Here is a 72,089-nt window from a genome sequence, read left to right as displayed (position 1 = left end):
GAGCTCACCGATTCAGAAGACAAACTGGTCAGTAAGCCCCAGGGAGCCTCAGACCTCTGACTTCCCAGTGCTGAGATGTGGACAATGGAGGATCCAAACTCAGATCCCCTTGCTTGTGTGACAAGTACTTATGACTGAACCATCTCCAAAGACACCTCTTTTTTCTTCTTTTGTTGTCTCTTTTTCATCCTCCTCTTTTCCTGTTTCCCATGAGATGAGCTGTCTTGTTCTACTGATGCTGTCTGCCATAATATTCTTCTTCACCAGGGCCCATGGCAAGGAAGCCGGCTGTCCATAAACTGAAACCATGAGCTTAAATAAATCACCTCTTTCCAAAAATAGTTTCTTTCAGGTAGGTGTCACAGAGAAGAAATATCTAATGTAAATCAGACCATGAGAGGAAGAATTGGGTGCTGTTTCTCAAGAGCTGTCAGTCCTTCATCTTTCTGTATGTATGTATATTGCAGACACAGGGAGGTGCGCATGTGCATAACAAGTTGTCCACACAACAGCTGAATGCAAAGTTGTTTGAATACTATTCCTGTCTCCTCCTGCCTTGGTCATTTAATGTCAGGCAAAGGGAGGGAAGAGTGGACTCCCTTTGGCTGGGAGCACCTAGTGTTCTCCCCTGCATCACAAGACTCTCCAAGTCCTCTAGTCATGAACATTTCTTCTTCCAGAAGCCTAGTGTACTTTTATCATACATCTCAGCATCAGATCATACCCTTGTGACATCTGCTGGATTTCTGGGCGAAGCCACATGGCTATTCACCTCAGTTAGACTCAACAGGGCATTAAAAAGAGATGATGGCCAGATGGGCTGGATACTTTTATCATCACTGTGACAAAGCACCTGACAGAAATAACTTAAAGGAAGAAAAGTTTACTTGGGCTTGCTCTTTCTGAGGACTCAGTTTACTTCTGGCTACTCCTAGGGACACAGATAGAGCTTGGTGGCAGGGCTGTGTAGTGGGATAGCTGGTGCAGAAAGAAGTGGGTGTAGAGAACATGAACACAAAGTAGGGATATGCAACCCTCAAGGCACCAGCTTATTATCTTCTTCCTCCAACTGGACTCTACCTTCTAAAGTCCCCAGAACCCCGACAAATAGCTTTGTCAACTGGGGACCAAGCATTTAACACAAGATCCTGGACAGGACATTTATTACTGAAAGCAAATCACTAAATACCCTGATGACTGGTAAAAACAAACAAAACAAAAAGCCCACCACCACCACCACCACCAACAACAACAACAACAAACCCAACAAAAACTCCTGTGTTCTCCATGCTGCCTGCCACCCTCTGCCAAGTAGGGCAATGTGACATTCTGCTAAGTCCAACACATGTATGTCTGTTCCATGTGCATTCCTGTGTGCTTTCAGTTTGCAGATTACTTGAAAGCTTTCCCTGGTGGCAATCTGTCACCTTAGTAATAAGAACCTGCAATGTGTCATGGAACTGAGGCGGATGCCCTCTGTGCAGGGGTAAGAGAAGCAGACCTCTCAAAGATCTGTGAGTTCTGAGACAGGCACAGAGTGTGAATGCATAGCTATTTCTAGAATAAATACATCCCAGGGCCTCCAGAGTGCACAGAGGGTCGAAGACCTTATTTTATTGGAATGTCAATCTATTTCATTTTTTATCACACTTGGCGTTTCTCTGAGCTAATTTCCTCCATGAAGTGTGGAGCTGCTGTGATTTGTGTGGACAGAGGGCCCCTAAACTTCAGGGTGCATAGTCTGCAGAGCCATTTTTGGAGGCGGCCTGGCCTGCCAGGGCTTAGCATGTTAGGTTTGGCATGGAAGCTGCAAACATTCATATGACGTGGAAAGCAAATGTTTTCACTCTTCCATGAGAGGCATAAATCCTCAGTGTGACCTGGTTTCGCTGGGAAATGTCTTTTTGGCTCAGTTTTCTGGTCCTGTCTCTCCATATCTGAGCCAGTTAGTTTCATGGCAGCAGCTGCAGGCAGACACTGTGCTTTAAAGGGCACTTTCTAAGTAAATCAATGAGCTTCAAGGCACTTGTGTGGACCCACAGGAAGACGGGCATTCACTTCCCTACCATGCTTCGGGTAAAGGGAAAGAGAACCTCTCCTATGTCCAAGTGACCCATCCAGGACCTGTAGACTACCTTTTAATCCTTTGAATTATCGTGCTTTTAAATTTTTGGAGCAGAGCACTGTCATTGGATAAGTGTACGGCAAAAATACAATACCAAATCAAGGCAGGGCTCATTTCTATATGAGCACATATCTTTTGCAAGTGTTGTGAATTCTCCCTTTCCCCTTTAATGATTTTAAAATGTATAATCTATTTCCATATACCATGGCTGCCCTACTGTGTTACAGAATGCCAGACTATTTTTTCTTCTAGCTAGGTTTTGGAGACCGGCCTCTGGTCTCTCACCCTCTCCACTGTCTCTTCCTCCTGGTCCTCAGAGTCTTCTAGTTTATTCTCTGCATCCAGATGACCAGCTTTGACACCTTCCTTGCAGCCATTACAGATGTGTGTGGCCAGCCCTCCTTCTTTTGAGCTGTAGATCTGAGATGCAGAGTCTACCTAGGAGCAAACGGAAGGGTGGAGCAATGGAAGAAGTGTACACAACGGATTGTTATCCAGCCACGGAGAAGAATAGAATCCTGTTACTGACAGCAAAAGCAATGGAACTTGAGGATATAATATTGTGGCAATTTGTATGAAAATGGTCTCCATAGACTCACAGGGAGTGGCATTATTGGAGGTGTGGCCTTGTTTGAGGAAGTGTGTCCACAGTCTCTTCCTGCTGCCTGCCAATCTAGATGTAAAACTCTCAACTACCACCTTTGGCACCATGTTTGCCTGCATGCTACCATGCTTCCCACCATGATGGTAGTGGACTAATGCTCTGAACTGTAAGCCAGCCCCAATGACATGTTTTCTTTTGTAAGAGTTGCCTTGGTCATGGTGTCTCTTCATAGCAATAAACCCAAACTAACACATAAGTTGAGTGAAGGATCCAGGGCACAGAAAGGCAGTGCTCTCTCACTGGGCTTGGGTGGCTAGGGACAGCGCGGGGTAAGTAAAGATTGGCTAGGTTTGGTCAGTGTGCACTGTGCATATATAATAACACCACACTGAAACCCATTAGTACATGCAATCAATATGTATTAATAGTTTTTTTAAATGAGCACCGTGTCCTCTAGGTATGTTTCACAGTGTTCTGAGTATAAATGTGCAAATGTTTACATAAGAAATACATGGAAGACTGGAGAGAAGGTGAAGCAGCCACTACACTGGTTTCTCTTCTAGAGGACCAGGGTTCAGTTCCTAACACCCATATGGTAGCTCACCACCATCTGTAACTTCAGTTCCAAGGGATCTGACACAATCCTCTGGCATTGGTGGAGACTAGGCACACAAGTGATACACATACATATATATGTAACCAAAACATGTAAATTAAAAATACATGTAAAATAAAAATAAATCATAAAAAAAGTACTGTCTTATACAGGATGATGCATTAAGATACAAGAGATACACATCTCTAGGCATCCGAGACTAATGCAGTGAGCGGCTCCCTCTGACCCCCCACTCTCTGTGTGCTCTTGCTGCAGGCATGGAGATGGTGAAAGTGCACTGGATCACCAAGTTGCCTCATAGAAGACAGTTGTCTTGCCAAGTGGCTGGCACATGCACCGTGTTTTGTGTAGAAGAGATTGGTTCTAGGTATACACCAAGCTCCTTAGACCTAGGAAGTAATTGTTACAGCAGCAGAGTCTATAAGCAGAGGGGCGTGTTGTTGAATAGTGTTAGTGATTGAGAGTCTCCCTGGAAAAAGCAGGTCAAGGTGAATGAACCATGAGCACAAAGGAAGCAAAACCCACACTCTGACTGCAGAGAGCAGAATTCGGCCATCTTCCCTGGACACTTTCTGAGACAGTCCCGCACAGACCTGGCTACTCTGTCTCCTCACTCTCTTTTCTTGGCATGGTGCCTCGGCCATTTTATGGTTTATTTTACTGGCATTACATATTTAAGTGTCCTGATTTCTCATAGGTTTGTGATTTCCTGGAAGATATAAATTAAGTTTTGCTATTTAGGTTGCACCCTCCACATTTGGCAAGGAGCCTGGCTCAGTGTAAACTAAAAGAAATAGCTTTCTTTCTCAATAGTGGAGAACTCAAGCCTTCCTCTGCTCTTGCTTTCTTTGGTCCCTAGCCTCCCAACAGGGAGGAGCTTGTCATTCTTTCCTTTTCTCTGTGCTGCTTCTGATGCTATACACACACACACACACACACACACACACACACACACGCACACACATATATACACAATTCTATTGTGTGACAGGGACCTGGTCAGTATCAGATACCACATTTACCCTTCAGAATCTCAAAGTCTGGTAGGGAAGACAGACAAAACAACAACAACAACAACAACAACAACAACAACAACAACAACAACAACGTATGGCATGGTCTGCCTGAGCACCGTACTGCATGCCTGCACTCCCAGCACTCACAAGATAGCCAGAAACACACACACACACACACACAATTTTTTAAAAGTTATTTTATGTGTATGGGTGATTTGCCTTCAAGTATGTTTGTGCATCATGTTTGTCCCTGGTGTCTAATGATGCTAGGAATGGGTGTTAAGCCCCACGACACTGGAGTTACAGACAGTCATAGGCTGCCATGTGCATCCTCCAGAAGAGTAGTCAGTGCTCCTGACCACTGAGTCATCTCTCCAACCCACAAAAATTATAAGAAGTCCAGAGGACTGGGCCCTTGTATAACAAGGGAGCTGGATTCTTGAAAACCCCTGGTAACCAACAGAAGCCCAGAGGATTTTTTTTTCACTTGTGTTTCTATGCTGGGGAGGGAACCCCAAGGCTCTGGACAAGCCAGGGATACACACAGGCACTACCCTGCATCCTCAGTGTCTTCATCTTGCTTCATCAGTGTTTTCATCTTGCTGTATAGCCCAGGCTGGCCTGCAACTTAAGACCGCCCTGTCTCAGCAATCTGAGGGTTGAGGCTACAGGTATTCACTACATTACACGGTTCAGTGACCCAGTGTGGCCCAGAGTCAGCTCTGTCCCCACGGGTGCTACTGGATGGACAGTTCTCATGGTTATTTTTCAAACAAGGGTTTTCCTAAGAACCATGTTCCTGCAGCTCCTTATAGAAATCTCCTATGACTAATGAATCATTAAGGAAATTATCATTTTTTAAAAATTCGTAAGTAGGAGAAAAGAAAGCAAAGCTGGGGTTGCTGCATTTTTTTTTTTTTAAACAGTTGATGGTTTCCAATATTCATGCAAAACCCAACTATTGTGGAAAAATCTTTTCTCTTCCAGACAGGGAGAATTAAAAGCCTTAGTCCAGGCTCCAACTACGCTCACCAATCCAACCCTACTGTAGTTCTCAAGAAAAAAAGATTGTAAGTGTTAGCGTTAATACTAAGCTTCTATAGTAGAAAAATTCCTAGTATTTTTTTTTTTATGTGAGCAATTAACCACTTACTGGTTTCTAGGACTCCATTTTAGCATGGGGCTGGGGCTTGAGAATCTTTTCCTGTTTTGTATAAAAAGGAATATGACAGATTCAGCAGCCAGGAGAAACCTGAAGTTTTGTGTTTGTAAGGGACTCTCTGACTGTGTATACCCTGTCCCCTGAGCAGCAGAAAGCCCTGGTAACTTGTTGTCATCCTCCAGTGGTCTTAGGACAGATCCTGAGCCTCCCTGGAACCTCAAGGTAAGTGTTCAGCTCCCTCCCTCCCTCCCCAACTGTGTGTGTATGTGTAGATCAGGGGACAACCATTTTCACCTTTGACCTTGTCTTGTCATGGTCTTTCTTGCTGTTTCTGCCCATGTGTGATATAGCCAGGCCAGTTGCCCCACGAGTTTCCAGCCAAACTCTTTGTGTTGCTGTCTCACCTGTCAGTGTGCTAGGATTACAGGTGTGCACCATTGTATCTGGTCTTTTTATGAGTTCTGGGAGCCTGACCTGTTAGGCTTGGGTGGCCAGCACCTTTACCGCCAGCATCTCCCAGCCGTTAACTCACCCTCTGTAAAATGTCTCTTTCCTTCAGTCCTCTTCCCATCCACGCACTACTCAGTCTCATTTCTTAAAGTTGGAGCCTCAAAAGAGGGGATCTTGGAGGAGAGGGAGGAGGTAAGGTGAGGGGAAGGACTGGGAGGAGAGGAAGGAGGGGAAGCTGTGCTTGGGATATAAAGCAAATTAATTAGTTAATTTTTTAAAAGTCAGAGCATCCAAACTTGGTGTTCCATACCCCCTAGAGTCTCAAGTTGACATCTAAAATTTACCATTATAAAACAAAATAGTCACAAAGTATCAGCCTCTACCTTACTATAAATATTATCATTGACAAATAAAGCTTCCTTGGTTCTCTTTACATTCAGATTCTAAAATATAACCCCATAGCTTTATGCTGCCTAGAATTACTCACTAAACATAAACATTCCTTAAAAAAATAAAACTTTTATTTTGAATAACTTCATTGTTTTCTAACCTAAATGTCATCCTAGTGTATTTTTTTCTAGAAAGTTTTACAATTGGTAACCCACTCAATCTTGTTTCTCTATAACACATATAGACATAAAATAAATAAACTTTTGTGTGTGTGTGGTGAGATGTCTTGAGAAGACGTGATGCAGTGCCTCTGCTTATTAGGGTGTCCTCCACCTGATATCTTAAATATTCTGATGCTCACTTTTGAGACTAGGCCAATGTGTATGCACGTAGTTTGAAACAGGGGGTGCAGGGTCTGCTCTGGTACACCTGGAGCACAGTGACTCTGAAGGGAGCAGCGAAGGGAACAGTCACTCAGGAGGTCTTAGAGTCACAGAGAGACTGAGAATATACCATAGATTTTTTTAATAATTGATTTTTATTTTATGTGCATTGGTGTTTTACCTGTATGTGCATCTGTATAAAGTGTCTTATCTGCATGTATGTCTGTGTGAGGGTGTTGAGTCCCCTGGAAATGGAGTTACAGATGGTTGTGAGCTGCCATGTGTTGTGGTGCACCACACATGTGAAAAGGTCAGAGGACAACTTGTGGGAGTTGGATTTCTCCTTCTACTATGTAGATTCCAGTAATAGAACTCGGGTCATCAAGCTTTTCTTTCCCCTCTCTCCCCACTTCCCCTCTCCCCTCTTCCCCTTCCCCTTTCCCCCTCCCCTCTCCCCTCTCTCCCTCTCCTGTCTTCGTTCTTCTAGGGGACAGCTATTTGAAAGCTGTAATTTCAAATAATTTGTCAGAAGCAACATTGAGGCTTGTGGGCAGCAGGAAGCTGTCTTACCCAAGACTGATTTGATGGTGGTGGTGTGCATAATGGCTCTTGATGGCCACCAGTGGAACCAGTACATATTTCACACCTAGAACCTCAGCTGTGTTTTAACTCAGTCTTAGGACAGATATAGGTTTAGTCTGTGACTATGAAAGGATTCTGTCTGTCTGTCAGTCCCAACTCAGTGAAGACAATTATCAAATGGTCTAGCTGATGCAGACATTTGTGTGAATGTGGTCTCATTTGTTTCATGTAAATATGAGATAATTTATGGCAATATGCCATCTTTTCATCTCAAAGGACTAAAGGCAAAATAGTATATGGGAAGTTATTAGTTATCAATAAGATAGTGGCCTAGGCTGTTGTTCCAAAGCTACTTGAGCATACCTTGAGTACACAATGAGTTTGAATAGTTTATTCTGAATCACAGAAACTATTAGGTAAATATTATTTTGTAAATGCTGTGTAGGATTCAGCTAAGTAACAGCTTTAAGAATCTAAATCTAAGCTGACAAGATGGTTTTGCAGGGTGAAGGTAGTTGCAGTCAAGTCTAGTGACCTAAGTTCAAACCCTAGACCTACAAAGTAGAATACAGCATCAATTCTTGTAATTCTGCCTCTGACCTCTACCTGTGCACCATGGTACATGCACTGTACCTCAAACACACACACACACACACACACACACACACACACACACACACACACACCAAAAAATAAAAACACAATTAAATATTTTGTACATTTATTTATTTGTTTGTTTGCTTGCTTGTTTTGACACAGAGTTTCATTCTGTGTCCCTGGCTGGCCTGGAATTCTCTATGTGGATCAAGCTGGCCTTGAACTCTAAAATTGCTCATGCTTGTCTCCCAAGTTCTGGTGTTAAAGGCTTGTGTCACCACACCCTACAGAAATGTAATTACAAAGTTTAAAAAAAAAAAACCAAGTGGTGATGGCACACACCTTAAATCCCAACACTTGGGAGGCAGAGGTCGGTAGATGTCTGTGAGTTCAAAGCCAGTTCAGTTTACAGAGGGAGTTCCAGGACAGCCAGAGCTACATAAAGAAACTTTGTAATTTAAAATAATGAAGAGAATTACTACCACACTATTTCTTTCCAACATGTTATATTTCTGAAACAGGCCTTTCTTCATTTTGTTTAGGGGGACACTTATTGATCATCTCACTGCCTTCTAAATGATTAACATCGACTGTATTAACTGTCAAATAACAATGAGTCTTGTACACTGGCTACCAGGTTGCTAAAAGGCCAATATGTATTATCCAAAATATGCCTTTCTAAACAAAGTGTCATATGTAAAGATGATAGGGAAGGTGTCTTAGTCCATTTAGGTTGCAAGGACAAAATGCTTTAAACTAGATTTTATAAATGAGATACTTTATTGCCACAGTTTGGATGCTGGGAAGCCCAGGGTCATGAGGCTGGCGGATTCAGTCCAGTGAGCCCTCCCTCCTCCTGGACCTGCACCTGTGTGTCCTTGTGTGAAAAAAAAAAATGTCCAGGGGCTAATGAGCTCCTCCATCACTTTGTAGGAGTAGGAATCTCACTCAGAAGGGAGGATCCGAGGCTTTATTCCCCACCCCACCCCATCCTCTCCTCTTGAAAGTACTTTGGAAAATTATGTTTCAAAATATCAAATTTCGGAGGCCATCTTCCGACCATAACTCATTGAAAAGGCAAATTTTACTCTCATCCTTGCCTTCCCCTTCTGTTTGAAGAGCATCTCCTTCCTCCACTCTCCGGCAACAGCTATCTCTAGTCACCACTACTCCCTTCAAGCTGTGACTTAGCTGAGCTGAGCTTCAAGGTCCACCAATTCGTCATTGAAGTCACAGCTTCAGTGCCTCTCCTTTTTCTTTTCCTCCAAAGACTAAGGAACCCAGAGGGCTTCAGTAGAGACAGCATTTATGGCGATGTGTAAGACCATGGCTGGGATGTATATGCTCGCTGTTGACACACACATGCTGTCCGCTGTGGAATTAACAGTGTTTCCACTAGGGACATTATGTTAAGGCAGAGCAGTGCTGTTTAACATAGCTGACATGTTAAGTGTACCTGGTGTATTTACTATCACATTAGAATCTCAAGAAACATTAAAATGGGAGTGCCAGGCAACCACATATCAAGAAAAACACACATTGATTTTGTGTGTCCATATAAACTTGCACAGGATGGAGTGCGGTGCTGTGGAAAATCTCGACTTAGGATATGAAAGCCCCAGCTTTGAGCTCTGTCTCCCACAGGCTAGCTAACCTTGGGCAAGTCACTTTGTATCTCTGATTCTTTGTCTTTAATATGATAGTAGAGGGTCCCTAAGGTCACACTAACTTGAATGACTTTTGGGAAAAAGAACTGATAAAATACTGCTTGTGAGGCTGGCAAGGTAACCCAGCACCGAAGACCTGTGTTTGATTCCTAGAACCTACATGGTGGAAGGAGAGACTGGCTCCAGCACGTTTTCCTCTGACCTTCATATGTACACTACGGCATGTATACATGCATATACAAAGCATGTGCACACAAACACATGACCTATGCACATACAAAATTGGCCAATAAAAGGTAATAATAAAAATTTAAATAAAGGTGTTTGTTTTAAAAGGTACAATAAAACTTTCTAGAATTTCAGCTTTCTAAGATTTTAACCTGTTGGCTTTTAGTCTGAGATTCTTAATAAGTAATTGACACTTGGCATTTGTTCACCAAGACTGCATAGTAAAGTTCTACCAGCTAAGAAGACTGAGCAGCAGAAATGTGTCAGAATTCTGAAACTAGCTGCCTGAGATCAGAATGGGATGTGGTTACTGCCTATCTACTGCTGTCTTCTGGTATTTCCTGCAGTCTACTGGCTGATACTTCCTGGCTCACAGAAGCATCACCCAGGTGGTACTTATTCTTATCATATGTGCCTTATCGTTTCCCACTTGATTTTTTTTTTAATTTAAGTATGTGTCTCTGTGTGTCTGTCTGTGTAAGGGTGACAGAAGCAGGGATAACAGGGGCAGGGGTGACAAGACAGGGCAGCAGCCATAACGTAAGTATATTAACCAGCAAGAGGTGGGCAAAAAAACAAAAACAAAACAAAGAAAAAGAGAAAAACCCCCCATAACATTTCCTTTGGACTTCTCTATATTTGGTCTGTGCAGGACGGTACCACCTACTCTGGGTTGGGAAGGGGCTCTCCTCTTTAGTTAATTGTTCGAGGAAGTATCCTTATGGATCCACCAATTGGCAAGCATCCTAGTTGATTCTTGATACAATTATGTTGACAACCAAAATTGACCATCATACCACCACCCAGTCACTGGGCCCTGTCTTAGTTTCCAGTTTTAAAACTGAAGATGTCTCAGTATAGATGCTCAGCTGTCAGAAACAGAATTTGTATCCTAAGTGGCTGAGGTGCAGAAAATGAGCAGGTCTTTGTAGTTACACTTCCAGTCCACTGGGGAGAAGGAACTATAGCCTCCCACAGACCTTCAAAACATTAGTAATGTCACACACTATCCAGCTGGTCACAACCTGTAGGTCACAACCTCACTGGGGTCGCATGCCAGATATCCTGAATATCAGATATTTATATTACGATTCATAATAACAACAAAATTACAGTTATGAAGTAACAATAAAAATAGTTTTATGGTTGAGGGTCAGCACATGAGAAAATGTATTAAAGGGTCCTCCATTAGGAAAGTTGAGAAGCACTGCTGCAGACCCTGTTCCATCCCAATGTGATCTGTCTCCAGCAAGATGTACATTGCGCTTGGATTCTCCAGGGCAGCAGTGTTTGCAGATAGCCCAGGCATTTGGGACATGGGGTTAGAGTATTCACACACAGATTAATGCCCCCTCGTGAAGGTGAGTTGCTAATCACTGTTGTGGGGCTGGACTGGTTCCCACAGACTGGATTATTAGAATGTTTCCCCTCTTTTCCTTCTGCTTTCTGTGATAAATTAAACCTGCATGAAGCCCGCATGCATCAGAACTGGGCAGATGACATCACCATGCTCCCGGCTTTTCAATCTGCAGGACCAGGAGTTAAATGAACCTCTTAAAGAAAATCCTTGAGTTTCAGGCATGTTGTCATAGTAACAGAAAGCAAACAGATCTGAAACTAAAAAACCTACCAGACTCCCTAACTCAGGAACAATATTTCAGTGGGAGCCCTGTGCCATGAACTTCCTGTTTGGAGGCTGTGTTCCTTAATTCCATGTTCCATGGCAGCAGTTGCTGCTGGTTTTCTTTGGGGTACCACCTCCCTGTTTCATGTGATTGGTGTGTCTGTAGTGAGGACACACACATCTCTCCTATGTCAGTACATGGACCCAGTACTGAGAGCTGTCTCTTGATTCACATATGGCAGAACACCAGCTGGCACCACGGCTGCACAGAACCTCATCTTAAAGCAGAATGAAGCACCAGTTCCCAAGAACTTCCATTACTTCCTGTAAAGTTTTCAGCCTTTGCTTTGTTTTGTGGAAATAGATTTCTCAAACGTAAATAATTTCTCCCTGAAAAGAAGGCACAGTGAGTCTTGAGCAGAGCAGGAAGACCTATCATCCCAGAGCTGCTGTGCAGAGCAGGGGTGTCCCATTGATCAGAACATCTTGTACTCCTCCTCACTACAGAGGGACTCATATAACCGACATTATCTAATGGACAAGGATATAGATTTTTGTCTTAATCTTGTATCACATTGCTGATGGTACATACTTCCTCCTGCCCCACCTCAGTCACTTAAATTACCTTCTCTTCACATGGCAGAAAATACCTGATAAATAAGTTTGAATTTCTTGCTGGCTTACCAGTTTCATGAGAGTGGAGAGTACATCTGCCATAGTAGCCCAGTGTGCTACAAACCTCTGCTCTTCCAACAGGGAAATGACAACAGACCAAAGTAACAATTCTACCAAAGCCTAACTCAACATATCAGAGTTTACTGGGGTTACTCACAGGAGTATGGTGAGGAGTTACTTACAGGAACAGGAAGGACTCAAAGGGGTCTGTGCCACTGAAATACCTATTCCAACCTGGGTGACAGCTCATGAAAGTTTCTGTACAACTTGAAGGCAGCTCAACAGGTGGGAGAATCCTCCAGACAGTACTTCTGGTAAGAGTCTCCTCCCCTACCCCTGCAGTTAATTACTAGTTCATAACTTTGGTGAGGGGTCTGTGCATCCTGCTAGTTTCAGGAACTTCCTGAGACTTATGAAATTTACCATTCCTTTCTGGGAAGAATGTTTTAACAAAACTTTTTGAGCATTAAAGAGTCTTCCAGAGGGTAGAATGATGAAATTGTTACCTGATTTAAATAGATAGGAAGGAAATGTTGTTATGAGGAAGACCCACATACCAACAACAACAAAAAGAGTAGAAGATAGTATTGAAGCTATTATTGAAAACATTGTGTAACCAGAGAAACCAAAGAAGGGGTTCATCTGGAAAAGCCCACAGTAAAAGAAGAAATAGCCATGCAACTCCTTATGCTGTCACAGCAGCTCATACCCTGGTGGGGTTTTGATAGCAGGACAGTTAGGGCAGTTTGAGAAGCAGAGAGTATCTTTTTCCTTGGGGCTTAACTATCTACAATGTTGCTTACTGACTGTCTCAAAAAGCCTCCCTGAAACTCCTATATCACTGCATTTCTGATAGAAAATGGGAAAGACATTAGTCTCTGATAAAAACTAATGAGGAACCAAACCTGACATCAATAAAATTGCTAGACTTCAAGAAAAGCTCACAATTTGAACTATTCTTCCAAAAGTTTAAAAAAAAAATACTCCTTAACAAAAGTTAATTAAAGGAAAGTGTATCTTTTACATACTATCTAACTTCGTGTTTTAGAAGCAAAACACCTATAGAGTTACAGTTTGGTTTTCTGGGGTTTTTAAAAAAATTCTTTAACTATTTTTTAAGCCAAAAGTTTTTCAAAGACCTAATCTTCAAGGTAGTGATATTCACATGTAACCAACTATACACCTAGTATTACATATAACACATGATATGTAAGCTTGCTGTGGTTTGGGTCTGAAGTGACCCTCACAAGGCTCACCTACTACAGCTTAGCTCCCAGCTGGTAGGGGTCAATCACTAAGAGGGACTGACCCATTGGGTCAGTTTGCTGATGGAGCATTATTGGAAGGCAGCAGAGAATAAGAAGGAAGAAAGTCACTGTAAGCCCTGGAAGCAGGTCCTGAAAAGATATCCATTGTTCCAGCTCTTGCTTTCCCTCTTTGTATCTTTTTGCTTCTGGTCAGCACAGGATGAAGAGCTTTCTCGCACCATAATGTTCTGTCTCATTACAGACTCAGAAACACAGAACCTAGTTGAAACCTTTGAAACAGTGAACTGAAATAAATTTTTCATTCTTTTTTGTCTTTTTGGGCAATTTGTCACAGCAGTGGAAAAATAGTTAACATAACCTTGCACAACTACATTGTATATATAATAACATATATAAACACATACACAGAGAGACTTATATATAGTCAGCCCTTAGGTCTGAAGTGAATTGGTTCCAGGACTCCTACAGAATCTCAGGATACCAAAATCCATCCACGCTAAATACCCCTGATATAAAACGGTAGGACTTTCATTTAGTTTATGCAAAACCTCCTAACAACACTAAGTGTTGTCTGCTTTAGGGAACCATTTGCTGTTAGTTTTCTTGTAGTTCTTTATGCATGCTGGGCAAGCACTAGACTATGATGTTACTACTGCAGCCTTGGTTTACAAACAATGGACAGAGAAAAGCACATGTTCACTGATAATAAAGTTTGGGTTTTGGTATTTTCATTCTGATGCTGTTTGAGTCTATGGTAGTGGAACTGCATGTGTTTGGGAAATTTGTCCTGCTCATCCACAGTCCCAACAGTAGCAGTTGCAAGTGAGATCTTGGTGAAGCAGCCTCGAAGTCCTGGGGAGTTCTTTCTAACTGAATGAGAAAAAGTACTAGCAAGCTTAACTTAAGCTCCTCCATCTGAGAAAGCAGACATGCACCCAAGTCAGTCAAGGCAATAGCTTACAGGTGAAAGACTACTGGGATGTCGGCAAAAACAACCCACAATTCTACCTTTTCCTCAGAAAATCCTGCTTTTGGGATGTTTCCTCAGCTGAATCATATTCCACTCTCACTGTAACCTAAATTCTCTTTCTTTTGGAACCTAGTCATGAAAGAGTGCATACCATGTTCTGGTTGTGCTGTAGGCACTCCTAAGACCCTGGGAACACTGAGTACTGAAGACATGGCTTTGCTGCCTGGTGCTTACCTTTGTACAGGGGTGGGTGTGAGAATGTGGCCTCACTGTGGAAAGCATGGTAAATGCCAAGGCTGAGCAAGCGCAGGGAGCTCCTTCCCTTTGTTTATATTGACTCTCATCTCACCACATCTGTCTTCATTTTCCTTCTGTAGCTGTGATAGAACAGCCTGGCAACAAGCAACTTAAGTAGACAGAACTTTTCTGGCTTACAGTTCTATGAGGGTTACAGTTTTCCACAATGGGGTAACAGGTGAATAAAGGGGACCAAAGAGTCAGGAAACTGGCCAACCACATTTGATGTACATATAGGAAGCAGAAAAAGAGAACAGGAAGTGAGGCAAGACTCTAAAACTCCAAAGGCAACTTCTGGTGACGGTGACTAATTTCCTTCAGCAAGGCTCTACCTCCTAAAGGTTCCTAATCCTATAGGGGGCGTTTCATATTCAAGTTACGATATTCTGTTTCATCCCCCCACCCCACCCCACCCCCATGTTACTTAGCCCTTAGGAAGTAAATGGGTGAAACTTTGCCGCAGGCTGAAATGACGTAGCCATCTCACTCTATTGTGACTAATAAACCTTTGCAGCTTCCCTGCCTTCCCAGGTTGTGGGAGGAGACTTCCTGTGCCACAGGGTACTTTCAGAAGCACAGACAACTGTTACATTCAAAAGCAAGGCCTGGGGTTACATTGTGACACACCACTGGCAAGTCCACTGCTTCCTGTAAAAGCATTTGCTGTCTGGAATTGTGAGTGTGGAGTCAGGATGAGGTTAAAATGCCCCCAGGGGATCTCCTTCAAGATTCCCTCTAGCAATCCAGTTTTGTTATGGAAACAAGTTCCTTTCAGGTCAGAGAAACTGAAAGTGGCCTGAGGCTTCAGCTTCTTCCTGGAGCTGTTTTTCACCATCCAATGGTTCACACTGACCCCTTCTCTTCCAGCTCTTTGAACCCCGCGCATGTGGTTCTTGCTGCCACCTTCTCAATTGGTGGAGCTCTGCTCTCAGGCCGAATATCATTTCTAAGATATGAGATGGCACCGTGTACCTCCAGGGAGTAGCAGGGGCCGCTTGGCCAGCCCACCCAGGAGGAATAGTTTCTGAATGGTGAGTTGGCAGTTGATTCTGTTCATTAAAATGTTAACTCCAATGAGCTTTGCCTGAATCTGCCAAGAGTGATTATAATGACCACCATACAAACGGCTTAAGAATTAATTTCATGGCGTCTGTTTTTGATACTAAGCATTTTAAATATTAATATGTGTTCCATAAGCTGGTCTCCGTGTTGGTGACTTCCTGGGCCCTTAATTTTGCTGAGCAGGAACAGCCCTCCTGGGACTGGTTGCTATGCCACGGGGACAATGGGATTCCTCACACAGTGGTGGCGTAGGATTTAGTACGAATTTTCCCAGATGGAGTACTAACCTTGACTCTTGCATCCTGGGAGCTTCTAAAAATTAAATTACTCCACAGCTTGACACAATAGGACATAATTAAATTCTTTCATAGCCAGCCTAGGACAGGGCCATGAGGTCTGCAATGTGAATGCACAGAAGCATGCTTATCTGACAGAGAAAAGCTCATTTCCTGCAGTCGAATGTAAGTCTCTTTCCAAAACTGTGCTTCTCGGGCATGTTAGTTGCCTCAGAATCAAATTAAGCTTATCTTGACATTCTTGACGTGGAGAGCAGAGTCAAATGGGCTCTGTAGCGTAAGGCTGGGTTTATGGAATTTGCCATCTCTTCCCGACTTCTTTTTTATTGGTGTATATTGATGTATTGGCTTTTATGGACATTTTCACATCCCCCTACACACACACACACACACACACACACACACACACACACACACACAGAGCTCTCATGATAACATTTAACTGTGTTCTCCAAATCTCAGCATTGCCTTCTCTCTCTTCCTTGTTAGTACTTCATCCCCTCTGCTACTTTCCCTTCACTTGTTCTTTCATGACATTATACAGACAAGAGTTTATGTGTCTATCTGACTCCTAGATCCACAGGTTAGAGAAAATGTATTTGTCTCTCACAGTCTCATGACTTCATTTGTTAATATGATACTTTTCATTTTTAGCCATTTCACTGAAGACAAAATGACTTTGTTCTTTATGACTGAATACAATTTCATTGTGTGTGCGCATGCGCACATGTGCATGTGTACATGTAGCAGGTGTGTGTGTAGATGCATACATCTCATGTTTTTTAACTGTTCCTCTGTTGATGGCTACCTAGATTGGTTCCATGACTTAACTATTGTGAACAGTGCAGCAATAACATTGATGTGCAAAAATCTCTGTGACATGTTGACTTATGCCTCTTGGAAAGTACCCAGGAGTTGGGTATCCTGGGGTCAAGTGGTCCATTTATTTTTAGTTGTTGTTATTTGTTTGTTTTAGAACTTCCCTACTGATTTCTATAGAGGTGAGCTAAGTTACACCCCCAGCAGTGTATAAACAGTCCCTCATCCCCAAATCCTTGCTAGTATATTTGTGATCTTAGTGACTGGCATTCTGACTGGAGTAAGTCGTAAGTTCTTTCACTTATGATCTTCTTGCTTCAGACTATAGAGTGTGCGGATTACAGGCATATGTCATTACAACTGGTTTCTAACAAATTCTTTTGAAAGACAATTAAGCTGTTTCTGTGTAGGCACAGGCCTTGTGTGCCTTAGACTTGACAGGATGGTGGTCATCTCAATTCTGTCCTGCTATTTAACTTACTCAGGAAGATGGTTCTGATTTCTCTTATTGACCATTGATTATTGCTTCCAGCTTCTGAGAACATGCTTCTTCTTAAAAACAATAATAAAAATTAACCACATCACATATTATGAAGTTAATAGCATCTGATGAAAAAATTCATAATTAGCATGGATTTTTAGGATACTTTATAAAGCTTCTGCTCTTCTCTAGGTCTTTTCAATTGTTTATTATTATCATGGTCACCAGTATGTCTGCATGCATGATGTGCATGTATGTGTACACCGCAGTGCACATGGGAAAGTCACTGGGCAGTTTGGAGAGCTGATAACTCTTTATAGTTGGGGATCGATCCCAGGTCCCTGTGACCTGCCTCAGTTATCTTAGCAGCCCCTTCTCTCTAGGTCTTTGATCAAAAAAAAATCTGAGGTAGGAACTTTGGAAAAGGCTTAGTAGATTAGTGCTCAGCCTGCTCTTGCAAAGGGCCCGAGTTCAGTTCCTAGCACCTATGTCACAGGGCGCATGGCAGCCAACAACTCTAGCTCCAGGATGCCCTCTGCTGGCTTCTACAGGCATTGTGCTACTGTGCACAAACCTACATGTGGGAACACATAGAAACATATGATTTTAAAATGTAAATACAATCTTTTAAAAATTGGAGGTAGTAGATTAAAGGCAAGTACTTACTAGCTTAACAATTCTGGCCTAGGTCAACAGGATGGGGATGTCAGAGGAAATCAGCTGACTTCCTGGCTTGCTCGGAAGGCACACACCCTTCGAGGAGAAGATGAGTTCAAGTCCCAAGCAGAGGAGTTTTCTTTTCTTTCTCTAAAAGCCCATGGGTCCTCTGGAGCTTGTGGGTGGCATTGTTAGTAGGATGTGTGTTATCTCTGTGCAAATGATTCATCTCCGGCGTGGGTGGTCCCTGAAGACCCTCTAGAAGAGTCTCAATTGTTCTGAAGCTTCCCTAATACTGCCAGGGTTCTCCTGGGGCCTATTAGGGGTTTACTCTCTCAGTCACTGGGAACCAAATCCTCATTACCAAGGTGAACCCAGGGTTAGGTTGCTCTGGTTGCTTCTCAACAGCAGGGGAAAAGATTTTCAAATGTAGACCTCACGGCCAGCTTCTGGAAGGCTATCACTTTTCTTTGGAGCCAAGTTACAAAGAAACCAGTAGCTGGTCCAACAAGGGTTCCGATCACTGACAGGGAGGTGAAGGGAAAGAGCCAGCAACTTCTGCCTCTGTCATCTGAGTGCTTACATGGCTATGTCAGGCACAGGCTCTTCTTCCTTCCACAGTCATAAAAGCACACAGCCTTCCCTTGGTGTAGGGGCCACCTATGTGGGACCAGAGGCACATTTGCTCTGGAGGTCTGCTTATGTTTGGAAGCCTGCCCTGTGTGTGGTTACTGCAGTTCTCAGGGCACAGGAGGACCCATGCCAGATGTGAAAGCCTGGTCCTTTTTCCAGTAAGGTCAAGGGTGAGTGGTCCAAGCTAACAGAGACTCCAGGGTTAGAAGGTACAGATCTTGATGGACCTCCTTTCTGATGTCTGTCTTCTAACACATAGGTGTTTGCAACTTCAAACACCACTCATTATATCAAACAAGCCACCGCCATCACTAATCCCAGCTTCCTGTTTTGAAGCTTGTACTTTAATAATGGATCCTCTGTAATCCGTTTGTTTGACCAAGGAACATAACTCTGCCATGTGGCTCCCTAAGTGGAAAGATAAAATTCGAATGCTCAGGACCTGTCAGTATTTGTGGGTAAGTATGCATCTTTCACATTGGTGTAAATGCAATTATTAAGTAAGTTATCGGAAAAGAGTCTGCCATCAAATATGGATCCAAGAAGACAGAAAACTATTCTAGGATAGGAGAGAACTTCTGGATATGTCTTGGCTGGCCATGAGCTTGAGAACACATTTATCTGAGGCGTTGGCTTCTACAGATCAGCTGGGAGCCAGCTGTGGCTAAGTGGGAAATGGAGCATTTGGGGAGAAGGGATAAATTAGTCTTGGCACTACACCTTGAGTTTCTCTACCCAGGTATAGAAAGTCTCAGTGAAAGAGCCAAAGACTACAAAGAGTAGAACTGGGTAACATCAAACGTTGAAAATGCAGAAGGGTCTATAATAACCCCTGGCCTTTTATCTGCTGCTTTTCCATTTCCTGTGACCTGGCAAAAGTAACTTCTAGAAGGGCGAGTTTACTTTGAGTCAAAGTTTGGGGCCATTGAGTCCATCAAGAGAAAAAAGGCATGGCAAGAGGAACATGAGGCAGCTAGTCATGCTGTCTCTGCAGCAGGAAGCAGAGAAAAGGAGTACTGGGCTCAACTCACTTTTTTCCTTTTCCAATCCCATGGGGCAGTGACACCCACATTCAGGAGGGTCTCCTCTCCTCAGTTAAACATCTCTGGAAACTCCTCCAAGACATGCCCAGAGATGGTTATCCTGGGTAATTCTGAATCCAGTCTCATTGACAGTGAAGTGAACTGTGGCAGCTATCAGCCATTTTCCAGGCTTTTTATTATTCAGCATAGTCCATAGCATTGCTGGCCCATTTACTGACCTGTTTGCTCTTAATCTTAATGGGATAAGAAATGGCTGGACAGAGACCCTGGGATAGACAGACATTTGCAGATGATATTAGAAGCTGCTTGAATGATCAGTAAGGATTTAGATTATTATCTAGAATCTTTATCAAGCTACCATTCCTGTGCATCCAGGGGCATAGAGAATACAGGGCAAGTGTCATAGAGATGCCAAAAATCTTTACATCACTGGTCTTTGAGAAATAGTGGAAGCTGACCTAAGAGGGACTAAAGGTGGTCCTTGTACTGTGTTTTGGTTTCACCAATTTTCTATTGCTCTCAGTGGATCTGCAAGGAACTTCGGGACCAATGTAGGGTAAATCAGCATGAAGAATCGTTTACCTACTCAACGTTTAGAGTATAAAACAACAGAGAAGTCAATTATATTCACCTTCATTTTATGTCCTAGTTTGCTAGCTGGGGATGGTATTTGGGAAAGTCTGCACACTTCGGTGAGTGGGCCTTGCTGGAAGAAGTAGGCCACTGGGGATGCAGCTTTGAAAGTTATAAACTATCAGGGTCCCTTCTCTCTGTGCTTCTTGTCTGCCATGAGATAATGAAGCTTCTTCACCACACACTCCTACAATCATGACACAAGAAGCCAAACTGAGGATTGAGCTCTCTGAACCCAGGAACCAACCTCCCTTAAGTTGTTTCCATGTGATATTTTGTTATAGAGGAGAGAAAGGTAACTAACAGAAACTAAAGTCTCTCTCTTAGAATGTAAATTCATTCCAGAGCCTACAGTCTAAGGTTACCATGATCAATAATCCATGAACTTCCTGTCCTGAGATTATGGTGATAGTCTTATGATACTCTCCCACAGCAAGCAGTAAGCTGTCTGTTTTGCATTTTACTACCACAGGCATGGCAAACCCAGACAGAGACAGTGCAGGTCTGCTGGTGGTGTGAGCCTAAAGGGGTCAGCTCTGGGAGGCTGGTGTCACCTCAGAAATGCAGCAGTCCCATCTCTGGCCCTAATTGCCACTATCTGTTGCAGTGTGCAGAGGAAGGTGTGGACAGGAAACTAAATCCAACATCAGGAACTCAGGTTCTTAGCCAGTGGCTTTGGCACCAAGGCAGAAGGCTGTCTTTGCAATGGTCTACTCTAGACCAGAGACTCCTTTAGATGGAGTTGACTTTCCTGTTGGACAGTCTGCACATGTTGGAGTTTCCTTTCCTGATTTGGAGTTGGTAACAGGAAATATCATGCCCAGGTTTAATTCCAATGGAATCTTGCTCTATCTATGACTGGGAAGACTCCTAATTTAAATCATTATTGTCTTTTGGAATTGAATTTTGAGATATGGCCACTCCATATCCCAGGGAGATCCCTCCTGAGTTCTAGGATTATAGGGCATGTCACCACAGCCAGATCATTGCCTTCAGATCTGCCCAAGTTTGTACATTATTTGGAATCAGATAAAAACTGAAGTCTCACAGTTCCAGAAAGATCCAGCAAGTTCTTTAGCCTATGTCTAATGGTTGTACTGAGACTCTTGGTCCTCTCACCAAGATGGCAGTTTAGCTATTGCACCCATTTTGCATACTGGGCCAGACCCCACTTGGTTTCCAGGCACCCCTAGCCCACTCCCTCACCAGAGAAATGCTGTATCTATACCACACAGCAAACCAATCTACCAGGCTCTCCCAGCCTCTTCGGAAGGCCATGTGTCTCTTTTGCAAGGACAATCCAGCTTGTCTGACTTCAGAGGCACTGGCATAGGACAGTTGAGCCATTCTTGATTCAAGAGGGGAGAGGACACTTCCTTTTCATTCCTGTGCAGGCTGTGGCAAGGACTGAATGTCAAATAGATTTTTCTGGGGCCCATCAATGGACAGCAACAATCATTTAAAAATAATATTTCAGTTAGCACTTGTGATGCTGGTGCTGCTGCTGTCTGGAGATGATCTGTGAGTACACTCCTCAGAAGTACAGGAACTTTCTCTGAAATTAGCTCCACCCACTGGGGCAGAGCTGGGAAACACAATAAGTAGAAAAAATAGAACCAATTTCCTATACCTTTTCCCTTCTATCCTTCTCTCCCTCCCTCCTTTCATCCCTCCCTCCCTCCCTTTATTCATCTCCCTCCTTCAGCTTCCTGAATTCTACATCTTACCCACGTGTGTGTATACTGAAGCTTTGGTGTCGTGTAATACCAGAAAGGAATAAAGTATCTGTTGAGTAATTCATTGGGTGCGTGTTTCTACATGGCAGGCATGTTTAGTTCTTTTCATCCTAAAGGTGACACTGTGGGGCAGGTGCTTTTCCTTTAGAGTTAATGGTACTGCACTATACAGACTGCTATTGTAATGTAGAGAGGAAAGATATGCCCATCATTAAACAAGAAGTGAATGGATCCAGGCTTTGACTGAGGGCTCTGCTTCTAGAGTGTGCTGCTCCTCCCACAAGGCTGGCTAACCGAGAGGAAGATGTGGGAACTCCCTGGTTTTACTGGATATTTTCTAGATGGATGCAGGGGCATAGGGTTTGACTTGATTACAAATTGGCAACATATACACCATATAATGACATGAAAAAAAAATGAGAACTTTGACGGGGGGGGGGGGGAAGTGGGAAGGTACAGAACCAGGGTCACACTTGCTCAGTGTGTGCTTTTTTACCTCAGCTAAAAAGGGAGGCCTGGGACACAAGGAAGGCAAGGGAAAGGACACTGGCAGGGCAGGGCAGGGCAGGGCAGGGCAGGACAGGCAGTCTACAACAGCTGCTTGGTATTTAACTTCTAGTGTAAATTTGTGAATGTGCATTGTGCCTGAGAGTTATGCTAATACATACACACAGAAAACAAAAAACAAAAACAAAACTGGACTGTATGATGCACCATCCTGTATAATCACTAAGGGTTGTCCTTACAATCAGTGAGCAGTAGGCCACCTGATTAGCGAAGCCATCTAACTCTGAGTGATCTTCCCCTGCAGACTTCACAAGCACACATGCCAGGGATCACCCAGCATGCCCATTCCCCAATTCTGTTTCCTGTGAAAGGCATCAGGGACAGAACTCATATTTTTAGGGACCAAATATGTACTTAGACCTAAGAGGAGTGGTCCTGTCTTTTAATGAAGACTTGTGTAAACTCTGTCCTCTGAGTATTCTTAAGAAGTATTGTTTGACTTGGGAAGGATTTATAAAGTAGGGTGAGTGCCCTTGTTGTCTATTAAATAAATGGGAAAGTGTTGTGGTGGTTATAAAGTACGGCAAGATTGGTTCAGAATAATGGGAGGTGATGGTTTTGCAAAAACTGCTGGATGCTGGGAGGCTAAGGTCTGGGTTCTTTTTGCTGTTGTGGGTAGAGATGCCAGGGAGCTGACCCTAGGATGGGCACAGCTCATGCTGACTCAGGAATGTAGAGTCACTCACTTCAGGCATTCTCTCTGTTCCTGGATTCACCATTCACAGTTGGGAAACATCTTGTAAATACAAGTACCCAAGGTCTCATTCCAAGTCTCCTGTTGATACTGATGTTGCAAAACAACAACAGCAACAGAACCTATCTCATCATGAGGTCAAGTCACAACGGCCCTGCACCTACATAACTGCTATTAGAAAATGACCAATATTGACATCCTGCCAGAGGAGATTGAGGGCCCTAAGGAAAGGGGGAGGAGACAAACACTCTCCTCCACATCTGAGGTCTAGGTATATAGCCTTAGCTGCAGAACAGTGTGGGTCACAGTGATGTGCACATGCTTCAAAGACAAAGAGACCCAAGGGTCTCAGTTCTAGTCTGCCCCACGTTGTCTTTAAGACTTTCCCGTGCTCCTCAGTGCCTACAGCCCTTAACTCCTCCTAAATTTTCAGTGAATTACACAATAGTCACAGATGGAGAAACGACTGAAAAGTACTCTCTTAATAAACTAATTACTATCATCATTTAAAAAATAGTTAGACTTGATCCAGTCGGATAGCTCAGTGGGTAAAGGGACTTCCACTCGGCTCGACTGCTTAAGTTTGATCCTCAGTATCCACATAGCAGAAGTAGAGAGAGGTATGCCATTTGTTGTCCTCTGACCTTCACCAATGTGCTTGGGCATGTGTGCCCCCCATAAACAAAAATGTCAAACAAACAAACATAAATAAATAAATAAATTTAACAGTGATTGGTGACACTATCAGTCTGTCACTGTCTCACAACTCCCAGACCTTCAGGCAGCTTTAATGTTCCAATTTCCAATTGCAGAAATGCTGGCTCAAATACCTCAGTTTCTCCAATTGCCTTTCCATAATGGGAGGCCTGAATAGATTCATGACCAACAGAGTGCAAAATCTATTATGAGCCCAAATAAGAAAACTGTTTATGTGGCTGTATTGAAATGGAGGTCACATAGCTGAAATCCAAGAGAGGGAGAGGAAGTGCCCTGTACTTCAGATGTAGCCTGTTCTGTGCTATCTCAGTCTGCTCTTCCACAGACAAGCCTGACAGTTTCCCAGGGGAAAATCTAAAAGACCGTTCCTTCGAAGGACACATTCAGGATGACTGGGCTAAATCAACAGACTGAGAAATATTGATGTGTAAATCAGAGAGAAGCCGTTGGGCTGTGAGGTCCGTGTTTGGTTTAGGTTGCTTTAGACTTGGAAATGAGAAAGCTGACACTGTGTGCAGTACTCCCCATAAGCGTGGGAAACCTTGAGATTCAGACAGCCCAGGACCTGCAAATATTTGGGTTAGTTTTTTTCCACACACTGATAAGTTCTCGATTTAATTCCTTCCCAGACCTACTACACTATGTTTTTATTCTGCACTTTGTTCTAAGTGCCTATTAAATATAACACACACAGACACAGTCACACACACACATGCACACACCATTGACAACAGCCTAACTGTTGCTTATGTAATTAATAGAAACCAAATGTCTCAGTAGCTAGGCACTCCACGCTGCATGCTTTCCTTTCTCCCACTGATTCGAGATTCTCTCTCCATGAGTTCATTTTCTTTTCTGTTCCCTCTATCCCAGGCTGCAAATGTCTACAGTCTAAAGGTCTTTTGTCAGTCACACTTAAAGACATCGGTCTCCTTGAGAGTGAACTTGCCTGCCTTGTTTCATTATTTGCATGGCATTCCTCACAGATGGGGACCTTGACCTCCTGAAATTCCTCTTAAAGATTAGATAGCAAACTCAGCAGTCCACAGGAGAGTTAACCGACAGCTTCAGTACACACAGTAAGACCTCCAGAGGGGTCAGATTATTAACTCAAGGGAAAATGTGGATCCAATGGTCAGACAGGATGTAACTCACATTCTACTCTGCTCTGGCGCTGAGGATGCTGAGTCCTAAAGAGGGAGTAGCCCAGGATTTGGTTCATAGGATGCCTTTGCTTTTTTTTTTTTTTTTTTTTTTTTTTTTTAAAGTATATGAGATTTTAGGAGTTCTGCTTTCTCTTGCTCTGACCTGCCCTTTCTTTTATTTCTTCCCTCTTTGACTGTCTTTTACCAATATAGCGTTAGGCTTTTCCATACATTTCAAGTGTGCCGTAGCTCCTCAGTAAGACAGTTCGAAGTTGCCATGTGACTTTTCCTGAGGAGACATAAATAAATGTATGTTCGATTCCCTGATGATGGCCTTAAAACTTGATACATCTAAGTTTGGCTTGGAGAACCAGTGAGCTTATTGGTGTTACTTACAGGAACATGCAGGGTTACTTACAGGAGCCTGGGTGACATAAAGCCAGTTCATGGTGGGGAAAAAAACCTCTTACTCCAACATGGGTTATTACTCTCAAAAGTGGCACTAAAGAATTTGCACTGGCAGGTAACCTTCTATTTCTGTATGTGCTAGCATTCCTCAAGACCACATGTAGCTAGCTGTAGAACTGAAGGGAACTGCAATCTCAGGTGAGTGTCTCAGGCACCACCAAGACCCCACACCCTGCTGTGTTTTCTGCTTCATTGCCTGACTGTAGGGAAAAGGCTGTTTCTAGGTAATCGGGGCAACTGCTTCATGATGGCTGATGGTTCAGCCAGACCTAGAGGAGAGCAGTCATACTCCAACAGAAGTCAATTTGGTTTCTTGTGTCTGTAAGAGGTCTGTAGACTTTGCAAGCCTACATGTGGGTAAGTCTAGCCTAAAATTCATATTTGGTGTGAAAATTGGCTAACAAATGTGGTGTTTTGTACTGGGATAGAGTCTTTATGTTTCAAACTCTTCTGAAAAATCTGAATTTTATCAAAGAGTCTCTGAGCAGCACAGTCTTGACCACTAGGATTTCTCTCCTGGTCCTTTGGTCTGTTGCTCAAGCCTTGGTGGTTTCTGTGACCTTCCCTCCCATCCAGGTTTAGAACACTGTGTTTAGTGTGATAGGACGTTTCTGAGGATCCATCCGGTGTCACTGTCTCTTCTTGTCTTGTTCTTGTTCAAACAGCTAACAAGTCACTGGTTAGATGCCTGGGCATGTGATTACGATCTATACGCTTAGAAGTGAAGGTGACAGAGCTTCACTGAGATGTGGCTTCCTGTCACATGGTTTCCTATTATATAACCTAGACAGATGTTGTATGATTCTGATAGATTTATATCAGTCAGTAATTTGTGACCCCAAACTCCTTTTTTGATGAAAGTCAGAAATGTGGTGAAGCTATTCTGTTTAAATACAATTAGCATTCATAGGAAATTCATAAAAATTTTAAAAAATATTAAATAACTGCATTTTTAATAAAGATTTTAAAATTAATTTGTGGTTAATGCACAAAAATGTCTAATTTTCAAACATATGTCATTGTACTTACTTGTTGGCCCTTCGGTGCGTGCCCCAAACCCCTTCCCCAAGCTCTGCTTATGCTTTCATGTCTATATGTTACGTGACCTTTTTTTCCCTCCATCCTCTTCCCTTTCTCATGTCCTAAACTAACATACTCTCTCTCTCAAATCCAGATTACATATATGAAAAAAACACGCGTGCTTGTCCTAAATATGGTTTATTTTGCTTAACATGATGGTCTCCACTTCCATCTATTTCCCTGCAAATGACAGGATCTCATTTTCCATTACAGCTGAATAAAAGTCTGTGTCTAAGTAGATACCATGTAGTCTTTACTTTTTGCAATTTGTTTATTTTTTTATATTAGCACGTGAATGTTTATTATGCATTTTTATCACCATTTGCTTTGTGGATCCCCTCTTCTACTCTTATCCCCACCTTTCTGCCCCTTTATATCTTCCGTCCCCAGCCATCTCCTTTGGTTTCACGACACATGTGCCACACACTTGCTTTGCCATTCATCCATCTGTGAACATGTGGGCTGGTTGCACAAGCTTGGTTATTTCCAATGATGCAGCAAGCATGGTGGGGAGCTCGCGTGTGTTCATTTTCTGAGTTAGACATTTGAGAACCTGAGACTGAACAGGAACTACTTCAGGAGCACCCTGTTCAGATGTCCAGAGTGACACCATGCTTAGTTCACTGCTTAGCCCAGTCACTGCTGCCCTCCTATTCAGGCCTTTTCTAACCCCAGAACTTAGTCTCACATGAGACAGTGCCTATAAACTGTCACATTATCTCCTCAGTGCTGGCCCCTGACCTGATTAGGGTGGGCCTTTCCTAGAATTCTCTCAAATTTTTGGTCTTAAAAGACATTTCTGAAAGTATAGAGGCAAGAAAAGAAATTCAACTTCTCTTCCACAAACTCTAAAAGCAGCCAAACTTAGGTTCTGGCTCAAAGCTACTGTGTCAATAGCAATCACAGTAGCAACATGAAATCCTTCAGGGTAGTGGAAAGGTGCCGTGGATGCCCTCTCGGTTGTGACTGAGACTGGGAGGCTCTCAGGCTGAGTCTCAGTACTGTAAAAATGTTTATATGTAAAAGTTGAGCCCAGTTCTTCCTCCCAGCCCTGTGCTCCCAGAAATATGACTCAAAATATGTTTACAAATACCTTGGCCACATAGCTAGGCTCTTCTCTGACTAGATATAACTTAAAATATTCCGTTTATTTTAATCTACATTCTGCCATGTGACTGGTTACCTGTGCTCAGGTGCCATGCATCTGTCTCCTCACGTATTCCTGGGCAGATCTCCCGTCTTGCTCTATCCCAGAATTCTTTCTCCCCTTGGATGTCCCACCTCCCATTTCCTGCTTAAACCATAGACCATAGGATTTTTTAATTGACAGGTGATGCATCAACACAATACATAAGATACTCTCTCTACACTTATGAGCTAAGTGGGGATGTTAAATAAGACACCCTAAGACTCAGACCAAAGTCATGAGACAGCATTACTACTATTTGCAGATCACCTGAGATCTAAGGAGTTCAATTAGTGTCCATGCTGGACGAGGTGTGAACTGAGGACTGCCTGTCCCAGCAGGCTGTAAAAGTCACTGATGGAAGAGACAGGTTCCCAAAGGTGGAAAGGGCAGCCCAAGTCATATAGATTCTAGATTTCTCATTCCTTACCTGTTACTGCTCCAGCTATGCTGTGCTAAGTGCCATCAACATTTTGGATCATTAAACTTTGAAGAGCATATAAAACCATCTGTTGAGCCTAGCCCAGATGGGGAGAGAATCAGAATGTATCCTGGAGTCAGCTCTCCTATGCAACAGGTCACTGAGTGTGGTCCTACTGCTTCCCAGCAGCCTGGCTTGTCAAGATGGTGCCCAACCCTGTTTACCAAAACAGGCACAGGGGACTTTAAAGCACTCACATCTATTTTGGATTAGGAACTAAGGGCTTCTGAGGGTGGGGCCCAGATTAAGTGTTTGTGGAACCCTAGGAAGCTGCATGTTAACCACATCCTAGCCTTGTACCTGAGCCAGCTGCCTAAGAATGGTCCACAGGAAGTGCACTTGATGCCCTTAGCCCAGGGTTACATAGAGGAACCTCAACGTTTAGGGGATACTCTGCCAAATTAGGAATTTTAAATTTAGAACCAACTGATGGCGTCTCTGGAGTGAGAGAGAGACCATAGGATCCCTTAGAGTCTAAGGCTTAGACTAAGTTTCAAGTGTCCCAGATGAGCATGCTTTTCTACAGACTGAGGGGCATGGCTTTCTTTGGCTTCCCACGGGTTTCTAAGACATGGGTTGGAGTTTACATAAGCCACTGGGGCACACCTTTAATCCCAGCACTTGGGAGGCAGAGGCAGGCGGATTTCTGAGTTCGAGGCCAGCCTGGTCTACAGAGTGAGTTCCAGGACAGCCAGGGCTATACAGAGAAACCCTGTCTAAACAAACAAACAAACAAAAACAAACAAAAATTACATAAGCCAATGTATTGATTACTCCAAGAGCAGCTGGGGAATAGAGTTGAGAATATGAGCGTTGGACAAGATGAAGGCAAATGACAAGGGCCTGGGGCTATTAGAAGCCTTGTTGTTGGGGCCACTAGCCCACAGGTTAGAGTTAAGAGATCTGTGACTCTGCTGATGGCTCAGTTGTCTGGGTTTTGTTTCTTGCAGTGCTGAACACAGAGCCTTAGGTATGCTTAGCCAAGTGCTGTCCCACCAAACTACAATCGTAGCCCCAAAATGGAATGTTTTTAAAAAAAGCTTCCTTCCTACGTGACTGTCCTGAGCAGCTGTGGTGAACATCACTTGTTTGACATGTTCTTAGTCTGCAGGTGAGGCTGAGTCCCCAGTTTTGTGTCCCCAGTTGGCTCTGCCTCTTCTACAGTGGAAGCTGTTTACTGTGTACTGTGCATAACCTGGGACCTGAACTTCTCTCAGGCTCCTAAGTGGCCCACCATGCTATCTTCTGTTTCTCAGTAAAACCCTCTCTTCACCCCTCTTTCTGCCCCCTCCCCGTTCTTTCTTTCTTCCTTCCCTGTTTCCTTCCTTCCCTCATCTCCTTTTCTTTATTGCTCAGAAAGATCTCAAATATGCTTAATCTCCACCTTGGTTATCTTACTAGGGCTTGCACGAGGCTCAGGTTTCAGTAACTCACTTAAGTAGGTTCTGTAGTGGCAGCATTTGGAATCACCGATTTCACACACACACACACACACACACACACACACACACACACTCTTCAAGAAAGTCTGGAATGAACAAAATATCAGAATTTTAAAATAAAACAAAACCCACTTCCATTCAGACCCACTATAGGATATAGATCGTGACTTTATTTGAGATTTTGTTCCTTGTGTAATTTTTTACTTTAGTTTACTTCATTAAATACTGCATGAAAATAGCTTATTAAAATGTGCAAATCTTGGAGACAAAGGATTCACATGTAGCTTATGCACATCCTCCTGTCTGCTGTAAGTTAGTTCTCACATCTTGCAGTGTCCATTACAGTGTAAGGACAATGCAAATGTCTGCTAGGCTAATAGAGTTTAGGAAACAATAAAACCTTAAAATTCTGAACGTGCTCAGTGTAGTTACATTTTTCCTCCAAATATCTTTTCATCTGGCTGGTTGAATGTGAGGATATAGGGCTTGTGGGTATGAAGGCTGGTTTATACGTTTATTATAAAACTAAATAAGAATTTTGCTTTCTTATTGGCTACTTATAAAATCTTTAAGTCATCTTTACTCATTTTTTCCAGAGACAGAGAGAGAGAGAGAGAGAGAGAGAGAGAGAGAGAGAGAGAGAGAGAGAGAGAATATTGTGGACCAGGCCTTGAACTTCCTGTGTACCTGTCAATGCTGTCTTTGAACTCTGAACCTCCTACTTGCACCCACAAGCAGACCATGACACCCAGCCTTTAATTCAGCTTCTTAAAAAGAAGGTGTAACTATAAACAACCAAGATGATTGAGAGGGAAAAAAAGGGCAGGCTGTTTAATCAGAGAGAAGAGCTACATGAGGAAAGCTGGCCTGAGGAGGGCCTTTGGGACACAGCGACTGTGTACACCCAAGTTGTTTGTGAGGCAGAAATCTAAACCTCCCACTGATGTCCCAAAGTCCTCGTGGGGGGCAGTTGAGTCTGCTTTTGTGTTGTACAAGAGAGAGGAAGGGATGCATTTTCTGCTGATGACAACAGTAGCAAGAAATAAGTGATATTTCATAATAAATCAACTGAATCCCAGAGTACAGTGTGGGACCACAGCTCTGCGGGCCTCAGAAGTCACCCAGAAACTGGAGAGTTTGGACAGAGAGCATCAATAGACCACACTCTTGCCATGTGCACAGTCTACCAAGGCTCCAAAGTCAAGGGGACATTCTGTCATGAACTGAACTCTGCAAAGCTCTGAGCCTCTGGCCTCAGAGACAAGCAAGGAGGAAAGGCCGGTGTAAGCCTCAGGTATCTGCCTTTGGGGCCTGTGGTATGAAGTGCATTATGGAAGACACATATGGAGGAGGCCTGTTTGCCTCATGGTGAGCAAGAAGCAAGAAAGGGGTCAAGAAGAGGCCAGTGTCCAAATATCCCTACAGAGGGCCTGCCCCCAGTGATATCATTTTCTCCCAGTGATGTAACTTCCTCCCGGTGATGTAACTTCCTCCCAGTGATGTAATTTCCTTCCAGTGATGTAACTTTCTCCCATTAGCTCTTTCTCCCGAAAATTCCATCATTTTCCCAAAGTGCCACAGACTGGTGACCAAGCCTTGAATACACTGGACTTTGTGTGACGCTATAGATCAGTGAGTGGTTCTCAACCTTCCTAATGCTTCGGCCACACTTATAAAGTTCCTTATGTTGTGGCGACCCCCAACCATAGCATTATTTTTGTTCTTCATAAATATACTTCATAACTGTAGTTAATTTTGCTACTGTATTGGATCGTAATGTAAATACATGATGTGCAGCATATCTGATATGTGACCCCTATGACCTTTCCTCCATGGGTCGGGCACAGCCCACAGGTTCAGAATTGTAGCTCTAAAGCTAAGCTACTTACGGCATTAAGTAAGACTTTCCTCTTTATACGATGAATAGCTCAGATACTTCGCTATGTTGTTACAGTGTTAGAGGGATGAGTCACCCAAAAGGCTGTGTTTGCTGCTTCAAGGACAGAATCTATACCTGCTCTAAAAGGCCCAGTGGCCACTGCTAGTGTGTGAGACCCTCATATATCTGTCTGAATGAGCAATAACACCTCTAACTTTGTGACTTACAAGTCTAGGCATTCTTGTGCACATTGCTGCCCAAGTATTTCTTGTTTCCTCACTATTAAGAAAAATGATTTATTTATACTTGGAAGACAGAGCAGCTGACAGTAATCATGTCCTTTAAACATGTTACAGGGACAAAAATGCACTTTCTTCAGCTCACTGTTTACTGCTGTCTCAAATGCCTATGTTTAGAAAAATTATAAGGTGGAGGTTTTCATTTACTAGTGATACAATTTCTGTTAATCACACACAAAACAACCAAACAAAAACCCCAATGCATGAAGTTTGTTTTCCCACAGGTAGGAGATTATACTGATTCCAGGCACCAAAAGCCTAATCATGGCATCTCTTCAGTAAATTATTTATAAATACACAGCTTGTCGACTCTGCCAGAACTGATTTTAGTATTTTAAATTTACTTATTTTGTGTAAGTGTTTTTCCTACATATATGTGCACCAGATGCATGTCTCACACCAGATGCATGGTTGAAAATGCCCAGCACCAATCTCTGGCCTGTACATACTTGTGTACACTTATATGGGCACACTCATTTAGATGTGCACACACACACACACACAAAACCACACACACACACACAAAACCACACACACTGAATTGACTTCAGAATTGAGAAAATGTTCACACCTCAGAGTCCTACTCCTTAGGAAGCTTGGTTTCCCAACGAACTAGGCTAGTTGTCAGCATCTTTGGGGCAGTGTCCCAGCAACTGTCAGGAAGAAAGCTGGCCAACCACAGTTCTAACACTGCCCCACATAGCCCAAGGGACTTTGTGCCTTGGCTCCCCTCCTATTCCCTTCAAATGTGGGTAACCTGAGTGCTGTTGAAAGCATCCCCAGGGGAGGCTGCTGAGAAGCACCCTGATAGTCTTCCAGCTGCCCAGAGGAGCTCCAAGTCTGCAGAAAAAAAACTCATCACCCTACACTCCCACCAACTCCTCTCTAGCTCAGCACAGGGCTGCACACTGTGTGAGCATTCTTCCTCATTTCCATTTACTCCACCCCTGCTCCCTTTTAAAATTTTAAGCCTCTGGCAGCCACTGAAATGTCTCCGGGGCAAAAACTAGCTTTGAGTTGAAAATGGCAATTGTTAACAATCTCCCTAAATCTCCCCTTTCTCTAGTGTTGCTTCAGGGAACTGACGTGCATAGGACCCTGTTCTCTGACCTTAATTCAGGCCCCTGTCCTTTCCCATCTCCACTCTCTTCCTCCCCGCACCAGCTTCTGCAAATTAATGTGCTGGTGCTGATGGGTGACAGCGGAATGAGGCTGTGCCTCTTCCCAGCTTCTCTGTCATCCCAGCCTGCTAATTTCAAAGCAGCCACTTCTCTCCATTCCATATGTGCCTGAGCCCGAGTGGCCTGGCTTCCCCAAGAGGTCAAAAGTGCAGCCTAGGGGCTCAGGACTGGAGCCCAGCCCTGTCCTGACAGGCAAAGAGCCCCATGCCTCTCTGGTGGTTTTGTCCGGCATCCTCCTTCCCCAGCCCAGTCTTCCTCTGCAAAGATAAGGCTTTCTTCTAGCTCCCACCCCTTCCCTGCTTTCTTTTCCTTTCATTCCAGACTGAAGCAGCCCTTTGTGAAGGGGGGTATGGGGTTTTTGCACAAATATTTAATCTTTTCCAATCTGCCCTTTTGCACAGCCTGTCAGCTCCAAACTGCTCTGTTTGCTTTAGCCCGTAACAGGATACTGTTTTGAAAGGCAATGCAGAAGTCAGGTTACTTCTGAATCTGGCCTTTATTTTTGCATGAATGCTTTTCAAGGTAACTATAGATTTAGATTTTCCTTCCTTACCAAGGATTGCGCTGCCAGTGTGGATGTGGTAGCAGCAGCTAGGAAAATCTAGCCACAGGGTTGGTTTTATTTAGTTGTTTGTTTATTCCCTATAGCTTGGAAATTACAGTTACAGAGATCTCTTTAAATAAACCCAACCACAATTTCATATGGCTCTCTTTCTGTCAGGATTTGCTTCTTTTTCCTCTGGAAGTGAGTCAGTCATTCATTATTTCATGAAGAATGTGGTCGAACCTGAGAAGTGTTTGCAGAGTCTGTGAGAAGTCACCTGCTAGAACACACTGGAGAAGGGAAAGCCAGTGGGTAGGGCTGCAGCAGTAACCATGTTCAAATCTTCATTGTGTCATGTGCGCTGGCTATTGTGCAGTCCCCCGCTTTTCCATACTCTGGATGGCACTCATCACTCCCACTGGGCAAGAAAGATGCAGGCCCACGGTACCTCATCTGTGCAAACAGCTAGTCATGCAGCTGGCTTGGGCACTTTCTTCAGAGCTCTTTGCCCTGTTTGATACACTGGCTTTGGTCTATGACCAGGGACAGTGAAACTGAGATTATTTTTCCATTACAGTATCAATCAATGGCAGATAACAGATTGCTATCTTAATTGCTTGAGACTCATCAACATCATCCTTCTAACCTCCTTCAAACTTACCCCAAAGAAGCTCTTGATGCTCTCTAAAGCCATGGGATGACAAGGCCGTAAAAATACACTGAAGACTTTGGATAAAGTTTGGAGCAGAGTAAACAATGGGGAAAAAGCATATTTTGCAGGATTTGGCTCAGAATCCAAGGTCTGAAAATGCTATTCGTTAAGTCAAAGTTATAACTGCAGAGGAAAGAGAAAATGAACGATGGGAAATCCTGAGAAGTCTAGGGCTCTCCCATGTGAATATTTTGGGAGACATTTCTGTGGCAGGACTCTTGTGGTGCAGTAAGCAAAAAAGAAGGGTACAACATAAAATACATGGGGTAGCGAAAGGAGGAGGAAAACCAACAAAATATTAATTGTAGCTATTAAATGATGAGAGTTCACCTTTGTAGTTTTAGAAAGTATTTTTCTTCACAATCCATGATAAATACAGATTTCCAATATAATCAGAGATTAACTGGTAAGGTGGGGGAGAGCTGAGACAATGCCACAGCCTGGTATACAGTGCCTTAGGAGCGAGGAACCTGTTGGTCAAAAGCATGCCCTCTGTAGCAGGCTAATGAAAGAATGCTTTCTCTGGCCCCCAGTGGACCAGTTAGCTTGTGAGTCAGCCAGAGTCCTGCCAGTGGGGCAAACACCTGGGACAAATGAGGACAACATTTAGTTCAAGATTTCAGGGTCATGAGCTCTCTGCAGTGAACCAGAGCCTTGTGGTAGAGAGATGGTAGCCAAGAAGCAGAAGGAGAGGAAAGAATAGGCCTCAATATCCATTCAAAGGCACACCCCCAGCAATGTGCTTTCTCAATGAAGGCTCCACCTTCTAAACTTTTTAAGAAATTTCTTTTTTTGTGCATTTTTTGTGTGTACACAGGCAATGTTTGTACAGGCAGATGTGACTATGCACTTGTACATACAAGTACCAGAAGACATCAGGTGTCCTCTCACTTGCTGCTTTATTTTCTTTAAACATGGTCTCTCACTGAAACTAGAACTAAGTTGATGGCCAGCAAGCTCCAGAAATCCTGCTGCCTTCTCTCCCATAGTGCTGAGTGTGTTCTAGGGATATGAACTCACATCCTTACACTTGCACACAAAGTATTCTTACCTGATGAGCTAGGCCTCACCTTCTGATGTTCCTAACACTTTCAATAGCACTGTCAACCGGGAGGCAACCATTCAACACAAGAACCTTCAGAGAACATTCCAAATTTAAAGTGTACAGAATAGCTTCTTTCCTTTTCTCTGTTGATCTCATAGGAGGATAAGCTTAGATAGATGTGTTACACTGTGAGGGTGGGGAGACGTTCACACAGTTTGTATCTGAGTGACTGGCAGGAAATGAGGCATGCCTTACCCAACACCGAAGTTCTTACAAGCAACATCTTGAAAACAAAAGTGTAATAAATGCAAGATGCTGCTTCTCATTTGCCCTTCTGTCATTCCAGGTGTTCAGCAGAACCAAACAGTGGCAAAGTTTTCACGACCAACTATTTCATAGTTCTGCAAAGGGGACTATGAAAAACCCAGGAAGGGAAAGGTATGACCCAGGCATTAAAGAGTCTACAGACTAGATAGGAATACCAGCACTGGCTAATATGAGCTCAGAGGAAAGATCTCTGAGGGACAGAGGAGAGGGAAGCCTCATGCAGGCTGGACTGAGCTCTAATTAGCTGCAGCAAAGGAGCAAAGTTTTTCAACCTAAGCAAGAACCAGTGTCAATCATCTCTAGAGGGGAAATGGCATGCTAGACGCAAGAGATGTCAAGGAAGATGGCAGAGGGGTTCAGAAAGTCTTAGGGCCACAAGAGATCAAGCTGAGATGCAAAGGTCAGAGATGTTAGAGAAGGGGGATTCTCAAGAACTAGTCTTCAAGGGAAAAAGAAGTATCCTCAAAATGCACCCGTAATATCAACCGTCAGCTCAATGCATATGGTAGCCCTGCTCACAAAGTGGCTGGTCCTGAGGAAAATAAGGAGAAAGTCATTCTGGATGCCAGAAAAACCACATGCAGTGATAGAAACGGGTTGCTGCTTCAAGACTCTTTTGTCAAATAAAGATAGGCTAAGAATAGAAGTAATCATTTCCTCTTGCATTTCTGAATTGCAGAAAATTATATTTTGATCCTAAATTAGTATTTGTAGAAGTATTGAATAAATAAAACATTTTGGAGGAAAATAGTAACATTGTATGTTTGGAATTTTTATGAGTTTTACAGAGAGAGAGAGAGAGAAACGGAGAGAGAGACAGAGAGAGAGAGAGAGACAGAGAGAGAGAGAGAGAGAGAGAGAGAGAGAGAGAGAGATCGATCTTGAACTTTGGGGATGTTTTTCCCTAGACATTGGGTGGCTGGCGCCAGGTCTGTGCCAACCAAGCTCCCGCATTAACTTGGTGCCATGGGTTTTAATGAAGTAGGAGCCCCATGAAGAATGAGGCCTGCAGGACAGATGGATGACTGGACCACAACAGTGAAAAATACATATTTATGGGCTGCCACTGGCACAGGTTATTAATTTAGAGGACCTTAAGGGATTCTGCTTTTTTTTTTTTTTTTTCAGTTTTTCTTAAGTCGTCTTGTAGAATTATTTTTCAATTGTTAAATCATTTTCAAAAGGGTTTTCTCCCATGGCTTATGATGCTTGTTAAATTGTGACAATACTGGTGTGTATTCTTTGACAAATAGCTGTCATGATTTTTAAAGATTAAAGATGCAAGTTAAGCTAGTGGGTACGAAGTGAGCCACAAAATTGGGCAATGGGCACACACACACACACACACACACACACACAAAACAAAAACAAAAAACGAAAAACAAAAAACCATTGAAGGGTTTTGGATGAGTTGGAACAGTATTCTTCAACCCGGGGACTTAGTCCTCCTGGAAGCTTATTGGTGTGTAACACATTTCTCCAACAATCCTCAGTTTTGTACAGTCTACATTCAGCTTGCACTCAACAATAGCTACCACTTTCACTTCACTTTTAGAACAAAACAGCTTCAACCAAGTGTGGCCCAGTGGGACAGAAAGATGTGTACAGGAAACCGGACAAGAACCCTGGGGCAGTGCCATCCTGCTCTGTACATCAGTAGAGGGGGCCATCTCTATATCCAGCAGAGCCATCCTGGAAATATTTCTGGGAGTTGATGTCTTCAGGCCAGTGCATGATGGATCAACTCCTTTCTGGTGGTCATCATGGTCCCGGCCAAGCTGATCGAATCTGCATGTGTTGAGATGAAGGCGCTTTGACATTGTATAATGTGAGGACAAGAGGGTGCTGAAATGTCAGGGTTATATAGGAATGGGAAGCTGGGAAAAGGCAAGCTCATGAGCCTTAGACATTTAGAGTAGGGGGCAGAGTGAGAAAAGCTGGGAGGAGCCAGGGACTCTGAAATAGGTATTACAGGGAGAGCCTGGAAGCCAGCATGCACTTTGGATGCTAATAGCCACACAGATAGCCATTTGCTCTGAGTTTCTTTTGAACCCGACAGTCAAGTGGAATTCGGTAGGTTTAATTCAAGTGGCTGTCGTAGATGTTGGTGACAAGAACCATGATTTCATCTTTTTGTCCCACCAGAGTTGCCATCAGGACGCTACCCAGGATACAGGAGTGTCCTCTTCAGCAATGTTGATCTGAGAAGTGTTCCCTGGCCAGAAAGAATGGCCATAGTCATTGGGGATGTAGGAATTGTCAAACTGGTCAGCAGCCTTCGTAAGGTTCCTTAACAGTGCTGAGTTTGACCTTCAAAAGTCTCATTTTTGAGCAAATAGACACAACACGTCTGCATCCTTGGGAATCTTTACAACAAAGGAGAAACGTTTATTCTCTCCAGTCCTTAGACATAATGAAGATGATTTCCCAAGTACTAACACCATCATGTTATTATGACATCATTGAACTCAGGTCAGAGAGACGTGAAGACAATATAAAGGGAAATATTTACTTTCTTAAAATACAGCTTGGATTCCCTCTCCAATTTTGAGAAGGGATACTGTGAGGGAAAGGGAGACTCATTACAAATCTGAGGAGCCATGGCAAAGCACCCTTACACCTGCTGCAGATCAGGAAACCTCACATCCTCTCTTCCACTCAGACACATCTTTGTTCTCACAGTTCTTCTTCCAGCCTTGCCTGAGGAGAAGATAAAAATGGGGGCAGCGGAAGGAAGTGCACCAACCAAATGACTCTAGCTGTAACCTCCCAGGGGGTACTCTCCGGTAACCCAACTCTGACATCCAAAGTTGCCACTCTTCTGTCTCATTTATGCCTTCTGTCCTTCCACCATCACCCTGTTTTCTCCTAGTCACTGTTTGCCTCACCGACAAGCAAACTACTTTGGTAAGGATGGATCCCTGAGCTGACAGTTCTGACCTACCAAATGGACAGCCTGACCAGCAGTATTCATTAGACATACAGCTGAAAGAAGTGTGCTCACACATGGATCCTGCTCTGTCCTAGGCGAAGTTTCTGCCGAGTTCATTCACAGACTGGAACATTCCATGCTCACTGCTCTTTCTTATTGATCTCCACCAAATATTGCTGTAGTCTCATTGTCATGAATTCAGAGCAAAGCCTTTTCCCATACTTGTTTGTACTGTGTTCCTCTGGACCCCCACCTCTCTCATGGGATGAGTATCAACACACCCATGCCTCTTGTTTGGACCACTCTACAGATAGCAGTTTTTCATGTCCACGCAAGCCACGATGAGCAGACACAAGGTAGGTCTAACATCACTGCCTACGCACGCCAGCCCCGTCTCCCAAGGACACACTTACCAATAGTTCATCCCTTGTGTCTCTTTAACAATTTTCTTGGCACAGAGAATGGCATCTGTGAGGTCATCAGTGATCAAGGCTGTAAAGAAAGGAGATGTGAGGGTCAGCGGGGGCGTCAGCCATCTGGGGGTCCTTACACCAGAGCGTCCTTATGTCAGAGTCTCCCTCTGCTGTTTTCTGGAGGGACTTGGGAGATCTGTGACTTTCCCTACAGAAAAACATGAATTTCATCACCAACAATACATCTTTGGTTTTCAGGGCTGTCCTCACTGTGGCCTACCTGAGGAGGGAATGGTGGATACTACTTGCCTAGAAATGGTCTCCAAACCTCGCTGATGTAAACATGAGAGAAAAAGTCAAACATCAAACAAACAAAAAAGAAAAACCATGTTGAGGTTTGGTCTTTTGTTATCTATTGTAGTGCTGAGTGTGGGCCCCCAAGACCTGGTTGTCCCAGAGATGAGAGAGCACACCTTGGCCCCAGGTTATTTCTGATTGGCAAAGAAGGATGCCAACAGCCAATAGCTGGGCAGAAGAGTTATAGGTGGCATCTAGGCTTCCTGGGCTTAGTGCCCTGAGAGGGACCACAGGGAAAATAATGTGCAGCAGGAGGAAAAAGAAGCCACCATGGGTTAAGAGTTATAAAAATGTGTCCCTGAGGGCTGGCCAATTGGAGTTTAAGTGCAGAACAGATGAAACACAGTAAATAGTAATAACTGGTGTTATCAATAGGAAAGGCGATAGTAACGGCATAGAGGCCAGGTATCTGCCCAGCTCTTGCTCTGTTTAAAGCTTATTGTAAACATAAAGGCTCTGTGTGTGTGTGTGTGTGTGTGTGTGTGTGTGTGTGTGTGTGTGTGTGTGTGTATGTGTTTGTGTGTGTTTTTAATCTGGGAACTAAATGATCAAAGGCAGGGTAGAAACCCCAGGTCAGGATTAAAAAGTTTCTACAACAGAAAAGTCTAATATTCGTACTCTCTCATCTCTGGGACAACTAGATCTTGGGGGCCCACACTTAGCACTACAAAAGATAGCAAAAGACCAAACCTCAACACTTTTCTTTTTGTTGTTTTCTTCTTTGTTTGTTTAATGTTTGACTTTTTCTCTCATGTTTACATCAAGGAGGTTTGGAACCCATAGCAAGGTGGGTTCTCCAGGTACAGATTTGAGGAAAGAATGGTGATTGCAGGGGGTGCAGGGGGGAGAGGGGGCAGAGGAGATGAGGGGGCAGGGGGACACAAGGGGGCAGAGGGGTGGGAGGGAGTGGGGGGTTGTTGATCATAGTACAAATGTCCAGATGCAAAATGCAAGGGTTCTGGAGAGCCAGGTCACAGCATAATGATTATGTAGTTTATACCATACACCATACACCATACATCACACACACACACACCACCTCCCCCACCCACAATACACTCTCAGTCAACATATGCACCACATACTCCATACACACACATATACACACCATATACAAACCATTCCTGTACCACACCCCTATTCATATCATATATATCACACACATACACATACCCAGTAACCATGGATGTGCCTCTAGTATGATTGTAGAAATCACTTCATATTATATATAGATATGAAAACACAACATTGTATACATTCTTTAGAGAGAGATTTTGTGAATTATACTTAAATTAAGGCTGGAAAAGATAACACAGTAAATTTAACACTAAATACATGTGAGACCTCAGCTTCTCAGTTGTCTTAGATTTCAGGTGCTTTGCCATCTGGTGGATTCCCCATCCTGTGGCACACAAGGTCCCATCTTTACACAAAGACTATAGGATGGCTTTAGAAAAAAGATTGTGAACTTGCCAGTGTCTTAATGAGGCTTAGCTCAGCTGTTGCCATCCATGCTTTGACACCATTGCTGTACAGCCTAACATTTTACAATAGAAATGCATTATTCTGTCAGAAAAAAAAAAATAACCAGAAGTAAGAAACATTGGCTTAAAATGTCACATTTTAATAAAACATCATAATAAGGCGTTGTTTGTAAATTTACTAGAAGTGGATTTTTTTTTTCTGCAGTGTGCTGGCTTAGTTTTAATAATATTACTTTTCTTAGAAGATTATGGTTGTGACATTTTCTTCAAGCAGATTTATTCAAAATGTGGCTTATTTTGATTTAAAACAAACTACCATTTAACAAGGAAAAAAAAAAAAAAAAAAAAACCCTGAGACTGGAATGATCTGGAGGCAGGAGCAGCTGAAGCAGGGTGTACAGACCATTGCTTTCAGTTTACTGTCACCAAAAGAAGCAGAGCTTTCCAGCTTGTAAGTCTTGTTTCTAGAAACACACATATCTCCAACAGCTATTCATTGCCTTCAGTTAATTCAGTTAACATAACATTTACTGTGTCAGGCACACAGTAAGAATCTGTATGAAAATACCAATTAATACTCAGAACATTCGTTTTAGTGGGTATCATCATAGTCTCTATAAACTGAGCCCATGTGGCCTTGATGATGTCCCAAGAGGTTGGGAAGGGAACATTACACACTGTGGGGAAGAACCTGCCACGTTCCATTCTTCTGTGTAGGAGTACATCCTATGTATGTGTCTTAAGACAAGAGTTGATCTTGAAAGGCAGTTTGAGCCCTGAGCAGGGCTCACTCACAGCAGGATCAGGTGATTTGGATTAGAGAAGAAGGCGACATGGGGGAAGTTGTTTGTCAGCTTGGCTAGAGAGTTTCAAAAGCGCTACTTAGAGCTGAGTGTGATGGCACATGCCTGTGATTCTAGCTACAGGCAATTACAGGCAAGAAGGTTTTGAGTTCAAGGCCAGCCCCAGCTATAATTATGAGCCCAGTCTGGATGACAGAAAACCAATATTATTTATAAACTAAATAAATAAAAAATAAAATAAAATAGAGTCTCTTGGAAATGACTGGACTAATTTAGTGTTTAGGAAGCCTGGGGCTGAGAAATAAGGAACCAGATACAGAGCAAAGCATCTGAAAGAGAGAAATCACCACATAGGGGCAGCAGAGGGGCAGAAATTGGGAGAAGCAGCAGGCTTTTAGAAAGATTCATGCCAATAATTGTTTCTGCTCAATTTACTCTAAATAGACAATTCTGTCTAGCCAAACAAGAATAGGAACAGTTCTTCAGGAAGCGTATGTAGAGGGATCGTTTACTCTACATTCTACAACAGAAAACTGCAGCAGTTGGTACTCAGAGAATTGCTTGCTTCCAGTTAGAGCATGTTCAAGTACCCAGGCCTCCTCCTGCCTCCCAAATAATCACACCAGGGTCCTGGTTTACATCTCTTTCTCTTCTCTGAAGTAACAATGACCAACTTAGATGCTAATCCAATGAAGACTAAGATCAGCACACATGGTATACACTCTATGGAGACACCAGCAATCACTTTCTTTCCCGTAGCCATCTCTCATTAGCAAAGCCTATGTTTTGAAAGAAAATAAAGATTGCCTTATATGAGAAAAGTCATAAATGATATGCTTATTTGTGCATGCAGTATACACATATATGCATGTATATATATTTGTGTTTGTGTTTACTTTATATATGTAAATATTTACTTAGTCCATCTTCTGGTGCGCTAACAAAATGAATGCCAAGGACTAGATATTTTATAAATAAATTTAGTTTAGAGCATGTTGCTGGGGTCTGCTGGCTGAGAGGACATGAGAGGACCTGACCTGGAAGACAGAGCATGCATGCTCACTCAGGCCTTCCTACCTGTCCTATACAATCACTAATGCCAAGATAGAGTCCTGATCCTTCCACCCTCATTTAACCTAAACTGCTTTCTAAATACCCCACTTCCAATACCAGTCACATGAATTTCAAGGTTGATTCTAAAATATAGACAGGGAGGGGGAATGCAGTTAAATGACAGCAAGTACTTAAAAATAGTTCTGTCTGAGTAGTTTGAAGAAGGGTGGGATTTTTAGAAATAGAGTTTTGAAATGAAAGACAGTGTATAATTTCTGAAGTGGCATGAAATATATATATATATATATATATATATATATATATATATATATATATCTTGTGAAGATACCCAATGCCAGTCTATAGTGTACATGCATGTAATGCCATGTATTTTGTGCAGATACCTAATGTCAACTGGTTTATAGGGTTTCACAACAATGTGGCTACTTCTATATAGTACAAACAGAAAAACATTCTTCCTAATTACTGCTTTCCTGCCCAAGGCTGAGGTAGAGCAGTCACTGAAAGCTGATTTAAGGTGTAAAGCCAGCATCCTGTTTTCTATTTTAAAGCCAGCTCTAGGAGCCTGCATTTGCTGAGCAAGCCCTCTAGCACTAGGCCACAACCCCAGTCCCCATCTTATGGTGATGTGGAGACAAATAGGAACATTCTTTAGTACTAAGCACCAGCCACCCAGACTTTAGCTCCCGACACTAGGATTGGCTTGCGTTTCCTGAGACATCCTCAATTGACACTGAACAGTAATAAGTGAATAAAGTGCAAATCAAGCCGAGCACATCTGTGGGAGCAGGAACAATTTTCCTTCCTGCTGCCAAGAGCTGAAAACAGGAAAAACCCTGGACACCTGATGGTACAAAATCTTTAAGAGATAAAATGGAGGTTTGGAGCCCCATAGTTGCCAGGACATTTTGCTCAGAGAAGACTAGGTCAGTGAAAACTGAGATATCAGAATTCCTGGAGCAAGAACTTGTGGAGAGTGTCTGAGAGGCAACCGGCTTACACCTCAATCTAGGTGAGCTAAGGGTCTGGCTCCCTGGACCAGGGAGGAACAAATGCCCTGGAGCTGGACACCTACAGGGCTCAGCAGGTTGGGAGACTTACCTATTTTGGCTACTCAGGAGGAAGAGACCTCAGTGACCATCAAGGGCACCAAGAAAGTCATGTTTTGATAGAGGATGAACTAGCCGCACATAACATAGTTTAGAACTGTAATGGAATTTAAAGGTGAACTCAGTTACTTGTCAAAATTCAATTCTCCTGACAGGAACAACAAACCAGACACTCACTAAGGTGCTATTTAAACAAACTGTCTAGTAGCCAAGAAAATCCATTATGTGTACAAGGAGGTGCCAATACATAACTCATAATAAAGATAAAAATCATCAATGGAAAGAGAAAAATGTGGTATAAGATGGAGTCTAAAAGAATTTCCTACCAAGAGAGAAAAGGAGGTATGGGACTGGGTTTAATAGACGAAACACTTCAGGAAAAATAAAAAGATCAGAGATTTTGAACACCGAATTTGATGAATCAATGGGAATTGCTAAAATAGACCCCAGAAAATGAAGAACTTGGTAAGTGAAGAGAGAACATTGAGTGCATAAGGCCTGTCTAAGTCAGAATCTAGAAGGAGAAGCATGCTGAAGAACTGAAAATTTTCCTTGTCATCTAGAATTGCATATATAGAGAGAGACATAATATTTTCTACACATATTTTCAGTTTTGAGGCATGTTATTCCTGTATGTGTTCTATGTGCCCTTTATTTATACACAAAATTTCTCAAGAATGAAGATGAATTAGAATCACTTTCAGACAGAGAAAGCTGGCCGGGCTGGTTAGGAGCCTCCACCACCGGAAGAGAAACAGTTGAAGGGATCGGTTGAGAATGCATGACCCTTAGCCTGCTGCCCAGAGGACGCTGTCCAGGGGATGAAGAGTGCTGAAGGCGGGCATGTGCGCCACCCAGAGAAAGCTGCCTCCTCATTATAACGTGGCCTGCCAGCTAACTAACTACTTAAAGTGAAAAATAATGAAATTCATAATGAGGTGCACAGATGGCTAAGGTGAAAGACACGGGCACACAGCCCTGAGACACAACGCTAGAAAGCAGGGATCCCACTTAAGCTACAGATAACTACTAAAAATAAAATAGGCCGTGGGTGCCAAAACAACCATCACAAAAACTAAAAAGATATTTAGTTAATTCAAAAGGTAACAGGAGACATGGATCACAGAACAAGGGGCGAACCAGACAACAAGTAGCAAGGGGTCTAAGTCAGGGTCCGGCAAGCATCAGACATCATGCTGTGTGTATGTGTGCATGCGTGTATGTGTTCATGTGTGTACACATGTACATATATACATACATGCCTGTGCTGCACGGAAGTTGACATCAGGGGTCTTCTGTCACTTATTTTTTGAGAACTTTTTTTTTTTTCTTATTGAAACTGTCACCCACTGATTGCCTAGACTGATGGCCATACAAGGTCCCAGGATCCTCTTTTCTTCCCTGAGATCATACCCATTGTGCCAGGGTTTTTATGTTGGTTGTGGGGATCCGAATTCAGACGTTCGTATTGCATAGCAAGCGCTTGGCTGACTAATTCCATGCTGCCCCGCACTCTCTTGTTTTTAAATAAAGTCTTATTGGGGAAACAGCCATGCCTAGTCATTTACATATTTTTCGTGGCTGTTTTCACACTACATCATGGTTTAGTAACTGCAACTGAAACCATATGGCCCAAAAAGCCTAAATAAAATATTTACTGTGTGCCCTTCAGGAAAGCAGTTACTAACCTCGGTCTTGTCAATACAAAGCAGTGATTGCCAGAAAGGACAGAAAAGCTATAGAATCTCTCTCTTTTAGCACCAGAACATAGATGAATTAAAAGTAAAAGGATAGAGGGAAAGTGGCCATGCGGACACTTCCCAGACGAAGCTGGGGCTACTATCAGGCTATTCTCCTGTGTCTGCGTAAAAGATGGTACCCTGGTTAAGGGGAGGCACATACTCTAGTGAGAGCAGGACTAGCCTATTGAGAAGACCTCCATCATCAATAAGCATGTACCTATTAACAGAGCTTCAGAAACTCATATATTAGAAAGAAGAAACAAAACTACAAGAGCCGATAATTTAAGAATATCTTACTCACTCTTAACAGAACTAAGACAAGACAGAAGAGTTAGCCATTTGTAACTACAGAGCACCCAAGCTTTTTTTAAATGCTTGTTTGCCATGGAGACAAACTGTGCTTGAGAGCAAAGATCAATTGTTAAGGCTGTAAATCCTATATTCCCTAGGCCATACTGAGGATTGCGTTGGCTTTTCTCCTTTGCTGAGTTCCTGGTTACTGGATTCATGCTGCCTTTATTTTCCTGATTTGTGTGTTGGGCCACATCATGTGAGGGTATGTCTTAGTATTTTCAATTGTTAATTCTGTGCCCACAAAGAGCTAAATGCTGGCAGGATCCTGGTATTGTTATTTCTGTGGCCCATCTCCAGCACCATATTTAAAAACACGCATCTTTCCTCACTAGACTAGAGGCAATTTAGAATTGTATCTGGTTGGTTGTAATAAAGACCTGATGGCTAATAGCTAGACAGAAAGTGGAGGGCAGAACTTTTGAGAGAGGGAGGGATGCTGGGAGAAGAAATGAGACATGGGAGATTTGCCAGTGGACACAGCGGTGAATAATCAGACCAGAGCAGATTAGAGAGGTAGAACTAGCCACATGGCAGGACACAGTGCCAGGATTGGTTGCGTTAAGCTAGACAGCTGAGAAACTGCCCTGGCTAAAAGGCCTAAGCTTTAAAATATTAAACTGCTTCTGTGTCACTATTTATACCACTGGTGGGTCTGAGAAAGTCCTGCTATGTTTGTGTCTTTGCTTTTCTTGCTTTCATTTATCCTCCTGGTGAAAAACTTCCTCTAAAAGTTGTTGTGGACAGCACTGGTGCTGTTTGTACTCTGATGCTAATTCAGCTTCTCCAAGAGGACTTCCTGGGGTGAGGAGTCAATCCTGTACTCAGGACTTCATGTTACCCTTCTAATGAATAAAGAAACCAATCACTGGGTGAGTAGGTGGGACTTCCAGGTCAGAGAGAGGAAGAGAAGCGGCAGAAGAAAGAAACGTTTTTTGTTTGTTTGTTTTTTTGTTTTTGTTTTGTTTTGTTTTGACAGGGACAGTGGGAGGACAAGATGTGCTACAAGTGACTCCTGGTCACTTTAATATAGCTTACAAGATTAGGAATTTTGAAGCATGGGGTTGGCATGGTAGTGACCTGCCAGTGGGAACTTATCGAGCTGGGTGGAGAGATTTTGGAGCTCGGAGTCAGAGTCTCCATGAGATGAGAACAGGCCGGCCATGCCCGCCGGTGACTGGCCAGCCAGCCCACCGGGGTCTGCCAGGGTAGAGTGAATTGCATTTTAAAAATATTTCCTGCAACAAAGAGTGTTTTGAAAAAATTATATGGAGGCCATGCTGGAATCTTCCTTCATTTCTATATTCACCATGCTCTGTAAACCGATAAGCAGAGCCACAGAGAAGCCACCAATGGACTTCCATGTCCTCTGACTTCCCATGGTTTAAGTCAGGGAGAAAAGCAGTAAGTAGGGGAGGAGGGAGGATGGTGAGTCTGAGATTATTTCCCTCTAGATTTTTCTCTAGGTCACTTGACATAGCTCTGTCCCCAAAGAAGTGTCATGTTTCCTCCACAGATTCTTCAGTGAGAAACTGGTCACGGCTGCCCTGTGTTATGCATGCTGCTGGAGAAGAGTAATCTGAACCTCATTTTGTAATCTATAATAATGACCACCCTGACAAGAAATGCTCACCAGTGAAATAGGGGAATGAATGTTGTGGAAAACCCAACCACTTTCTGATAGGATCTAAAGCCTGCTCCATAGATGAAACCCATACCTGGCACTGTTGACATGGCTGAGAATGTATGATTGGATATGTCATTGGCCCTAGGGAGAACTCAACACTATTATTGTGCCAAATGGACACAGTATGAAAATGCTAAACCTAAAGGCTTGTTGCTATACTCAGAGATCACAATATCACTTGGCCCTCATCAGAGAAGCTTTCTTTTGAAGCAGATGGCAATTTATATCGGGACCCTCAACTGGTGAACAAGAATAGATGAGAAACTATCGTGCTCAGTCCCCAGTGGGATATCCATACCTCTCCCTGAAAGTCTTGGCATATTTACAGAAGAAGGGTCAGAAGGTCTGAAAGAGCCAGAGGTGATGAATAACTTCAAGGGGACCCTTTTCCAGACACAACAGGACAGACACATATGGACTACTTATAGAGGTTGTGACAGCATACATAAGCCTGTTCAAGCTCAAGTCAGAAAGAATTCCAGCATGGAAGGTGGAGGTGGGCACGGATGTCACTATGAGCTGAGCAATTACTGGCATTTGATATCTGCTAGGAGAGTCCATTTTCTTTAATGGTGTGACTTCTGGTAGGTCAACCATACTCTAGACCCTGCTTCTCAGACTAGTTGGTCAACATATACTAGACTCATTGAGAAGAGAGAGAGAGAGAGAGAGAGAGAGAGAGAGAGAGAAGAACAGAGGGAGAGGGTTGAGGGGTTGAGTATGCACGGAAGGGCGGTTGAAGGATGGAGTTGGGGTACAGGGAGTACTATGATCAAAATAAACTATGGTATTGTCAAAGAATTAATAAAATCATCATTTTTTTCAGTAATTATAAACTTACCACCACTGAGGACTCACTCTCACTACAGTCACCACAGTGATGCTTAGGTGGTGTCCCCTTCTTGAAAACCACTCCTTAGTCCAGCCACCACTCACCCCTCAAACAACAGTTTCCAGCCTTTCCTGACATGTTTGCTATGGTTCTTTAGTTTCCTTTTCTTCCCCATAAGAAGAATATCTCAGTATTACCCTGCCCCTAAACATTTCCATGTGTAGTTCTTTGTTTTTGCTATTTTCTTTGCCTAGAATAATTCTTGTCTCTGGATTCTCAAATCCTGTATGTCTTCCACATCCCAGGTTAGAGGTTTTCATAAAACCTTTCTTTCTTTCTTTCTTTCTTTCTTTCTTTCTTTTTTTTTTTTTTTTTTTTTTTTTTTTTTTTTTTTTTTTTTTTTTTTTTTTTTTGATAGAACTAGGAACTAACCTTAGGGTTTCCAACATGCTAGGCTAGTACTATATAACAGACTCCCAGCCCTGGAATTTCTTAAAATATCACTTTTCTCTGGAGCCCATCAATCGATGCCTGTCCTGCCCAGCCACTGACTTAGCTTTCATATGAGCACACACTTTCTTATTCACTGGTAAGGCTTGGTGAAGCAGAACATGCCTGTTATGTTTTATCACTTTCTGATTTCCATATTGGCCATACATATGTCCCTTAATAACAGAAGCGAAGGAGCAGGAAGTGAATCCTAGTTGAATTTCTACTCTTTAAGAAATGGAAATTGAGCCCATTTGTCTTAATCCACTCAAGGAAACAGTCCCGTGCTCAAAGAAGATCAATTCTAGTATGCCCTTGACAAAGAATGCTTTCTGTTTCTGCTGAAAACTGGAATGTTTCAATCCACGAAAAGACCTAGGTCAATCCTTCAGTCCTGTCTTCATAGAGAGCTTACTAAAACCCACCCTCGCAGGAATTTGTGCACATACACCACAGAAAAAGCTATCCTGGAGCAGACTTCCTTGTGAATATGACCTCTGAGTTTTAAGACAGATACAGGTGTCTGTCTTTTGATCTACATTCTTATCTTTGCACCTGAAGCTTGTCAGAATCTGGGAAATCAGAAACAGTACCTGAGCAGGCAACATGGCAGTGATTCTTCTGATGCTTTTTTGCATTTCTGCACCATGTGAAGCTGTTTATCTGGAAAATGCCATAGTCAGTGCTCCCATCCTCCAGGACATTCTCAGCTGTAGTGTTGTAGTGGCTCTCATAGTATGCCATGCAGAGCCCTACATGGGGAAAAGAAGAACTTTGTCTCAGCCTGCTCTATGAGGCGAAGCTATTTATACATGCTATCCAGTGGCTTCCTCCCAGCAGACCTTGGGGCAGGATGCACAAATGAGAAATATCGTCAGGATACAGAGATGTGTACAGGAGCAGGGTGCCACACCAGAACCTGCACAGTAGCCAGTAGCTGAGACTCATCAGGAGGAGGAAGCCTAGCCTACTCCACACACTGGGATGGGTGGCATCGTTCTTCTTTTCTCTCCCTGGGGTCATGAGCACAGGTCTGTAGCAATGACAAACCAAGGGCTATGGGAAGATGAGGAATGGGTCAGAGTGTGCAGTTTGGGAGAACATAGGAAAAGCTAGCAGCCATCTCTGGTAGGGGTAGAGTTGGTCAAGCTGGAGACCGCCAGGTGGAAACACAGAGGGGACCTACAGCACCTCAGAGCAGACACCAACTCTCAAAAGTGCATTGAGGCTGGAGGCTTGGGAGGAATCTCACAGTTTCCAAGGGTAAATCCCCCGTAATTGTCCAGGCCAGCCTTTGCAAAGATTTTTGCCAGTTTACATCGAGTGTAGATTTTGGATTCTGCGACTATGCTGAAGCTGATAATTAGGGCGAAGACACCAACAGCCTTCATCCCGAAGCCCCGTTGGAAGCAGAGCCTGCCAAAGATCAGGAGAGCAGTCAGACATTGATTCACCCCCCAGAGCGCCAGTCATAAGTAAGAATTTCAAAAATATAGTAATCTTGGTTGTGGGCATCCCTGCCTTAGGACTTTCTGATTGTGGGCTCCCTGACCTGAGTAGTTCCTGTCCATTTTCAGACATTCTGAACCTCCATCAGGGAAAAAGAAGAAAACCACTCAGACATAGTACACAGGGCAGGAATAAGACTATAGGCCCTTGCTACTGAGTCTGTAGAGTCAAACAGAAATGAACCCTCCCTCGCTGACATCCAGAGGGAAATCATGGTATTTCCAGATTTTCACCTTAACTCTCTCTATTGAAGAAAAAAGAAGAACATGTGGAGGGAGATGGTCCCTACATATGCATTCAGAATGATCATATTGCAACCAGAGATGAGACATAGGAGGGCCTATGGAGACATAGAACGCCTGGTTTGGTGAAAGGTCTATTTTCTCTTATTCTCTTAGTTTGATGCTTTTCCAGATGGAGGGGTGTTGCTTCAGACATATCAGTTTCTTATCTGACACTGTAAATGGATGGATTTTGTTTGTTTGGTTGGTTGGTTGATTTTTGAGGGGTTACCTCAGTATTACTCCAGTTGAGGCATGCTTGGCTTGGTAAATTAAAGTGGAGAGCGGACAGTGGGTCACATGAGTGGGAAATGTTGGGAGATGAGGAACAGGGACAACAAAGGAACCTGAGATAACAGGTTATGTAAAGGGGGCGGTGAAGCGAGATTTGCCCTTCTTGCTGGTAACTGGCTTCCAACAAGATCTCCCATATGAGTAATACCTTCTTCAAACAGCACTGCTTTGATGGACTGAGGCTGGTGTGAGGTTTTTGATACCTACTTGGGACAGTGACTCAAGGTTTGTTCAGTTTTTGTCTATTGTTGTTTTCTGCACCTATGCAGAACTATGCTGCTAGTTATTCCCATAGAGCTAGATTCCCCAGTTGAGAGGTAAGATTGAAAACCAGGCTCTGTGTGCAAGCATGGACTGGTAGAGAACCACAGAGGGGCTTTCAGTTTCTAAGCAGTGGAGCAACTAGGTGCTGGTGAAGAATAAGGCTTGCAAACCAGATGTAGTTTTCCAAGTAAGGTTTTACTGGAACCCTGGTCTGCCCATATGGTGATATATTGTGCATGACTGTTTCCACAGTGCATTGTCAGGCCCAAGAAACCATGCCAGAGTGTGGAGGGCACCAGCTCTACAATACTATCTGTTTCTTCATAGGAAATGTGTTGGTCTGTGGCTTTACATCAGGTACAGAAAGGCAGATAAATGATGTGCCAGATGCAGAGCCTACAAAATGAGTCAGGTTTCATCCATTGCATCAGAGTCTGCTTGGAGACAGATCAAGACAAGAGCCACAGCAATGGCAGCCCCAAGCATACTGTTTGGCGATGCTGAAGGCTTGCCCTTGCTGGGCTGGTCAAACAGCTGAGGCTCTGCTCTTATAGAGAAGGCAGATTCCCAGGGCTGGCGGTAGACATTTTCTTAGGTGATCGGTGGGAGGAAATTGGTTCTACTTACTCAGTTAATGAGGGGTAGTTCCCAGGACCTTTCTGAATTCCTTGAAGCCATTTCTGATTCTCACAAGGCACAAGTGATCCTTCAGGACTTCTCCCTAGAGCCTTGGCAAAGAAAGAATTCTTATGTCCTTTGTTTCCAGCTGCCTGGAGGTTCTAGAACCCCGAAGTTCTGAACAGTCTTGTCGGTTGTCTGATCCATTAGACAGCTTGGCCAGGGTCTCTCTTGCAAGTGAGATCACCTCTCTAAAGTTTAGAACTTCATTCCAACCCCCATAACTAAGTGGACATGAATCTTAAATTCCAAGTACAGGTTCCTACACTTCCATGCTTTACCAACTATCAATATATATCTATATCTACCTCTATTTCTATCTCTATCTCTATTTCCATCTCTATTTCTATCTCTATATCATCTATCTATTTCTCTATATGTATATCATGTTTCAAAAGATAGAGGTTAAATTGACATTGAAAACTTTAACAACATAAAATGTATTTGCTTTAAGCAAACTGCTATTAATAAGACCAGGATAATTCAAGTAGAACTTAATAGCATCCAAAAATCAGGAATAAAAGTTACAAAAGTGCAAAGAACTCCCAGGCCTAATAAAATACTTGTAATGTGGTTAACATCCGTGGTCGTTTGAATATGATTGGCCAGGCAGAGGTCTTGTTGGAGCAAGTGTGGCCTTGTTGGAGAAAGTATGTCACTGTGGGAGTGGGCTTTGAGACCCTTTTCCTAGCTGCCTAGAAGACAGTCTTCTAGTTACCTTCAGATGAAGACGTAGAATTCTCAGCTTCCTCTCAGTACCATGTCTGCCTGCATGCTGACATGCTTCCGGCTATGATACTAGACTAAACCTCTGAATTTGTAAACCAGCCCCAATTAAATGTTTGCTTTTATAAGAGTTGCCTTGGTCATGGTGTCTCTTCACAGCAATGAAAATGCTGACTAAAACAGAAGATGATACTAGGAGTTGGATATTGCTGTGATCGGCCTGCCCATGCTTTAGTTTGGAAGAATGTGGATTTGGAGACTTGGGATTTGGGAAGCAGTGGAATGCTTTAAGTGGGGATTCATGGACCATCCTGAAAGACATGAGTGCTAAGGATTTCTCTCTGCAGTCCTGACTGTCCCAGAGCCTGGTCATGAAAATCCCAGCCGTAGTGGTACACACCTTTAATCCTAGGAGATAGAGGCAAGCTGATCTTTGAGCTCAAGGCCAGCCTGATACATAGCAAGTACAAAGTAGATAAAAGCTTAGGTCCAGATGTGGTGGTACAGGACTTTAATTCCAGAACTCTGGAGACAGAGGCATGCAGATCTCTGGGTACAAGGTTGGTTAACAGAACAAGTTCCAGGACAGCCAAGCTTAGGAAGTAAAGGATGTAATAGAATAAGGGGCCCATGTTCCAGACCTAGCAAGCAGCAGAACTCGACAGTTTCAGCCACGTAACTCTGGCTTTAGAGTCAAGAATAGAAGGGGTTTCTGGGACAATTAATGCTGGTTAGCTGGAGCTAAGAAATTAGTAATGATTATAAGAGACCAGCATCACTGAGGTGAAGTCTTCTGGGAATTTTCTGAGAGATACAAAGAAGCTGAGTTCCAGAGATAACCAAAATTGTACCTCAGCTGCAGCTAGACTTGGTAATGTGTAAGAATTACTCAGGTGGTACTGGTTTCGAAGGCATGAAGGGGTCATGAAAAGCAGGAGAGAAAAGTTATTGGTGAAGGCTTAGTTGCAGTTGATAGCCCAAGACTGAAGGGGTCATGTAAAGAAGTTGAGGTGTACCATCATGAAGGGAACCTATGAAAGGCTATTAGTGAAGCCTAATTTCAGCAGAAGACTCTAGCATATTGGAAATGCCAGTACCATATGATGACCACCAAGAGCAGCAGCAGCAGTGGAGTGGAGTCAACTAGAGACTAAAGTGCGGCAGAGGGTAGAGATGGAGAAGTAATGCCAGCCCTTTGGAGGAGCCCAGATCATGTGTAGTTCCCAGACATTGAAACAAGAAGTTGAGAAGTTGAAGTTGCTCAAGACCCCAAGATGTTAGAGGTACCAGACATGGATACCTGCAGAGGAAAGCTATTAACAGGGAGTAGAACCAGCCCACGAAAAAGAAGTTTGTTGCAGTCAACAAAGATGAAAGAAGTTGGAGATCTGAAGAGCACTTTGACATCAGACATGGGGATGCTGAGTGTGGAGTTAGCACAGGTGATTTTTGCCCTTGTTTTGGTCCAGTATTTCCTCAGTATGATATTTTGGAATGGTAACATATCTCCTTTGATGTTTAGAAGTATTTAATCTGTGTTTTTATTTTGATTTTATAGGGAATTACAATTAAGAGATTGTATGAATCTCAAAAGACACTGAATTTTGGTCTTTAAAACACTGTTCAGACTGTGATATATTACGGAGACTTTTGAAGTTGGACTAAATGTTTTATGCATCAATGATACGTTTAGGCATGGCCCCCATAGACTCATGTGTTTGAACAAGACTGTGGGGACCAGGAAGTGGAACATAGTGGTTTGAATATGCTTGGCCCAGGCAGTGGCTTTGTGGAAGTATGTCACTGAGGGGGTGGGCTATTAGACTCTCCTAGTTGCCTAGAAAACAGCCTTCTCCTATCTGCCTTCAGTTCAAGATGTAGAACTCTCAGCTCCTCTCCAGCACCATGTCGGCCTGCATGCTACCATGCATCCAGCTATGAAGATACTGAACTAAACCTCTCAATCTGTACGCAAGCCCCAACTAAATGTTTGCCTTTATAAGAGTTGCCTTGGTTACGGTTTCTCTTCCTAGCAATGGAAACCCTAAATAAGGAAATATCCTTTTATTGTTACTAAAAACATTAGTGTGACCCTAGAGACCTAGTTTCAAGCTCATTTATCTCCAGGCTTCAATGGGACAGTACATCAAGTTAATTTTAATGGAGATATGCAAGTCTAGTTAGAAGGGTATTGCTAGTTGCACTTAATCACTACATTTTCTTAAATCTCATCTGCCAAAAATGCAGATATTGTGCCCAAATTTACTTTTAAGTCTGCATAATACAACACTGTTCAGAGCTAGTTTAACAGATGCAGTTCATCTCTGTGTATACTGGAGCTGTTTCTTTCTTCTAATACAAACATACTATAATTAATAATCTCATACATATGCTTTTTTAAAAAAAATTCTAGGAATGTCTGTAAGATAAATTCCTGGGAATGGAATTGCTGAGTTTTTATGATCTTATAATCTATTAGCAGATTGCCTTCTATATGATTCACGCCAGGAGGCAGGGCTCCTTCCCCGTTGCCTTCCTTGCACACTGACAATCAAATACAGGAGTTGCCAGTATGCAGTAAAATAAAGTTCTCAGTGGAGCCTCATCTTTTAAGTTGCTTGAGCATCTTTTTGTTTGTGGATTCTGTTCATGGATGCTCTGAGACGTGTGTGTGTGTGTGACAAGAGAAGAAGTGGAGGCTCATTCTCCATCCTCCTTCAGAATTCTTCAAGCCAGATTTTACCAGTCAGTGAGACCACAGAACAGCTGAAGAATCTTTTTATTTTTTCTAAAATACAAGCTTAACATCTTTGTAGACAATGGGGGAATATACAAAAGCCATTCATATTTTTTATATATCGTATAATTCACTCTTCTACTGCTATGCAATAGTACACCATGACTAACTCAATTTATAGAATTTGTTCTTATTTACAGTTCTAGAGGGTTAGGATCCATAGGGCAGCAAGCTAATGGTGCAAACGAGGATTGTCGCAAATGGTGACTGAGGCTGGAGGCTGAGAGCTCACCTCTCACATTGCAAGCAGGAAGCAGAAAAAGTCAATAGGCATATGGCTTTTGAAACCTCCCTGATATGCTTCTTCCACTAAGGCCACACCCCCTACCATACCCAATAGCACAAAATAGAGATTACATATTCAAATGACTGAGACTATGGGGGACATTCTTATTCAAACCACCCAGATGCATCAACTGTAAAAAACAGAATTATAAAAAACACCATTTACAATAGCCATAAAAAGTGGAGTATTTAAATTAAATCTAATAAAGTGAGTGCAAGGTTTATGTACTGTTGAAGAATTAAAGAAAATCTAAATGAATAGAAATGACAAACCAGTCTTATGCACCCTATATTAAGATTTGACTTTCGTATTTAGTAGAGTCTGAGATAAAATTCCATAAAGTTGCTTTGGAAATATCAGTCAGAGTATCCTAAAACATACTTGAGAGGAAAGATCACTGTGATGGTTAAAAACATCCTGAAAAGGCGATGAAATGAAAAGGCCCACAGTGGCTGACTGTAAAATTACACAAAGCTGCTTCCCTCAAGGTGGGGTCCCTAGCGAGCAGACCAGTGGTCAGTGGAAGAGCATCCAGAGCCCATTAGAAGAGCACAGACAGCCATGGCTGAATATTGATGGAGACAGAGATGTAATTAGATGAGAGGATGGTCATTTTAACAGCACTGGGACAATGATAGACACCAGCAACAGTAACAGAAGGCCTGGAGGAGAAGTGCCTGACACTCCACGCAAGGCTTAACTCATAGCTGGTTAATGACCTCCTTGTAAAGAGTAAAACTGTAAACCTTCTGTCAGTTAACACCAAGAATCTTCAGAATTTTGTGCTTTGGGATTTTATACCTAAAATTTCATTTCTAAGCCCAGTTCATAAAATAATTAAAAATGATTATAAGCTGGATCTGGGCAAATCAAAACTTTAGCTTTTCGAAAAATGCTGTTAAGAAAATGAAAAGACCAGCCACAGTTTGTGAAAAATATCTACGTACCACATGTCTGATAGAAGCCTTGCACATATATGTATATGTGTATGTGTTATGTATATGTATACACGTGTGAGTATATATATGTATGTATTTCAACAATAAGAGCAAACAAACCAATTAAAAAATGAACAACACTGACAACTGTGGCATCTTTATCACACCCCCTCCCCAAAAGGCTCAGAGACCATCATGAAAGGTGAAGTGGGAAGTAAGGGGAGACTAAAGTGGAGTTGTCCTCTGGACTCCAGGGTTCCTCTACCCTCATGAACTCACAGCAGCTATGGCTGTCTGCTCAGGACCTGCACAAGATCAAGCCATCAACATTTCAAAATGGAGTGGAGGAGGGGCTCTTGAGATTTCTCCCCTTACTAAAGAACCACTGATAGTTGATGGCTTCTGGGGAAAAGTCAGCAGGGGTGTGGCCCCTCATGGATTGACTGTGCTTCAGTAGATGACCCTACATCCTTGAATCCACAGAAAGCCCAGTTACACTTGGCGAATTGTTACTTTTCTTTTTTAAAAGGGAAGATACAAGGTTGGGAAGGAATGGCTAGGTGGAGATGCATCTAGGAGGAGTTTAAGGAGGATGTGGGGGCTAATATAATCAACATAAATTATGTGTATGCATGCATATAAAAGTTTCAAAGAATGAAGAAAATATGTTTATATTTTTCTTTGGGAAAAAAATGAGCAAAACCATCTGAAATGGGCATCAGAGAAATGCAGATGGCAAGGCATTTCAGAGGATGGCTCCTGTCATCTGTTGCTAAGACAATTTTAAATCTATAATTACTCTTTCCTTCAGTTTAAGCTGGAATTCTGACAACAAACTGGTGGTAGCCAATAAAGCCAAGGAGGAGAAGGAACATTTATTCCTTGCTGGCAAAATGTAGCACGACTCGCCCCATTTGGAAAGTGGCTGGGCAGTTCCTTGCCAGCTTAGACACAGGCTTATGGTACAAACCAAACCACCCTAACATACTTATTCAAGGGAATGAAAAAATTGTGCTCATACAAAAACAAGTTAAGCAAGGTTTATAGCATAGCTTTATGGGTCATCAAAAGGATCAAGAGCAGCAAAGACGTCTTTGATCTGGGAAAGGTAGTCATGAGCCTTTGTACATCTTACTGTGGATAGTAGCACTGTTCAAGGGTCCAACCCTCAAGACCACACATGATTCAGATGCGTTTTGCCTAGTGAAGGCAAAGTAGTCCAAAGGATATGAAAAGGCAAAACCATGGGTCTAGGAACCAGGTAGTTGTGGTCAGTGATCAGGGGAGGTTTGGTGATGGAGGGTCAGTCAGCCAGAGGAATCTCAAGTCATTGGAGTTATTCTCTGTAGTAGCAGGATAGTGCACACCTGACTTCATGAATGAGTCAAAACTCATAAAACCACACAGCACTAAGAGTCAGTGTCTGTGTGTGAGTGAAGAAAAAACAACCAGAATGTGAGGGCTTCCCGAGATGACTTCAAGTGCAACAAGAACTTGTTACAAAGGTGTGTTGACCTTCCCAGGGAGATGTAGGAATAGCTACTAATAGAACCGAGAAAACATGTTTGTTTCTTCCCCGTTGTTTAAGTCTAAAGAAAGGATCTGTACAAAAATACTGAGCTCTGGTTGATGATTTTGTTTCTTAGATAGAAGGGTTCACATGTCTGGTGTAAGGACCAGGGAGGGCTCAGTTAGTGATGTGCTTGTGGCAAAGTGCTAGGATCCAAGTTTGTATGCTCAGTGCCTATCCAAAAAGCTGGGCACTGTGGCATATGCCTATCATCCTGGCACTGGGAAGATGCTTTCAGGATTATCCAGAGTTTGCTAGATAGCTCAGTCAACACTTCAAAAAAAAATTAGATAGTAACTAAGAAGAAACTTGCTGACCTCTGGCCTCCACATACATACACATGCAGTGACACACACATGCATGAGCACACACACACATACACATACACACTTAAAACTGTATATAAACTAGGGTTGAACAAATGCATCAATAGATTATAGTTAATGGGGGGCAGATTTCACACTGACAGGGTAGTTATACAGAAACAAAAGAATAAATCTAATAATGGTGAATGTGAGTGAGTATCAGTCCTTTATCCATTACCTACCTGTTATCTCCTCTCGGGATGTATGCATCCATCAGTCCACATACATTTATTCTTGTCTTCTCAGAGGACCTAGTGACACTTCTATTGCAATGAACATTCCCATCGCCCAGAATCCGCATCCAGTCTTATTCTCCAAGCAAAGGAACCAGAACTCATTGGAAAATTGGCTGAGTTCCCCCCACCCCCCACCCCCCACCCCACCCCCAAGGAAGGAAAAAAAAAAAACCAAGATGGGGCTGAGCCTGGATCATCTTGTTAGTGTAAGAAAATAAGGAAGTATTTAAAAGAGAAAAAAAAAAACCAAGGGTGTGGAGTGCTTGAACCATATCAAAGGGGCAGTGAAGCCAAACTAAATAAACTCCTCGGGGCCAGAACTGACACAGTTTGAGCAACGAAATAAACAGGCATGCTGTGATATTGTAATGAGCAAGAAGGAAATGACTACTGCTGGGTGCGTGTGAGTGAGGGACAGAGTAAATGTCACAAGGAGAATGTTACATAGAAAATTTTAAATGATCTTCATGGATTATTGTTGAGCTCCAGGAAATGGAGCTTAATTCCCCTCTCTTCCAGTAGGGGCTGGGCTTAATCCCAGTTTCCAATAGACAAGGAAAAGCAACAAGGCTAACTTTGTGGTGAAGAAGTCTGACAGACTCCACTTCAGCCACGGGACTAGGGTTGACCTCATCAGTAATGGGCCACTGTGGTTTTGTTCCCCCAATGCGATAGCCCCAGTATGATACAAAAAAGTTGTTGAGAACACCAAACCAAGTACAACCTGTGAACTACCCAGCCAGTACCTCTGGAACTTGTCAAGTTATGACAAGTGACCCAGGGAAACACTCACAGACAAGGCAAGTCATCAGCTATGGTGACTACATCCAGCTAGTGTTCCCGGAAAGCCGGGGATCTTAGGGCTGGTGCAGAGAAGGCTGTGGTCAGGCCTCCGCACCCACTCTGGTTTCTTAGTTCTAACGGGCATGCTGTGGTAATATGAGACACTTCGTGAGCAAAGCCTGGGGAAACCACAGTGGGCCTGTGGGCCTCTGTGCCTCTGGGCACATTTTCTGTAGGTCTAAACTGAATTGAAAGCAAGTTAAAGGGTCTGATGATTACTATACTGTGCCATTGTGAACCACCAATCACAGAAAAGCTTGGCAACTGTGACATGTTTGACTATTGTAAAAATGAGTAACTCGTTCCCATTGACAATCATTTTAGTTATTCACCAATAAGAAATTCAGTAAACAAGTGACATGAATATTTTTTTAAAGCTTATTCCTCGTGGAAAGTCATTGTAAAAACTCTGTTATTTAAGAATTTTCTTTCTAGAAAATCAGTCACAAGAGATGGAGTCTGCTGGGATGCTTAGGGTTCCTGGCATGTGCCTTGAGGACTTTGGGCCTCTGGCTCCTGCATATCCCTATTGCCTCTTGGCTGAGATGAGTCGTTTCATTCTGCCACATATTCCCAGAGTGCTTTGCTACTACCGCCCCAAAGCTACAAGAACAACTGATCATGAATTGGCACCTCCAAACCTGTAAGCTGAAACCAACATTTTCTCTTTATAATTTAATTAACTCAGAGATGTCATTATGGTGCTGGAAAGCTTACAAGCACTACTTCTCAGACAGTTAAGCTTGGATGTGAAGTCCGAACATTGTAATTTTATATAATAGCCTGTACCTTCTATTCTGAGATACACTGCCATATATTGGCACAAACAAAAAGAAATGAATAGGTACATTATTCTTAATCTACTTATTTGGGAGCCGTAAAAATAAGACAAGGACACACTAGCCAAATAGCGTGAATATAAGCACTCAAGATGCCAAACTGACTTAGGCTTTGGTCCACAGGGGACAACCAATGCAGCCCAACACAGCCTTAGCCATTGTATGATCCTGAGGCATTTTCACACTCAGTGCCATGTACCCTCTGTCACCTAATCCCAGATCTCCATTGCCTCCCTTCCTCTCCCCTCCCCTCCCCTCCCCTCCCCTCCCCTCCCCTCCCCTCCCCTCCCCCTCCCCTCCCCTCTGAAAGCAGCTCTTCCCATCCTTTCCCAAGCCCTGGTAACCACTTATATTTTGCCTGCTTGGATTTGCTTATTCTAGACTCTTTCTTAAATGGGCCCACAATGCTTTTTTTAGTGGTGGTTTCTCCAAGCACTGTCTGAAGAACACCTATAAAGCATGCTTTAGTGAAGTTTCCTTGGTCTTGGTCTTCTGAAGAGAGTATCTGTAAGAATATGGGTGCTGACATGCTTCCCATGTGCCAGCGGTGCCACCAGGGAGTAAAACTTATTTTGTTTTACTGTCTTCCTTATTCTATCTTCTAGTAACATGGATGGTGTGTCTGGCCTCCCTGCTGGGCTCAGTTAGGCAGCTTGACAAGGAAACCTACAGCAGAGTGTTCTTAGGCTGTCTTAGTAAGTGACCTCTTCTGAGAGAATTGCAATACAACTATCCCACGCATCCACAGAGACCCTGCCATGTGTACCTCCTGGTCACTCACATCTTTGGTAAAAAAAACAAAAAACAAAAAACAAAAAAAAAAACAGTACCATATTTGCATATAACCTGTGCATCTGCTTCTAAATACTTTAGATTATCTTTGGGTTCTCTGCAGTAGCCTGTGGGATAGATGCTGTGGAAACAGTTATCCCATGTCATTGACAAAATGATGACAAGTGAGAAGCCCACACAGTCTCGGATGCAAGTCTTTTGCATTTTAACATTTTCAGCCTGAGGCTGAACTCATGGATATGGAATCAGCAGATATTGGACTGGTTGTCTTGACTGGACGTATTGACACAATGTCCAAGGCACGTTCATTTTTCAAATTATGTTTCTCAGAGACTAAAGGCCTCATAGAGGTGCCTCAAGACTATACTCCCTACTCAACAACAGAGACGTGAGCCATCTTGTGGAGTGAGCAAACCCATTCTTATCCCCAGGGTAATATGGGAAGTAGTAGAAGCTTGAAAACTGGGGCTTCAGATAGGGCTTGGTTTGAATTATGCTTAAAAACTAAGAGAAGGTATCTTACCCTAAGTCATGGAACTGCTGGTTGTAAGATTTACTTATTGTTATTTTTGAGACACTGTGTAGCCTAGGGTGCCCTAGAACACATCTCCTTCTCAGGCTGGCCTTGAACTAATGATCCTCCAGTCCCTGCCTTACCTTAAGGGTTATAGACATGTGCTACCAAGAGCCCTGTGGGAATCAGTGGGTCACTTCGATGACTAAATAGCTAAGTCTGGGAATACTGCATAGAAATACAGAGATCTTTACACAGCACTCATGGTCAGGGAGGCTCACTGGTGGGAAACCCTGAGTCAGGTGCTCGGCAAAGGCCCCTGACTGACTGACTGACTGACTGACTTACCCAGTACCAGACAGATGAACAGAGCACATGGAAGCCTCATAAAATAACCAGAGATTGATTTGTAGTAAATCACAACTCATTTCTGTGTCACAGTGTTTTCTACTTTCTTCTATGGTTACCCTGCTTCTGCCTCTGCTATTTTGGAGACAGTAAGCTACAATTGCCATGTAAGCTCATTGCAAAAACTCCAAACACAGATGAGAGAGCAATTTTACCACAGCAAAGAATTGTTGTCTTCTAGATGTTTCTAAAAGTGGCTACTTTTAGGTTGGGATTCTCTACTTGTCAGTTAACATACCTATATGTCTTAACATTATGGTTTGGATTTGTGTAGGATTCTGATCTGTGAATTTCTTGAGGTTGTGTGTGGGGCAGTGGACTGTGCCACCAGACAGAAAACTTGGGAAGGTCAAGCAGATTCAGAAACCCCGGTAATTCTCATATCTGAGAATGTTAGGTGTTTAATCTATTTCAGACGAGGTTCCTGGTCCAGAGGCCTGCTCACTCTAGTGGTCCAGAGGCCTGCTCACTCTAGGGTGTCTAGGAAGTGAAGTTGGGAAGGGTCCTGATGTACCCTGAAAAGTATGGACAATTACCTAGCTTCCTTCCTTTAGGTCTCGAGCACCTTTAAAAGTGCTGACACTAACAGTAGTGTCACAAGCTGGAGATAAAGCCTCCAGCATATTGGTTAACTGACATTCAAAGTCCAAGCTGTAGGAAGTTTCCTGAATTTCTTTTGTTTGATCTGGAAAAATGTAATAATGGTAGAGCCTTCTTTAATGGGGGGAATGCACGTATGCAGTTAGAAAAACGCCAGGCATGAAAGAAGAAAGAAACACATGTTGGTTATCATCATTAATAGAGATCAGTCCTCTGGCTGTTACTACCATCATGGTGAAAAGCAAGTCTTAGGGAGGGGAGACTTGTAGGCTTGTCAGTTATTGTGATGAAGAACTATGAAGCCGTTCAAGATGGAGACCCACTCCTCAGTGATCTCTGGGATATGTCCTAGTTAAATGCTTCTCAGAGAGAAAGGGTGATTGGAGGCTGTTTGTATGCACTCGGGCAGTGACCTAACTCCTATTACCAAGCCTGCTGAGCTAAGTCAGCAGGTCTGCCTGCTGGCTGAGTTCTGCTCTGCCTGTAGGTGGATGGTTGCACCTGACTCAAATCCTTCATGTGAGTCCTTTGTGCCACAGTCATCTGGTTCTGGGCGTTTTGGATTTTTCTGATACTTGTGGTATTTGGTACATGCAAACTGAGTCATCTCTAGGGTCCCAAACACTTAGGAATTCTTCGTACACAGAGCTCAGGACAGTGGGATAGCATCCATTACTTCATGAATGAAATACTAAGTTGCTAGCATGTGTACTGTACCACAGACTTCTTCAGTTGTGTATGCTGTACTTATGGAGTGTGTGTGTGTGTGTGTGTGTGTGTGTGTATTCAGTCCTGCCCATGCTCCTCCCTGCCCTAAATGCCTAGCCCTTGGTAAACTTCTTTATTTTGCCAATATCTTCGTAACCCTTCCCCATTTTTATTCTCCCATGTCAGCATGTCACATTACTGCCATTTTCATTTTTTTTTCTTACTCCAAGATAAATGCAGAAAGAGCTTGCTTGCCCTGTGGCTGAACTCTGCACAGCTTCTCGAAAGGAAAATGTCTGTGTGGCATGACTTTTTCCATCACTCAATCCAACTGTGCACTCCCAGAATAGGAAAAGTCAGAAAATTAGCAGACACACCAGGGCTAGCTTCTAATACGATGGAATGAAACTGCCAGTCAACCACTCTGGTCCTGGGCATGGTATCTCCAGGGGGAATCCCTGCTAACACTTCTCCTAGCAAGTGGAACTGAAGTTCTGAGGGAATAAGCCAAGGGTCTCCAATTCCATTTCTGTCATTTATTGATTACATCTGAGGTTTGGAATAATTTGTAAGCATGTTCTTAAAATTCCAGCTAGTGTTTCTCTCTTTCCTCCATGTCGCCAGGTTCCAAGAGTGAGAACCAGTGGGTGAGGCTGTATAGTGACATTTTAAATTGTACAGTTTAGATTAAAAGGGGAAAATCACAATAACTAATCTCGATTCTTGAAGTTTATGAATTAAAAAAAACTAGTTATAAACAAATAAGGAAACCATGAAAAGGAAATTTTATTTTTTCAAGCAGGAGGAAGCCCCCAAATGTTGTTGGTTTTCAGATTATAATGTACTTTGATTTTCAGATTATAAATCTGGATCCCAGAGGGTCATCTTGCTACATTTTAATATGTAGTTCAAAGCTTGGCTCTAAAAGATACTCAGCAAGCATGTTTAAATGAATGTTTGTGATCAAGTGATTTATTCTAAGGGGCCACTAGCAGAGCTTGGTAATACTCCCCTCTTATCTCAGCATCTTAGCTGGAGGATCATAAATTTCAGGCCAACTTAAACTACATAGAGATATTAGAGTTAACCTGTACTACATAGCTAAATTCTGTCTAAAAATGAGGTTGGGGTAGGGTGGGGCTAGCTTGCCTAGGAAGCAGGAAGCTCTGGGTTTGATCTCCAGCATTATATAAAACTAGACCTGCTGGCGCATGCCTATAATCCTAGTTTTGGGGGCGTATAGGGGTGGGAGTGTGGGGAGGACTCAGGAGCTCAAGGCCGTTCTTAGCTATAAAGCAAGTTTGTGGTCAGTGTGGACTATGGAATACTGTATCAGAAAGGAAGGAGAGAGAGGGAGGGAGGGAGAAGAAAGGAAAACAAGGGGCTCTCAGTAGGTGGCAGCCTCCTGCCGATGGGACTTGTCAGCATTATACTGAGTTAATAGCAAATGAACAATAAGCTTCCAATTAACTTGGGGTAGCAGCCTCGCACAGAGCAGCCCCTATCTAAGTACAGTGTGACAAGGCCAGTTGTCACATCTCTTCCTGGAGATAGCAAGTCATCTAATACAGCCCACAATTGTAAAGTTCTGCTCTTGCCCAACAGCCTTCTAACAAATTAACTGGGATGTGTACTTGTGTTCTGGCTAGGATCTTGATGAAGGGCTGTTTGTCTCACTTAGACAATGTTGCTATGTCTTTTGCAGTCTCTAGGGGGTAAAGTTCTGCTATGACTACAGTCAAAGTCCCCTTGCTTCTTGCTCAAGAGCCTGGTCTTTGCTGTTACTTTGTTTCAACAGCATTGATCTGGTTTCCTATGGCCCCCATCTCATCAGCCCCTCACCCTATAGGTCCGACTCCACTGTGCATGCTGTGGACTTTGACACATTCTAACTTTTTTTTTTTTTTTTGGTCAAATGAGAACACTGAGTTTTCACAGCAGAGTTCATGCCACTCATGGAGCTGCATGAGGAAAATCCAAGCTCTAAGACTGCATGGAAATTACACTCGCCAACCCAGATGTGGTAATAATATTTGATATTAACTCAAGAGAGCATTCCACGGATGTTAAAAGTTGTGGGCACTTCCAGGGGGTGATTATTTCTAATTTCATTTGGGAGTTTGGGAAAACCCTTGTCTCTTCAGATTTTTCCTTTGGCTGGCAACAAGGTTTGGGGAACATTTGAATCTCCTGTCTCCATTTTTTCCCCTCCAAGATCCATTTCTTTTCCTGGCTATTTCCAACTTCACTAACCAGAGGGATAAAACAAGTAAGGAAGGAGCCTAGCCTTCTTCCTTGTCCTTTTTGTTTTTCAAGGCTGCTGTTGTGGAAAAATTCCAGGGAGATCTTAAAAGAGTTGCTAAACAGAGGTTTGAGGTTTCTGTGCCCCTTGAGAAAGCATGAACTTGGGTTTCATTTAAAAGAGCATCTGCTAGCTGGCTTTGGGATTCTTACAGGGCCATTTGGCTATCCTTTGACTGGGGAAATCTTGCCCTCTATGGTACTGTTTGTTCTATAATACTGGGGAGTCAGTGCAGAATCCCAAGCCCGCTAGCAAAGTCATGCACCACTGGACTACCTCCCAGGTCTTAAAATGTTTCTTTGTGGTGCATGCGTGCGTGCATGTGAAAAGGGGCATGTTATGTGTTATGTATGTGAGTGGTACACAAATCCAAGTGTATGGGGTGTGCATCTTTGTGCACTCACACTCATAGGGAAGTCAGAGGAGGAGGATGTGTGCCTTCTGCCATCCCTCTCCAACTTATTATCTCTGTGTCTCCCACTCTGTCTGTCTCTGTCTGTCTTCTCTCCCCACCCCCACCCATCTGAACTAGAAGCCTCCCGTTCTGGGTACACTGGCTGGTCAGCAAGCTTCCAAGATCCACCTCTTGGTACCCTCCAGCACTGGGGTTGTCAGCACACTCAGCCATGCCTGGCTTCAGTCTCTAAACTTTTCTTTTGAGACTGTCTCTAAGGTACACAGCTGACCTAGAGCTCAGCTTTAGTCCAGACAGGCCTTGAGCCTATCATCAGGCCTGCTCCACCAGGCCTGACTTGTCCTTTACATTTTGAAAATATGGTTCTTTATAATGGGAAAATGTGCCATTACCTATTAAAAACAATGTACATCGTTTGATTTTTTTTTTCTCTCTGAAAGATATCCCCATGCTATTTCTGGAAGGCAGTAATCCCCACTTGTTATGGGTTTAGATGCATCTGTGGCGTCTTTTCCTGTGTTTGGAAACACACCACAGCCTGTGACCCTGCACACAGATGTGCAAAGTGAAACAAAACCTAAAGACCTGAAGTCAAGAGTTTCGAACTCTGTAGGACGCTTGAGCCTTTAGGAGCGTGAGGATGTTTCGAAACCCTGAAAATATTTGGTTTAGAAAAATCCAAGGGCTGAACTTGGGTTTAGACAACACCCTTCCTCCTGCCACAGCTCTGCCCAAAGGGTGCCCGAGAATCAGCTGCAGAGCCGGGCTGGCACCAGCTTGCTTTCCATAACCTCAGGGCAAGTGAAGAATAAAGGCTCTCGAATCTGCCCCAGAGATCTAAACGGAAAATCTAATGCCTCTTTGCCCTTGCCCCTTAGGAAAATATGCACAGTGCTCACTCATTGGCCCCAGGGAATATTCCTAACTTTGGAGACACAGTACAAGTGATGACTTTATTTTTAAATCTCTGAAATAAAATTTTAAGTTTCTACATAAGAAAAGCGATCCCATCATGAACACTTCACCTCTGCAGTGCTAAGACACTTCGTATCTGTGCATACTGAGTCTTTTCTTGTCCTGTATTTTTAAGGGCTTACATTATAACAAGACACCTCATCCTACACATACAATTAATTTACACCCGAAAGGCATGACATCAACATGAGTCTGCAACATTGGGGTTCTAGTTTGACGAGATGTGGTTTGTTTCGTGTCGTGGTGTGGATGGTATAGATGATGCGCCTGCATTTACCACTTGATCAGCTGTCCTGTGTCCAGAACTGAAATGAGGGAATCCCATCCAGTGTGTTTTTGTATTTGTGGGGGACAAAGTTCCAATAGCTTTCTTTTATGCCTGCCAGGGTATCTTAGAAAGTACATGTCTTTAAGAGTTAGAAGGGCTGGGAGCCAGAGACTTTAAATACCAGCTGGGAGCTTCATAGGGCCCCCGCTTCTTCCCTTCCCTCATAAAACTGCTATCTATGTCAATCTGTGTTTATTTTTCTCCTGCCTTTTAATTTGCTTAATGGACTTTGGCTGAAGATTTCCCTCAAGGTCTCAGGAAAGTCAAGTCTAGTAAACCTCTAAGGACCAAGCTGTCACAGCTGAGCACTTTGGGTGATTATTTTGTCTGACTTTCATCATGTTTGCTTCAGAAACAATGGCTGCAGAGTAGGCTGGACCATGTCCTGCTACTTAGGAACCTGGGAAAGCAGTGGACAGCATTAGGCTGCCTCTCCTCCCTCAGCTCTTCCCAGTCTTCCCAGCTACTACACCCCATGCCTTCCTCTCTCAGGATCCTGGTCTCTCTCCATTCACCTTCCCCCTCCTCACACTTTCTCAGAGATGTCAGTCTAAGTAAAATTTGAAGAAGAATTTTGTTGTTGTTTGTTAAAGAATTTATTCAGAACTGAATGATTTAATGGGACTGATCTGGGATACAAAAGGGATGAAGAGTTGTTTGTTAATTTATTCAGGGAGACAAGGAGACTGCCATGTGCAGAGGTGAACAGAGGAAGATTATATAAGTTGTTTTCAGACAATGATCCTCAGGCCTGAGGATTCATAGCGAGGGTGGCATCAGATCACCGTTGAATAGGAGGCTGCTAAGCCGATGTGCTAGCGGATATTGGCTTGTGGAGAGGCTGTGCTTTTTTGTTTGTGGCTCTGGGTTTCCTGATAGCTTATGTTTTCAGGTGATCCTCACCTGAGGGCCATCCCTCTATGACCTCCTGGACTCTGTGTTGCCACAGCTGACACAAGCTGTTCTATCTTTCCCCCAGAATTTTCCTTTGACATCCTGGGTGCTGTAAGAGTTAGCAGGACACAATTGGATTTATGGGCGGGGCCATTTCACCTGTGTGGACTATCACCTCAGAATCTGATGCAAACCATGGCTGACACACACACAAACTCCCCAGTGCTACAGGACCTCACCCCCAAAGCATTCATACCCACATGAAGCAGTCATACAGATGGTTGTGACAACTTCCAGCTTGGGGAATCCTGTTTCATTCCTATACCAAGCAGATTCTCTGAAACCGAATCCAGTTCCATTTTATCACTCATGGGACTGTTCACCAGCTGAGAGGTAAACCTGCTTGCCTGACCCACACCATCACCATCTTATCCTTTGGAAGACACACTTGAACAATGTGACACTCTGGAAGATCTCACCAACAGGCATGCAAAAGGCTAATGTCCTTGCTTCTCTCAAGCAGGCATACTTTGTTTTTCTTTTTTGGCAAATATTTGATGTTCTTATATCAATATTTTCTTTGAAATGGGTACATTTTGACCCAGTGCCAGGAATACTGTTTTGTGAGAAGAATAAGGGTTTTTTTTTTTTTTTTTAAATCTCAGATGTTTTCTTTCACATGTTTTATAGCAATAAACATTTCTGGAGCAACTCACTCTTTTGAAACATAATTTGAACAAGAAGTGGATAGAGGGTACATCTGCTTCATGCAGGCTTTAGACTCAAGTCTCTAGAGGAGGCCTCATAAACTGCTCACCATTTATGACGCACGCTTGACTAGAAAAGATGTGGGGCGAGTCGGGAAGACATTTGTTCTCCAAGACCAAGTATCCCTGAGTCTGGAGATGATTTATAATAACCTCAAAGCTGGTGTTCTTTTCTGAACAACAGAGACCTATCCCCAGGTTGACTCTTCTGGTGGGTAGCTTTCTGGATGTCTCACCAACCTCCTGTCCCTTAGCACCCACCTTAGCACTGCCCTCCAGGTTTGCTCTCTCTTCTGCACGATCAAGTTTGGTAACAGCTTATAGACTTAGTCCCTTCCAAATAAAGTATTAAATTTGAAAGAATTGTCTGTGGTTTAAGATTATGAGAGAAAAGTATAGTGAATTATTAGCTGAGACATCCAGCCCTGAGTACTGGACAGCTGCTAGAATCTAGGACTTTCTGTTGGCAGACGGTCATCATTAGACTAGTTAGACTATAGCCTGTAAGTCACTGTAATAAATGAATAAATAAATACATATCAATAAATTATATATATATATATGTACATATATATATATAATTTATATGAATGTATATGAGAGATTTAGATTCATTGTATAAGCTCTGTTTCTCTGGAGAACCTTGACTAATCCACCATTCTTTCTGGATCCTCTGAGGGGCCAGATGAGTAGGGTAACATTTGGTAGCAGTGAGTAGATTGGGTACAGCTGATGCAGTAAACCTGGTGTGTAAGGATAAAGATGCTCTGGGACACAGAAGATTGGTCCTAGGTTGACATATTGTGCCAACCTCAGTGCTGCTGAGCAAGATCTGACTATAAAGATCTGACTATAAAGATCTGAGAATAAAACTATGTCCAGGGGTATGTGGAGAAGAAGTAATACCATATATTCTTAATTCATATTCTCTTCTGATATAATTTTTATATCAGTTTTAAATACAGATTAATTAGCAAAAAAAGAAATTAAGAATTTATCTTTAACCACTTTGAGGACATGGTTCTTCTGGAATTATCAGTATCAGTGTAATCAAAGATATTATGAGGGTGTAAGTCATACAGAAAGTTCTAAATGTATTTGGAATTTTCCATTAAATTTTAAGAAGGTTTGAAAGGCTTTGAAGACAAATTCAGCAGGGAGCCTCTTCTGCTCAGTTCTTCCTTTTCTCAGGTGCATCTGAGCCTCCTCCTCCTCCTTCTGAAAAGAAGCCTTTCATTTTCTGGAAGCTGTTAGGAATAGCACTGTATGTAATAAGGACTGAGAACTTCTTCTGTGGGAAGCTGTGAGATTCCTGTATCCCCAGTGTTTATGAGGAAGGACTTAATAGTGTTCTCAGGCAGAAAAAAAAAATCACAATTTGCATTTTGGAAATATAATCAAAACAACCATAATGAGTCCCAGGACTAGGGACAAAGCAAGACACACATTAGTACATGCAGGCACACCTGAAAATGCTTGCATGCTTAATGACAAGGGATTTAGGATAAATAGTGTATCTGGCTGACTGTAGTAACTTGTAACTGCTCATGGTTGATCCTCCCTGTGGTGAACATGGGCAATCTCTGGCCATCTCTTTGCCCCTCAGCTAGGGCATGCTCCCCCTGCTACTGGCTGCTTTCAACAGAGTGGGCAGGCAACCTTGTCCTTGCTGCTCTGGAGAGATTTGCATATGTGTTTGTTCAACAGAGCTGTGGTGTATGGAACAGTTCAGTTGTTGAAGTGGGTGGCCACATATCCAGGTCGTGTCTAGAGGTGAGGGCTCATCCATTAGGCTGCCTGGGGGCTGATCCTTCCCTTCTTTTGTTAAAGTCCTTGTCTTCTAGTGATGTATCTTTCACAACTTTTCAAATGAATGCAAATTCCATGTGTGCAGTTTCAACTATACGGAAAGAAAATCCAACGGCCAAACTTTCCCCATCTCAGGGTTGTAGAGCTGTGGGTTCGTTCTGTAATGGGGTGAAAACAGTTCAGCTTGTGGTTGGGCACAGAAGCTCCTTTTGCTCTCAAGCCATCAAAGAAATGAGTCAGGGCCAAGTCAGCTTGCTTTGGCTATAGCAGGGCCCTGTGTAACCCAGAGACACTCTGTTTTTATCTGTAATTATAATAGATACAGGAACGCGTATATGGTGAACCAGTTGCCTATATTTTAAGGTTGGTGTAAGGATTTGACTCTCTATACTTTTGAGCAAGTTGATTAAACAGTTGTCCACTTGATGCCCTGTGGCTCACACCTGCAGAGCAGTGTGCTTTCAGAACAGTCTATGCCATTCAGCTGCCACCATTTTCAAATCTTGGTCTTTTCTAGGTCATCAATGGTTGGTGAAGTGAAGTTGGATCTTGCAAGGCTGAGGGACCTATAAACAGTGAGTTTCTTGGGGTCACTCTATGAAATCCCAGAGAGGCTCCTGACACCATTCATACTGTTACTTTCAACATTCTTCTTTCTATCATGATCTTTGCTTTAATTCTTGCAAGATTTCCACAGTGGTGTTACTCTTTCTTGAAATGAAACAGGAGAAGAGGGGTACATAGGGTGTGGGGTTTAAAATATGCTGATAGCGAAAGTGGAGTTTCCATGAGGCAGTCACTCTCTGCAGAAGTGTCAGGCAGAAGAGTTTCCCAGAAACACCTGTACTGTGTGGACAAGGAGGTAAAAGGTCACTATTATCTCATGGGCTTGGAACT

The 72,089-nt window shown here is 43.0% G+C and overlaps 1 protein-coding gene across 1 annotated transcript; it reads right to left on the bottom strand.

Annotated features, from left to right (window-relative positions):
• Positions 1-38,269: 38,269 nt before the first annotated feature.
• Positions 38,270-52,126, bottom strand: LOC117714242 (lysozyme-like protein 1). Its single transcript, XM_034510934.2, has 5 exons — positions 52,030-52,126; positions 50,307-50,470; positions 49,648-49,806; positions 39,127-39,205; positions 38,270-38,481 (listed from the first exon to the last, which is right to left on the bottom strand). The coding sequence occupies exons 2-5, from the start codon at positions 50,443-50,445 to the stop codon at positions 38,412-38,414; spliced, it is 447 nt and encodes a 148-aa protein (XP_034366825.1). The 5' UTR covers positions 50,446-50,470; positions 52,030-52,126; the 3' UTR covers positions 38,270-38,411.
• Positions 52,127-72,089: the final 19,963 nt, after the last annotated feature.

The sequence above is a fragment of the Arvicanthis niloticus genome, chromosome 8 (assembly GCF_011762505.2).
Source record: "Arvicanthis niloticus isolate mArvNil1 chromosome 8, mArvNil1.pat.X, whole genome shotgun sequence".
Taxonomy (NCBI): domain Eukaryota; kingdom Metazoa; phylum Chordata; class Mammalia; order Rodentia; family Muridae; genus Arvicanthis; species Arvicanthis niloticus.
Note: the sequence above shows the minus strand (reverse complement) of the source record. Positions and strands in the feature narration are given on the sequence as shown.

Coding starts and splice junctions, on each gene's coding strand:
- LOC117714242 (XM_034510934.2), bottom strand. CDS start 50,445: ATGAAGGCTGTTGGTGTCTTCGCCCTAATTATCAGCTTCAGCATAGTC. Junction 39,206..49,647: donor CTGCCATGTTGCCTGCTCAG/GTACTGTTTCTG, acceptor CTTTCTTTACAG/CCTTGATCACTGATGACCTC. Junction 38,482..39,126: donor ACACAAGGGATGAACTATTG/GTAAGTGTGTCC, acceptor TCTTCTCCTCAG/GCAAGGCTGGAAGAAGAACT.